Raw genomic sequence first — 68,029 nt, forward strand, 5'->3', positions numbered from 1 at the left:
TTTTATGCAAAGACCAAAAGCACATTGAGATGAACTATCACTTCATCAGGGATGTACTTGAGGATAAGCAGATTGAGTTTATCAAGATTCATAGAATTATCACCGTATATATCTTCTCACAAAGATTTTATCTTTGGAGTACTTTGCACAATGGGCATTGGATATTATCTTCACAATTTACTCTCTCTTAAAGGGAGGGAGTACAATTACTAGGAGGAATGAGAGAGGGAAGTCAAGAAGTAAGTCTTGTAGCAAGAAGGATGTGGAAGAAAAAGGAAAAAAAGCATGATGAGGATGATTGCAAAAAGGAAGAGAAGGGCAAGGCAAATATAGAAGAGATTAATGCATGTAGTAGTGATGATGCATATGTTTTGTATGTTTTCTATTTTTGTGATGCATTCCTAGTTGCCATGGATAATGGCATGCCACAAAATTGGCTTTTGGACTCATGAGCATCATTTCATGGCACTCCGCATAGAAAGTGGTTTACTACTTATGATGTTGGGAGACAAGGATGCATCCTGCGTCATAGTAATAATTATACACGTAACATTGTTGGTGTAGAAAATGTACATTTGTTCATTGTCTAATGGATCTTTTTTATATTGTGAAATATATAGCATATTTTAGACTTGAGTAAGAGTTTGATTAGTATTGGACAACTCGATAATTGTGGCTTCAAGGTGATTTTTGGAGTTCATGTGTGGAAAATTTGCAAAGAGTCTCTTGTTGTTGCCAAAACATCCTTGGTACTTTTTGTATCATTTTCATGCTTCTAAGATTAAAGACCATGTTGTAACTATCATTGAATAGCCATTAGTTCCTCTATGGCACCATTGTTTGAGGCACATGTTAGGTATTGGAATGAAAATTTTGTGTCCTTTAAATTATCTTTCGTGTTTGAACTTTTCTAATCCTGGTTTCTATGAGCATTGTCTTTTTGTTAGACAAAATAAATTGTTGTGTAAGAGATGTGATGGTACTAGAAGATCAAAGGGCTTTGATTTGGCTCATAGTGATCTATGTATGTCTATACCCACGGTCTCATCGGGTGGAGCTTTGCATTTTTTCACTTTCATAGATGGTGCCATTAGAAAAGTTTGGGCTTACCCTTTGTAAGAAGAGTGTTGTGCTAGATGCATTTCAAAAGTTCTTAGCATTTGTAGAGAATCAATCATGCAAAAAGCTCAAGTGCTAAGTATTGACAATGGCGGTGAATACACTTCTCATACATTTATGAAATTTTATGAAAGCCGTGGTATTAAAAGAGAGAATTGATAACTCCTAAAAATCATGTTCAAAATGGTGTGGCTAAGAATATGAATATGACCATTAAGAATGTGTTCATAGTATACTTTTTAGTATTGGTCTCACTAATGGGTTTTGGATTGAAGGCTTAAAGACAACAATACATTTGATCAACATGTCTCTTAAACAAGCCATTGGATGGCAAAATTCTAGAGGAGTTATGGTTTGAAAAGAGGCCTAGTTAGAATCACTTATGTATCTTTGGCTATGAAGCATTTATGAATATATCTAAGGATAAGCAGAGTTATCTTGATGATAAATGGAAGAAATGTATCCTTCTTAGATATGAAAACTCATGACAAATGGGCTTATGGCATCCCAAGTTTAAGAAGTTATTATGCATCCATGATGTCATTTTTAATGCAGATAGGATGCATAAGCATCCTGTTTAAACACTTGAGGTTCATATGGTAATGTTCTAGGAGGATGGGTAGACATCACATAAGTAGTATGCACTACCTATTTCGCATGGTGCAGGGCTTGGATAGCTAGCTAATATTGGGAAGGAGTGCCACATATAGGTGGATAGCTTGATGATTTATAGGATAGCCATAGGCTCTGGTTGAGCTAGTTTTACAATGGTCCATAAGGGTTCCTAAACTGCTAGAAATATACACTCCATCTTTAAACTATATTATGGTTATGAATTGTGGTGAGCCAAATTGTTATTCTACTGTTATGACTAGGAATAAGAGTCACAAGTGGAAGAAGGATATATAATCGAGTGGATTCTTTAGTGAAAAATACTACATGGGAGTTAGTTCCTTTGCTTAAGAGTAAACATCCACTACCATGCAAGTGGATATATGGTTGGTGTGTAAACTATATAAGAGCTTATATGGTTTGAAACTGGCCTCCTAGGAATGGTATCATAAATTCAAAGCCTTTATGTGATCTCAAGGGTGCACTAGAAGTGAGATTGTTTGACTATTGTCTATACACTAAGATGGCTAGAGATGGCAATCTTATGATTTTGATTCTATATATGGACAACATGCTAATTACTAGGAAGTCAGCCATGGATATGGATGCACTTAAAAAGTTGCATGAAATCTTTGATATGAAGGACTTGGAAAATGTTTGTTACATTCTTAGCATGCACATTATGTGGGATATAAACAAAAGGATACTATATGTATCTCAAAAGAAATACACTGGGAATAGTCTATCTACTACATATGTAGATCAATACATAGGAAGATAGTCATCATTATATAGTCATTACCAAGATCAATCTATCTTGGTAATGACTATGTATGTGATACAGTTAATGAAGGTAATGTATAGTTTGCTTTTTAGAATGGATCTACCTTTACTCTTCAAAATGCATATCATGTACCTAAGCTTACTAAGAGCTTGATATCTACTAGTCACTTGGATGACTTGGGATACTCTACTACTTTGGGAGTCAATCATATGGAAAGTCCACGAGGGATCATTTATTGTTGCTAAAGGATCCAAATATAGCACTTTGTATCCCCTTCATGTATCTTCTATTAAAAACTATATAATTATAATAATGAAGTAAACAAATGTATCTTTGTGGCATCATCAATTGGGACATATTTTGAGAAAAGGAATGGAAATTTGGGTTACTTATCTTCTCTTTATTTTTACATTTTTCTATTTGTGAGCATTGTATATACAAAAATCATGCATGTTCAGTCCACAGGAAGAACTTAAATAGGAAAATGAGTTAGTTGCTTGACTTAGTGTATATCAATATATGTGGACCTTGTTAGAAGGCAGGCATAAGAACCCACTATAAGCAAGGGAGTATAAGGGCAGATGAGTGTGAATAGCCCTAGGGGCAGGGGAAACCCTAACCCTAGCTTGGCAAAGGCTATATAAACAGCCTATGGGTCACTATCAAGTGTGGGAGAGTGTACCCAAGTTGTACTCTAAGCAACTTAGTAAGCAAGATTTCATTATTGTACTTTAAGCTCTCTTCTCCCTCTTGTGCACACATTCCAATGCTGCAACTCTGGTTTTCAACATGGTATCAGATCCATCTCTGATCTCCTCAGCTTCCCTCAGCCTCAGCTATCACTAAGTGCACATGAGCCTTTACCTCCTTCATCTTATCCTTCGTTCCTCCATAGCTGCCTGCAACCTACCTCCATTGGAGGACTTGGAGAGGACAAAGGAGGCCATATTAGCTTGTGATTTCTTCTGGAGTTCTCTTCCCCACATCAGGGCACAGCTCCTCGTCAGGTCTACCCTCGACATTGTCCACGTGTGAGGCCGGCATTACGTGATTCCCAGAAACAGGCGCAGTTTCTGACAATGCGAAATTCGTGCTGTTGTACACGCAGCAGGCGACGTGATCCTAGCAGCTATCTTGGGGCTTTGATAGCCCCCCTAGTGGGCTATCCTCATCTACAAGGGTTCCTGGAAATTCCTCTCACAGAGAGAGATCTCTGCCAAACCCTAACTATGTATTTTGAGGCAGCCATAGCCAACAAGCTCCAAGCTTGACATTTTGTCATTTTTTCACTCTGAGCTTCATTAACAGTGATTCTAATCACTAAAGCAGAGTCTCAAAAGCCTATTCCAGATTCTAAAGCTCTTGGGCATGCTCAATGGACATCACTAAGCATTGGGAAGCCGACTTCCAACCGGGTTCCGTTCAAGCACTTCACTAAGCTTGACAATAGTGTTTTCTAAACACTAATCATGAATCATCTAATCATTTGCTTGCTGGGCATTCATTAAAATCCAATGAGTTTTTTATTCCTCTTCGTATATTGTTGTAAGGTTATGTGTACAATTAACACATAGACCATCATACACTAGAAGTGTATTGCATACCGTGAGTGACTTTGTTTCAAGTACACTGGTCAATGAAATCAAAAGCATGAGTGTCATTGTACTCTCCTCAGAATCATTAGCAACAAGCATTGAGATCATAGACCAACCTTGTCCAACACAAGCTTCGTCCACTAAGCCATACCACAAGGAGGAGCCTGAAGTCCGGTCTAAGTTTACTTCATTAAAACCTAAAAAGACTATTAAACCTCGGAAGAAGTTTGCACATAAGAAAGGACCACCACAGTCATACTTTGAAATATTACATTTATATGATTTTCAGCCTTTCTCTTCATTGCAACTTTGATTTCAAATTGTCTGATTTGTTTTTTGCATTCAGTGGAAAGTTTGTAAGGGACTAGACACTGCCCTTGTCCTAATAAGTGGTAAGACCTTCCCAATGACCACAACATATGCTGATGTCCATCCTCAAATTCGAAAGTTTGATGGCAAAGATTTCCACCCATGGTAGGTACTTATAAAATACAAAATGATGGAGAGAGGGTATTGGCCTCTCATTCAAGGCAGTAGAGCTGTAAACTCTGCAAATCTGGTTGATATAGAGGATGACCAACATGCTCAAGCAATCATAATGTTACACTTAGATGAATCCCTGATTCATCATGTTGATCAATTAAACACTGCTAAAGAAAAATGGGATGAGCTTGAAAAGCTCTATGGAGCCACTGGCAAAAATACTAAAATCTTCCTTAAAATTGAATTCTTTAGCTTGGAATATGGTTCAGGAGAAGATTTGGGAAAATTCATCTCTCATTTGAAGGGACTTATGGCAGAGCTTGCCTCTATACAAGCTCCAATACATGAAGAAGATGCTATTGCTATTCTCCTAAAAGCTGTAAAACAGGTGTTTCCTACTCTTGTAACCACTCTCACCAACATTCCAGATCCTACATTGGCAAGTACCATTCAATCCTGTTTGGATGAAGAAAAGAGGAATCACAAAGAAAGCAGCAACAATCAGGAAACTTCAAATTCCCGTGATCAAGTATTGGTTCATACAGATCTCACTAGATGTTCTTTCTGTAAGAAAAAAGGACATCTTGTAAACAACTGCTGGAAGAAGTATCCTGAGAAGATGAAATGTAACAAGTGCAAGAAGATAGGGCATATCACTAGTAAATGCCCCAACACTCCTAATATACCCAAAGAATTGGTGGCCAACTATGCCTCCAATCCATCTGAAGATCAACTGTTTTGACTATTTAAATCATCTACCTAAAACAACCTTGTAAGCCTGATTTATAAAGGCATCCCAAGAGGGGGGGGGGAACCTCTTACATGCTTTGTAATCCAATGCCACCCTAGCATTGAGGGGGGGTGTTAGAAGGCAGGCATAGGAACCCACTATAAGCAAGGGAGTATAAGGGCAGATGAGTGTGAATAGCCCTAGGGACAGGGGAAACCCTAACCCTAGCTTGGCAAAGGCTATATAAACAGCCTATGGGTCACTATCAAGTGTGGGAGAGTGTACCCAAGTTGTACTCTAAGCAACTTAGTAAGCAAGATTTCATTCTTGTACTTTGAGCTCTCTTCTCCCTCTTATGCACACATTCCAATGCTGCAACTCTGGTTTTCAATAGACCTATGCCTACAAGGTCTATAGTAAGCATCCTATTTTATTGCATTCATTGAGGATACAACTAAAAAAATGTAAGCTTTCACTATGTTGGGTAGAAAAGACGATGCTTTGCCTTGTTTTTAGAAAATTTTGGCACTTGTAAAAAATCAATATGGAAAGAGACTTAAGTGTCTCAAAACTAATAATGGTGGAGTATATATCTCTCATTAGTTTAGAATTTTTTCTGAAGCACATAGGATAAAAAGAGCACCTAGTAATCCTACCCAAAATGGTATTGCAAAGCATATGAATATGATGACAAATGAAAAGATATTGAGTATTCTATCTAATGCTAGTCTCACTCAAGGATTTTGAGTTGAGGCTATGGCGACTACTGTACATTTGATAAACAAGTTCCCTAATACTACTTTGGATGGTAGCATTCTTGAAAAGGCATGGTTGGGACAAGAATCCCACTTATGACCACTTAAGAGTGTTTGGTTGTGAAGCTTATGTACATGTGCCAAAGAAAAAATGTAGTAAGCTAGAACCAAAATCCAACAAGTACATTTTTTCGGGTTATGGACAAAGTAGCGACATGATATCACCTTTGGGATCAAGAAGGTAAAAAGATTAATTGTAGCAATTATGTGATCTTCAATGAGAAGAAGATGCATAAGTAGCCTCTTAAGGAAGTGGAAAAAAGAAATGTTACTTTCCACGATCCAATGGCACCTATTATTTTGCCACACAAGACAAGTACTAGTGTACCAAGTGTGCAGACAGAGGGCACAAGTAATGCTTCAACTAGGCATTGAAAAGTAGTGAAAGGAAACTTGAGATACTTGAGTGATCAAGAGATACATGCATATGCTTTGGGAGAAGCAATACTAGTGTAGTTGGATACATAGGTGCATACCATGCAAGGAACATTGACAAAAGAAAGTCAATCACAAGATATGTTTTTACCTTATATGGTGGTGCAATCTCATGGATGTCTTGCTTACAAAAATGTGTAGCATTATCTACCATTAAAGCTAAGTATATTGTAGCCACAAAGGCATGCAAAGAAACCATATGTCTTGCTCCTCTAGTGGGAGACTTGGGCCTTGGTGAAGCCATGCCATTGTTGCATAGTGATAGTCAAAGTGGCATCATGTTGGCAAATAATCCCATTTTTCATGCGAAAATTGATCATATAGAAGTGATGTATCCCTTCATTTGTTAGGTGCTTAAGGATAAGCGAGTTGGATTTATCAAAATTCATATTGATGATAACCCTGTAGGCTTTCTTACCTAAAGTCTGCCCTTCGAAAAGTTTACATATATAAAGGAAGTTGATGGGCATTGGGTGAGGGTAACTCATATGTATTACATCTCACATATTCTCTCATGCTTTTGTCCTCCTTAAAGGCACATTGGCCTTTAAGTGGGAGGTTATTGGGATAAAGACCAATGTGGTCGACCACCCATATTACTCTCTAACCCTAAGTATATATGTATACACTCATTCATTATTCTTTGAGTGATCAGACAATAAAGTGCTCCTCACACTAAAACTATTGGAGGTACCACAATCATAGTGTCTTTTGTGTGTGTGTGTGTGTGTGTGTGTGTGTGTGTGTGTGTGCAATCTCCATTCTCCTTGTAGCTCCAATAAACCATGGCAAGAAGCATTGAGGAACATAGTAAAGAATATTGTAAGATATATACTTGAATGACACTAGAGCTATGTTGCTAGGAGGCACCTACATGAGGGATGAGCACCTTAAATGGTTCTCCCTTGTGTGGATGTTTACAGGATGAGTACCTTAAATGGTTCTTCATCAGCATGGGGCATGTTCTTAAGAGCGAATTATTTTCCTCTTGGATAGAAAGTAGATGGGGACACCTATCCTTTTCGAGCGTGAGACTTGAATGTGTGAATGATGTGGGTGAAAACATCTGTGTGAGTGATGCCACAATATCCACATCACGAGTGGTAATGTTTATGTGTTTTAGTTAGTTAATGAAATTCCAATGATTTAATAATTTATTATGGCTAGCTACTTTAATTCAATTAATTATTTTACTAACATGGTTTTTTGAATTTTTGATAGCTGATGTGTAGAGTAGATATAAATTGGATATGCGCATCACACATAATTTAATCCAGAGAATTCATCCTTGATTTATTTAATAACATGCCCCATCATTTAGCCTATGGCGTGTGCACAATCCTCTTGTAAATATTTATTGATATTCTAGATTTAAGAGAGATATATTGAAGATATTTCATAAATATTTTATGGCTCTGGATGCCAGTGGGTTATGCAACACCTTGCAACTGTAAATTTAGTAAACTCAAACTCTTTTAATCTAAAGAGTGATATAAAGAGCCAACTTTGGGCAAATAAAGATTCAATTTAATTTTATAAATATGTACATGGAGAAGTAGTCCACTCCATGTACGGGGAAAGATTGCACCCAATTGTGAGTCACTTAATTTTCTCCACTTTTTCTTTTGTTTATTTTGAATTTTATTGAGTCATGCAAGTCTTCTTATGAGAAAAGAGAGAGACAGGGAGCTTCTTTCGTTCACTACATGCGCATCTCACATCTGATCTATGCACAACAAGCTATGTACATATGCTTCCAAAGGAAGGATACATTTGTTTTTGGATATGTGGATGCTGATTTTGTAGAGAATGTAGACTTTAGATATTTATTACATATTTTATCTTTACTTTTATAGGTGGCACAATATCTTAGGTCTCTAGATTATAGCCATCTACGACTTTATTTATTACTAAGGTTGAGGATGTTACAACCATTAAGACTTATAAAGAAGTTATGTGACTTATTTGTGTAGTGGAAGATTTGGGTATTGTAGGAGAGGTGCCTACATTGCACTATGATACTCAAAGTGCCATCCAGTTGTGGCATGGAACACTGTCTTTCATGCAAAGACAAAACACATTAAGGTGAATATCACTTTATTAGGGAGGTGCTTGAGCACAAGTGTGTTGAGCTGGTTAAGATCCATATGGATGATAAACCTCTAAATCTTCTCATGAAGAGATTAGCTTTTGAGTGTTTTGCATATCGCAAAGTGTTGATGAAAATTGGATAGTATCTTCACTTTCTTCTTATACTCCCGTAAGGCATATTGGCCTTTAAGTGGAAGGCTATTGGGGAAGTGCAACTATGGTACAAGGCACACCTATTCTCAAGGTATTGTTCGTGTCAATATCGAGCTAGAACGGCCCTCTTGTTGAAGTAGAGTGATAAATAGGGCACCTTTAGTCTTGAAACAAGACTATGATGTCAACTTGTGGGGTCTCTAGGTAGAAAGCTCAAGCACTTGTAGTGAGAATAATAATGTTGAGTTTTGTATTCTAGCTCATTACATGTTTTGCGAGCCAATTCACAAACTACTAAGATGAAAAGAGAGGGTGATGGACCTCCATTCAATTGTCGAGAAACATGTATTAGCATCAAACCAAGCTTGTTAGTCCTTATACTTGGTGTGTATGTATTAGGACAATATGGATATTGGTAAAGGGGGAGCACATATATCCTCTTGTCTCTAAGAGTTTTGGAGAGAATGGTGCCAAGTCTTGACCATACATATTGTGGCATTCATGTAGTTCTATCAACTATACACCCTTGGAAAGCCATTCTTTTCAACAATGCATTTTACCAAGTACATTTTGAGTTTCTGGCGAAACCCAAATCAAGAAAGTTTTCTAGGCCAGTTCCATATACTTGGGGTTCTTAGTCCATTGTAACGAGCAACGAGGCAAACCTAAAGTTAAGACCCCTAACCAAGGCTAACCATACAAGACTAGGTTTTTATGTAGGGCCTCCTAATGGGCAAATGGGAGAAGGGAGGAGAGAGCAATAGGAATGTTTTCGCATAAGAAGTAGAGTCTTCGATATTAGCCAAGTGCGAAACCGCACGAGTGTTGCTTGTAATGAGTGATCAATTAACATTAATCGCTGTCTTGATTTCTGGTTTTGTGGGAATAAACTCTTTTGTTTACACCTCTTTGTTATTGTTATTTGTCCTGTTTTCCTGATGAAACCGGAGGAAGAACGCAGGACACATCCATGAGATCGGAGGCTGTGTAGAAGAAGAAGAAGAAGAAGAAGAAGAAGAATCTTCCTCTGCAGATCGGAGCGCAAGAATCATTCTGAAGCCTTGCAGATCGAAGATCGTTTGTGTAGGAAGGCAATGGCTAGGGTGTTGCAGAGAGAAACTCATAACACGGCAAGAGATATCTTGTCAAATGTGCAGGGGAAGATGGCTAGGGTTTTTCCCATCCCTGTAGAAAGAAGGTTTGCACACACTTTCCTGATCTTGGAACAGGAGTAAAAAGATAAGCAGAAGGAATCAGTGGCTTAGGGTGCTGCATATGCTGCCATATCGAAGGCTCGTAAGGGGGAAAATAAGTCAGGTGGCTAGGATTCACACAATGGAGCAGTTGGAAGGATGTGCATATCTCTATGCAGCTATTTGGTAGATGCAGAGAAACAGAAGCGTTTATTTACTGCGGATCAAGTAGGGAAAGATGAAGATGAATGTTGCTAGGAGCACTTCATAGGTTTAAGACAAGTGCCTTTGCGTTTGCAGCTGAAGGAAACGAACTGTCAGTGAAGTTTTGCTGAATCACGCAATGTCTGGTGGAATCGGTGTTATTGCAGGTCCTGAGGTGGACATGACTGAGTTGGAGGCTGCAACTTCCACATCATTGGCAGTTGATCTTAACCTGAACTTGGGGCCCTCTTTTGCTCTGGAGTTGGGCCTTGGAGGACAGGACTTTCAGCCTCCTGTGCAGGCCTCTCGCCCCAATTGGCCTCGATTTGAACCTGGCATGGCCGGGATGCTCCTGGCTGGGGGTCCAGAAGAGGAAACCCCAGCCATGGTTGAGGATCAGCCACGCAACTCAGTACCTCAGGAAACTGAGCAAGTTTCGTTCCCTGGCTATCTTCAGGAAACAATGGTGGGACAATCTGAAGCTAGTCCTGAAGCTTTGTCTTCTAGGCCACGCATGCGTAGGAATCTTAGACACATGCGCTATTTCCAGCCACTCAGACAGCAATCAACTGCATCCTTTGCAGAACTTGTTGAAACTCAAAGTTCTGTTAATGCATCCGAGTCAAATGTTGTGGAAGCCACTGACCCAGGTCTGCCAATTGCTCACTGTAGAAGCAGGACAACTAACAACAATTTCAATTCTGGGCGGGTGAGTACTAGCTCAGAAGTTGGCCCATTGGACAGCAAGGAGTTGAAGGAAGCTACAAAAGCTTTAGAAAGCAGCCAGGTAGGAGCCCATTTTGATTGTAATATATGTTTAGAAACAGCCACAGAGCCGGTGGTCACTTGTTGTGGGCATCTCTTTTGTTGGCCATGCCTCTATCAATGGCTTCATGTACATGCTAGACAAAAGGACTGCCCTGTTTGCAAAGGTTCTCTTTCTGATAGTGTTATAACTCCAATCTATGGTAGGGGATGTGTCAAGGACACTGATAAACCACAAAGTAACATTCCTGCACGTCCTCATGCTCGGCGCATGAATGTTAAAAGGCAGTGGCAAGAGATCACTCTGCAAGACAGTTTTGATGATGTAGCTGCAGGTTCTGAAAGGTCTGAACAGCCGGTGGAAAGAAGTGAAGCCAATGACTCTACAGCAGAGGAAGTGTTGACTAGGTTGAGGGTTGCTCAGAGGTTGCATAGAGAGCACCTGGATGAAAGATTTAGGATGAGGTTACGCCAGAGGATAATTGGGAGGCGCAGGGCTTCCTCGCGTCGGCCTTCTGCCATTGGTAGTGGGAATCCTGTAGAGCATGGAAGGGAGGATACAGCAAGACATCAAAGTGAGCAGCAGCTGACACGTATGGCCTTGAATCGTCTTGAAACTGCTGACAGTCTAGCTGCTATTGGAGCTAGTATTGATGGATTAAGAGAAAATCTTGCCCATATGCGGAGGTCTTTGCATTTTGCGACAGCTCTTTCTACCCAGCTTGGTGCCTCTATTTCTGAAGGTGGCACATCTGGAACTCCTGACACAGTAGTTCCACACAATGATGAAATGGTGTATCCTTCTAGAAATCAGGAAGGACAGACACCAAATGAGAACATGCAGTCACAACAAGATTCTTCAGAGCCTCCACAATCATTGGCGAGGGAAAGGTACAGGGCAGAGGCCAGCTCTTCGAGGTCTTTTGACACTGAACCTGGCTTATTGCATGCTCGAAAACGCCGCCGATTGAACTAACTTGAGAGAATTCATATTTTCTTACTGAACAGGATGTTATCTGCTTGCCCTATGTAAAGTTATTTTTCATGTGAATAAATGCCAGTCTTTTTGTAGATAGATAATGTAAGTGAAGAGTGCACTGCCTAGGGTGCTCATTGCTCAAGGTACTGGGGCAGAAGTTGATCATTTTACTGTCAAAGATGTCTTATTCAGAAGTGTGCTACAATTGCATCACAATGCTGGAAAAGCTGTAGTAGGAAATAGTTACTAAGTAAACATTGTGGAGTATGGACTTGCTTATATCCTAGTGCACTAAATGTAGCACAGCAACAGGATGAATTAGAATATACAGATATTGCCATCTCTTTTGGAAGCTTGCTTTCGTCTCTTAATTTCTTTTTGGGATGGTTATGGTAGTCAGAACCATTAATTTATCAATTTTAGTTTTGTGTCTGTCTCCACTGCAATTTAAAAGAAAACAGGTGCTTTGATATTTGCATTTTGAGACTTGTTCCCTGGATGATTCAGCTTAAGTACATCTACTTGGTTGTTACTTTTGGTTGAGGATATAAAATGATAGCCTCATTATTATGTGGACTTAGAAGCTTGAGAGTAAATAAACCTACAGTCACCTATCTTTGAAATGGCATTGACATTGTTTGATCTCTGATATCAGTCAATTTGTCGAATCTGGAAATTAAAGATGTGATCAGGGAATGCTTCTTTACTAACACAGGAATAAAGCTCTAGATATTTTGTAATTGTCTTGAAGATTACTGCCCTTTCAGTTCGGATAATGTGTTGGGTTGTTTAATTGGAACTCAAGCTAGTCTCTATGGTTCTACTAGCTATTTAGCCTTGTTGAAAAGTACGTCCTTCTAACTTAGATAGATATGTGAGGCCATGTCAATCGAGCTCCTCGATCTTATCTCTATCTTATAGTGACTTTTCTGTAAGGACATGATGTGTTTAATCTACCACTCTTTTCTGGTTGGTTAATTCTTGCAATCCTCCTGTATCAGTTGGAATTATTATCTGGCACATCAATTCTGGTTAATGAGTTTGAGCTTGTCCATCTCTTCAATGCCCCATTTCATTCAGGGTAAAGAGACTACATTTTAAAGTTTTTTTTTTCCCTGACAAGGGAATGCTTGTGTGGTTTTTAACTCTTGCATCATAACATCAATTACTGCAACCAGTGAAGAATCGAAATGTTTCAACAAATGTAAGAAGCTTCTTGTTGTCTCACATGCTTTCACAAGAGCATGTCATTATGCCAGTATGAATTGCATGTTTCTCTACTTCGAGAAGGTAATTTTGGAAAGATAATGGTCATTTGTAACATCAAATACAGGTGCCTGAATTGTGTGTGGGGTACAGCCCCCAAAAGAGTGATACCCATTACACACTAGTAGGGGCCAGTGATATCATGTGTTAGGAGTAATTACAATGCAAATGCTGATGTGTTACAATTGCCAAATGTGCAGCAAAACCATCATGCAATCTTCATTGGGCATGGGCATTGAGGCTCCAAAATAAGTTTTGGAGCACGAAGATAACATGTCGTGGAACCTTGCATTTATTCTAGAATTGAAATCATAGTGGCACAATGAGTGTACCTGGATTGGCTCCCTTAACCAGGTCATCCTAAATATTTGTAACTGTTTTGAAGCTTTATTAGCTGTTAGTGTTGCTTGCTTCAAGCCGTAAAAGCTATTGTGGAACTCATCTTGATGCATTTTAGCAAGTTTTGATTGATGATTAGAGAGGCAAAACCCAAGGTTTGTCAAAAGGAACAATTTTGTAGTTGTCTTATTGTGGGACATTTTAGTGTCCTTGTGAGGGTTATAAAAAATATAATCTCACTTCCAATTCTTGAATGATTGTTTCTAAACTCATGCACTAGACAAGCAAGAGCAAACATGAAAAATTGCTCAAGAGAATTGAAGAGTGTTCACGCAATTGCATGTCCCACTCTATGATAGACATGCATTTTTTCTCTTACATAGCACCATAGTTTGTGTAGAATATATGCAAACATTCAGACTACATTGCTAGATTTCCATAAAGCTTGCATGCTATGCATCATGATCAATATACAAGGGCCTTCATTTCACATAATAGGACTTATGCAAATGTCAATTTTGGATGGCATGTAATTCAACAAGGATTGGAAATCTATGTAATTCATTTGGTTCATTCCTATGTCAATATTACATGAAGAAACACCTTTTAAGACCTTGAACTGTAAAACTTTTTGAACTAGCATCTATGGTTTTCCATCATAGAATTTGTATATTCATATGATACTTATATATTATTTAGTGATTTTGATAGCAAACAAGGCTATAGGGTTATGCTTTACACCTCTACTTACTATATTGTATAATAACTATGAAGGCTCCAATTCATCATTGGCTTCACCAAAACCTCTTACTCTAATTATGCTTCAAATTGAGTATTGAAGTCACGTGTTAATTGTCATATCGTATAACACCTATGTGAAGGTCTACATTTGTCCTATGACCACATATAACAAGGGTATAACTATGATTAGAAATACAACAATATCACCTAAGACAATCTCATAGTGAAAAAGTTAGGAAACCACATTGTGATGATATTTGCTTGTTTTTAGGTGTAACACATGTAAGGTGTTCTCTATAAGAAAGGTAAGTAGTAGAGCAAGTGACATAAACCATAGGCATGTTTTGATAATATTTGCTTGTTTTAAATGTGAAAACTAGGTGGGGGGCCCCTTGTACCTCCCCTTCTTGGGAGGCCACCCATCTTAGTATTGTTCACACGAGTGCGTGCTTAATTGGAAGATTCTCATAATTGAACAAACCATCTAGCCTCCCAAACCTTAAGGTGATAGATGACTTCCACTCTATCCAATTATGGAAATATTCCTCCATTTGGCCTAGGATCCAAACCTAATGTCAATACATCATTGTTGTAATGATAGTGAGCTAGTTTTCTCTAGCAAATGTCGATTGCATTTTCAACATCCCCCCTCAAGCCACACCTTGGTCGAGGTTGTTTCACGAGCGATGTTCAGAGATAATCCTCTCACACAACTTGAAAACGAGATGATAAGGAGTGCTAGTAAACTAAGCGACTTTGCTTAGGTGCTAACCTCAACTAGAAAATTTGACAATACCTAGCCAAAACTGGAGCGCCCCCAATCCACAGTACAACTTCAAAATCTCTTATATCCACAAACACACTGAACACACACACACACAATGTAGAGCATCTACAGCCTCAAACGAATAATTCAAAGACCTTGAATTTTTTAGAAAGAAAAAACCTCAAGGATAATCTTCTTACCTCAGTGGTTTGCACCAAGCCTTTAGAAGTTCGAAAAAAAAAACTTATTGGGATTCAAGACTTGAGCAAAACAAAGAGAAGGACCCTTATGCATAAGTTCCCCCCCCCCCCCCCCCCCCCCCCCCCCCCCCCCCCAACCCCCTTATATAGTTTTTCTTTCTTAGTTTCTCTCTCTCTCTCTCTTACTCAACATATGTTGCAATGTGGTATCAAGTACACCAATCAGCTCCGTATATTGTGTTGCAATCGCCAATATCCCATGAAGTAAGCCTCTTCTTCAAGACTCTTGCTTTTGCCTTGCACTTGGGACTCCCCACGCCTTCAAAACATGAATTGCTATGTCAACGGATTCTCCTCTAGCGAAAATGGATGTTGACTATCATGTCAGAATACACTCATAAGCTCCTAGGTTATGGTATCAGCCGCTTGCCCCTCCACAATCATAATTTCTTGGTACACTTATCCCTAGAGATTCTTTATTCAAGACCTCTGTGTAACAACAGTATGCTTGCAATGAATCCATGCAGCTTCAACCAACTCTTCAACCTTCTTAGCAAATCCTCCTTCCCTCTTTTGGCCACTATATCATTTTGAATTCCACAAATGATAGTGCATCTTGCAAATCTGGCTTCAAAAGCATATTGCATGACCCTACAATCCAACCAAACAATGCCTTTTTCAACTGGATACCTCTCTTGCATAAAATTGCCTACTTTTCTCAAATATGTTGTAGTTCTAGATAGTTCTCTTCTAGAGTACATAAATAACCATGGTCTCCACAAAACTTCCCTGGCCTCCTTATACTCACCAACCCCAAGCAAATCATTCTCGGATGCCTTCAAAAATGATATTTCTGGTATACCTGCTATGATATCATGCAATGTAATCTAGCTGAAATATGCTTTGAAATTGAACTCCATGCTCAATCACACATGACTTTGAGAAGAAGTGCAAAGGACCCATGCCATGCAATCATACATGTCACACACAAAAGTATGGATACACTAAAGAATTAGTGCCTAGCCTATCTACAAGTGCACGTGCGTCATGTGAAATGCAAACATAGTTTTTACAATCCTTAACCTCACCTCTCATCTATTAGTAAAGAAGAAATGTTGTATTTCATTCCACCCATTTCCAAAATCTCATATTAATCACTCAATAAAACATGGTCCTCATGATGTTGACCAAGAAACAACCCATCTCACAACTATAGGTGTCCATGACCCTCGAAACTCACCCATAACCCTTTCCCACTCATCCTGAGGTTCCTAATTTGGTGATGAAAATCCCAAACTCTTGTGCATGCAAAGAACTGTGCTTGCACAATGAAAGATGCTCTCTCAAGTGCGCGTGCATCTAAGGTTTACTGCATATAGCTACAAAAAGCGGGCATCATGCCATGCTAGTGCTCAATGGTGGTGAAAAAAGTGCATCAACCCAATCCATGGAATGGAAGTGATTGATAAAAGTAGGAGACAATCCACAAGTGTAGTATATCTGACAAGTGCAATGTGAAGTGCTTGTGAATCCAAAATCCTTGTCATGTGCAAGGATATCGGTAAGAAAATATGTCAATTTTAGGATGTCATGTAGCTACCATCAAAATCTTGCTCCAATCTATCCAGGAAAACACCAATCTTGATCGGGGCCATCAAGTTTTCAAGCTCAAAAAATCCAAATAAAATGATAAAAATAATTCATGATCTAGACAAACACAAAAAATCTAGCCACAAAATAATAAAACAAACAATTACGCAAACAACTAAACTAAAAAAACTTACCTATCTAACGTTTTTCTATGGTTTTTCAATTTATGCAAAAACACTTGACATTGTTCTAGTGCCACCCAAGCTAAGCAACCTGAGCTTTGATACCAAGTTAGAAACTAGGTGGGGGCCCTTATACCTCCCATTCTTCGAGAGGTCATCCATCCTAGTATTGTTTATGCATGTGTGCCCTTAACTAGAAGAATCTCATAATTGGCTAAGCCATCTAGCCTTTAAAACCTTAAGGTGAGAGATGACCTTCGGTATCCAATGATGGAAATCTTCCTCCATTTGGCCTAGGATTCAAACCTCATCTCAACACATCATCATGCACTGATAGTGAACTAGTTTTTTGGAGCAAGTGTGGATTGCATTTTGAACATGACACAACAATGTGTTCTATATAAGAAAAGAAAAATAGTAGATCAAAAGCATAAAAAATTCTGGTTAGCACAAAGTGTACCCACTATTTTTCTAGAGGCATGCTTGCTAAGCTAGATCTCCACATATTATAAGCTTGAGATTCACAATATTTAATGGCAAGCCCACATCAAAACCAATTACTTACTAAATATACTTCCTTTTAGAAGTCAAGATTTGATGCACTTGTAAGCTTTATAATTGTCAATATCCAATGTCGATTAATATGTATGCCTAGGTGAGAAATCCATCACAAATATCAAGGAGAAGTGTTGGCATTCAAAGAATGTCAAGGAAATTCTTCAAAGAATGTATGCCTAGGTGGGAAATCCATTGGAAATCTTAAGGAGAAGTGTGGGCATTTAAAGAATGTCAAGGAAAATCTTTAATAACTTATTTTACAATGGTAATGTTTCTTCTTGTAAGATTGTAAATTTGACTCTCTCACGCAACAAAATTGTTGGTTGAGGTCAAACATCAAACTACATAAGTCTCTTAATTGCATCCACAAATGAAACGACTCACATCGAGTCGTCTAGTAATTTAAATATATATTAATACAAGGATTTACATATTGTAGTGTGTTGAGTTTATTGTGATTGGCTAAGGAAACAAAAGCTAATCAAAGATTATGTCATTTTGCTCTTGATTTTTGTCTTGCTCTTGTAATGTAAGGAGGCAAGTCTTGTAAGGCATTTGCTACTGATGGCCAAAAGATCCATGTTGCATGGCCTTCATTGAGCTCTTAAAGCCTTACACACTAGATGTGTCTCTTCACTGGATTTAGTCATTAGTAGAACCGCTCATTGAGCTTTCTCATGTCATGCATTCAGGTTGTGGTCCTTTGAGACACCCATGCTAGTCCTTTTGCCAAGACTATGTAAGCAAGACATGCTTTTGCACTTGAAGGTTATCATATATATGGCTATCAAAACAAACAACAACCCATTAAAAACAAGTGAGATTCAATGAGCGAGAGACCATGGTCCATAAAAATAGATCCTTTTAAATAGGGAGCACCATGTGAAAAACTAATTATTGTTTGATAATCTGTGTAGCCTCTTACATAGCAATGCATGAGGTCAATTTATTCTCGGGACAAGACTATGGTTATAAATGTAATTGTTGTTTGATAGTCTGTGTAGCCTCTTACATAGCAATGCATGAGGTCAATTTATTCTCGGGAAAAACTAATTGTTGTTTGATAGTCTGTGTAGCCTCTTACATAGCAATGCATGAGGTCAATTTATTCTCGGGACAAGACTACGGCTATAAATGTAGTTCTTATTGCACAATTGGTGCTAACTTGACATTCATACCAATTGATAGGTTATAGTAGATTAGGGTGTTAATGCTCCTTCATTATGCATCTCATTTTTACATTTTCTAGGTGATGCAATCAGGGTACCTAGACTAATGATTGGTGGGGGTTTGAAGGAGTATGTTACCCCACTCTCTGTCATGAACATGGATAGAGTGGGTGATTCCTATTGACTATGGAATGGAGTGGAGAGTCGAAAGAGACAAAGTAGGTTCATTTATGATTGAGTAGACACCAATTGAGTTAAGGGTTAGGTGGGGGTTAGAGTCATGCTAGAATGACCTACAAATTATTGGATTTAGTGTTGGAGGAATGCAACACACAAGTGAAAGGGATGTAGGAGACGCAGGAGAGAAGAGCACACACAATGTAGGTGCTGTCAACAATGTTATGTCAGCCTTATTGCACTTTCATATATATATATATATGAATAAAGAATATGGGCAGTCACTATACAGAGGCAAGCCCAAGGGCCTTTTACCCCAACAACCTCCAACTAAAAGGCCAATGGGACGTTACAGGCAAAGGTTGCTTCTATGCTTACCACAGCTAGGTTGTCTTATGGCTTTTGGGCTGAGGCCCTTATAACGGGAGTCTCTTGGTTAATCGGACGTCGTATTTCTCTTTGGATGTTATTACTCCGCACGAGACATGGAGTGGCATGAGAACCTCCTATGATCACTTGAGGACGTTTGGCTGCCAGGCATCTGTCAGTATGCCACATGAGCCTATGTGTCACGCAAATGCATACTCCTTGGTTATGGAGATGGTGACTTTATGGCTTACAGGTTTTGGGATTTAGATGTCCAACAGGCTCTACGCAGCCGCCATGATGTCTTTTATGAGACGCACACACCTCTCATGCCTCTTGATGCGCGTTTAGTATGCTTTATGGCTGATTCTAGAGTCGTATGTCAATCTTCCGCTTTGTTGAGGCCATATACTGTCTTGAGACCCCGTTTGACTTGTGTCCGGGATGCTGACCCTCTTTCGATGATTGACCTTGGAGAGTTTGTATACTCTTCGTTGTCTTTTATGCGCTGCGCCGATGCTATGTGCCACTCTAATGCTTTACAACCGTGCACTTATGAGTTGTGTTGATTGCTTCATGGGAGGCAGTCATGGATTGCTCTATTGTCTAGAGCTATGGGATCACTTATCTCCTGGATGTCATGGACTCAGGGATGCTTGACTCTTCTTGTGAAGAGGTTCCCGCCACTTATTGCACAGCTCGCTTTCCGATTGGGTGTTGGGTGAGATGTCATGATTCCTCACCCTGTCTCTTTTCTTTTGTTTGGTAAATGCCATGAGCAATCCCATAATACTATGGGCATAAGAAATCAATGCCATATTGATGACAAGAGATCCATAAGCTGGGAGAGATAGCATGACTCTCATAATCCATCTGCAAGTATCTAGTCCTGCTACTACCAGCAGAATCTATAAACCTGTCAAAAATAGTAAAAACATCCTCAATCCGTACCAAAGGGTAAGCCCAAACATGGTGGGTAGCATGATCCATGAAGGTCACAAAATACGACGCTCCATATATTGCAACATGGACTAGATCTAGAGGAGCATGCCTCACACGATCGCCATAAGCCAAAGAGGCTCTACACGGACCATGAGTACAATGAGGGCAAGTAGCATGGGGAAGAGCAGGCAATAAGCCCATATCACATAAAGCATCCATCTCAGTGTGTTGTACATGGCCTAGGCGACAATGCCATAACAATGCAGGTGGTATGTGCGTAACTGCAACCATAGAATCTCCCACATGAGAGACATGCACTACATAATCACTGCCATATCTAGCACCTTTGGCTAATACCAAGCAACCACGATGGATTTTCTATGAAGTATCCCCAAGAGAGACATAATATCGTCCACCATGCACAAATGGCTGACAGAGATCAGGCTTTTATTGAGCGTAGGTATATGCAAGACATCACGGAGCATAAGAGAAGACTCATTAGGCAAAGCCAAGTGTATATCCCCTGTACCAATAACATGACAATCCTGCTCAAGGCCCAAAGAAATACATCCATCAACCTCCCTGTAAGAAGAGAACCAAGCTCTATGTAGAGTAACATGACAAGATGCCATACTATCTAAAAGCCAATCAAAGGTATAGGCTGTATCACTGAGCAAGTAATCTACAGGGTAACACGATGCCAGGAGTTTAGGCTCAGCTGCATCATCATGGGTAACTACATGCACCATACCACTATCAACAGTGGTCTCACCTACTGTATCATTGACTCTGCTCTCATGTCTAGTGCGGCGCAATATTTTTTGCTCTCTAATCCACTTGAAGCATTTACACTTCACATGCCTTGTCTTTCCACAATGAAAGCAAATAGAACCTGTAAAATGTGTAGAAGAGGACAACTGCTCTGTAATAGCATGAGTAGGTTTGTCCAATACATCCAAGGAGCTCAAAGAATCAGGGGAACTCTCATTAGAGAGAACATGCTCATCAAGAGGACTGTCTACATGACTAGAAGAGCTGGAAGTCGTCATAGCATACTGCAAAGGGGACTCATCCAAACCAGAAGGGGAGAACACAAAGCCATCAACCATGGATGCAAAAGCTCCCACACGGACAAGCCTAGCAGACAAAAGCATGACATATCCAAGCACTGTAGCTCACAGCCATAAAAGCATAAGCATGCCTCGGAGCCATAAATGCATAAGCATCCCCGAAACATAGGAGTATACATAACTTTGCAGTGTCTCATACCATGTACTGACATATATGTCTAGCCAAGAATGACAGGTGGCAAATAAACCTGCAAGAATCAAGCTCCAATAAAAGCCCAAATATCTGTGTAAAAGCATCCAAGTAAGAGGCTCTGTAAAATACATAGCAGCAGACCATGTGCATACATGGGTGGCCATAAAGATCAATTGCTCCCTTACATACACAGGAAATAGCAACCCAAATAGTATAGATGCCATACAACAGAGAAGTAGGATGGCCATAATTGTAAATCCCAAGCACTATCCAAGTCCACTGATCAGTAAGTATCCCGCATATCAAATGCAAACGAGCAATCACAGCTCAATAGGCAACTGCCAAAACAAGGGAGCAGTTCACTGCTCAATACCTGTAAGTGCATCCAAGCAATAGCAAGATCCATAATCAGAGCATCAAATCCCATATAGCATCGAAGGTCGTAACGGAAAAAGCCAAGTCGTAACGGAAAATGCCAAGTCAATGTCCAACTGCTCAAGGGAATACTCAAATGAATTTCGAGACAAGCTCAAACAGCTGCCATCCACAGCCATAGCATAAAGCATTCACCAAGACATCATAACCCATACTGGGTAGCCTAGACATAAACCATGTCATAGATGAAATGCCAGCTGCAAAGAAGTGACGGTCAAACCCAAATCGAGCTCTAATCTCAGGTCAAAAGCATTCCGGAGCATAAACAAGACATGTGGCATAGTCCAAATACATCGTGACATCGTACTGAGTAGTCGAGAGCACCCCATGACCAATAGGCATAACCCAACTGTAGCATAAATAGCTTTAGTCCTGAAGTTTCTAGCAACAAATAATAGTCCAAAATTGAGTAAAATAATACTCAAACCAAGCTCAAATCCATAGGCAAACCATAGGCATACATTCTCGTATGTATATGCACCAATCGGGCATAATTGGGCATCAAATGCTAAGACCTGTAAGCATAAAATTGATGTAACAGGTGGCTACCCTATTTTGGACAGATCTGGGACTGTTCAAAATAGTCAATGGCTGAGCTAAATCAGCTCCAAACGCATCTCACATAAGAGGCATAACATCCACAAGTGATCCGGTATCAATAGACATCAGTAGAAGCATCACATAAGCCATAGGCATACAAATACATGCTGTCTCAGACCTGAAATATGTTGTAGAATATTTTGTCATCAGAATTGGCAAATATGACATCACCATCGTGTTTGGAGTGTGCCAAAACCCCAACTTAGACTCTTACCTTACATGAATCGGGTTCCGAATCCCTGAGATATGACAAAAAGTGTGATTTTTGAGCCATTTTTGCAAACAGGCGCAAATAAAACGTGAGCATGCTAAATTGATGAAAATTTAGACCATCATGAGTTGCTAATACACAAATGCTATGGATTGTCAATATACAATAAGTGGAAGTAAAGGTCTCATCAAAGTCAATACCCTTTTGATGAGCATAACCCTTTGCCACAAGTCTAGCCTTTTAGTGATCAACACAACCATATGGCTGACATTTCAACTTGTAAATCACTCAATATTAGTACAAATGGCCTTTTTGCTACTTGGAGGCAAGCCACACAAGAACCAATTGCCATTCTTGAAAATAGCATTATCCTCATATTGCATAACATTCATCCAACTTTTGAATTTTGTGCCCCTTTAAAGGAAACATGCTTAGATCACTACATGTAATGGAGATAACTCTAGTGCATAACAATCTAATGTATAAGATGGGCCACAACAACTAGAATGAGTATGACTAGATACAAAGACAACTAGTTTGCTATTAGGACGGCAATGTCTACATGAGCTACTGGCATAGTATTGGACTCAATTTTTCTCTCTCATCAACAAGTGCATTATTCACATCTACATTAGGAATACATTGATCCATGGTCACATTAGAAACCTACATAAGGTGGAAAATTGCCTCATTTTGTGCTACATTTGATTAGCCGCCACTAGAAAGAGGCAACAAAGTATCATATATCTCTTGTGAGGGTACATATGTCTTTGTGGTACGTGGAAAGAAGGGTTGGACAACATTTTCCACAAAGACAAAAACCAACGAAGATGCATTTCATAGCCTTGTATCTACTTTTTTAGGCAAAGAAAACATGCAAGTGAGCAACGAATGCTTTTTCCATACCAAGTCCCATATGCAGTGTAACAACTATGATACTTTGGTGGGACATCTATTTAATATATATATATATATAATGCATGTAATAGTCTTGAGCTAGATACCATGAGACAAAGATTGACTTTCAATCATACATTGTGCAATCTCCCATGAGAGATCTAACCTTTGGGTGAGGTGTATACAACATTGTACATTGGTGTTTTATGCCACATTCAACCAGAAATGCATTGAACTCTTTAGGCATATACTCCCCCCCTCGATCAGAGTGGAGGCCACACACTTAACCCACTATAGATGTGCGAAGATCGTATAACAAAGGGTCATAACTTTGCACTCTGAATGTCCATTCTATACATGCACAACTTTTGTAGAATTTGAATTAAAAGAAGAGGTGTCTATAATGACCATACTAGTCTCTTTCTTCTTAGCCTCTTTTGCACTCAATTTAGGGCAATCCTTAACGACGATCTCTTGCCTTAAAATACCTACAAAAGAATTTACTCTTAGTCCTCCTCTCATATGTTGGGAAAAAGGTCAATGTGGTCGGTCATCCATCTTACTTACTAACCGTGACTATATATGTATACATTTATTATTTATTCTTAAGACAATGTGTTGCTCACAAAAGAAAAATTGAAGATACCATAAACATAGTAAGAGTAGGTGGGAGTCCAGCAGGGCCAATAGAAATCTTCATGGTCCCTAATTTGGACAAGATTCATCATGTGCAAAGAGGTCAAACAATTATAAGGGATGGTCCATAAGGGCTTAATTTGCTCCATTTTTCAATTTGAGATTGTTTTGGGCTTAGTTTTTTACATGTAAGTGTTGCACAAGTTGTTTCGTCTTTTTTTTCTACTATTTTGCACAAGTTTTTTAAAACCTACAAAACAAGTCAGGGCTTACCGTGTCCACTATAGAGATGTTGTAGATGGGTCAATAGATTTTTAGAAACAAGTTGTTTCAAGTTGTAGGTAGTTTGACACAAGTTGCAAATTACAGATTTTACCATTTTGGAGTTTATTGTTGGTTGCTATTATATGCTAAAAGTATTATTGGCATAGAGGCTTTGATGTATATGCTATAGCAATTCTTAAGCTACATATATTATCATATTGTCCATGCATATTTGCTTGTAAATGAGCAAGAATAATATTTTCTTATGTACTACAATGGCCTTAGGGAGGTCACTCTTTTGAAGTACTTATGAGTAGTTGGATGTTGTTATGCTACTATAGATATGAGGAAGCATTGATGCTATAATATATTGTTCTAAGTATATATAGTCATCTTTATAACATTTGGATAGTGATATATGCATTATTATTGAGCAGTCATCACAATTCATTTTTATCGTCTCTTAGTTTTGGTTATCTAAGTATGTGTTGTAGAAATTTTACAAGTTTCATAATTAGTTGATTTTTTATTGCTATCACTTGAAACTTTTGTAGTGTAATTTATTGATTTTTTAATTGCTATCACTTGATAGTTAGTTGTTATTTGATACAAGTGGCTTTGTCATTTGTAATGGATAGGGAATTGTTTGATGGCACTAACTTTAGTTTGTGAAAGGAGCATATCCAAGATGTTCTTATTTAGAAGGAGCACTTGATATCCATAGGAGGCATAGATGCAAAATCAATAGACATGTTTGAAGACGATTGATCAAGCCAAATCCACTACTAACTTGCACTTAGCAAAATTTGTGTATTTTACAGTTGTGAATGAGACCACTACATATGACTTATGGAAGAAGCTATGTGGCCTTTATGAGAAGGAAACTATCTCTAATAAGGTGTATATCATGAAAAATTTATTTGAGTTGTAAATAAAGGAGGGCTCTACTATTGCCTCTCACCTTAATGCATGCATCTTTGAAGAGAGAAGCTAGATAAGCTTTGGATACCTCTTGGATGGTTTCTAATGCCATGGATTGCATGAGTCTCCATACTTCCATAATATCTCCTTTATGGTACGAGCAAAAGATGCTTGTTGAATCGATAGGTTTATGCTCTTTTTGTACTTCTTAATTTCATGTCAAGCAATCAAATGTTAGTCTTTTCTCTTTGAATCCTCTACCCAAGCACACACGTTGTTGAAGACAATTTTTATTGAGGGGATCACCATGCATATGCTTGTAGAAAATGGCTAGGTGCTTAGCGAGCTTGTTGAGGTTGTGTTACTTGTGCCCATGCCTACAAGAGTGCTTGTGGTAGTGGGATTGGTTATGGTTGGAGAGCAACAAGCCCTTAGAACAAGTTTTTTATTTCACTAAAAAAGGGTAAGATAGTGATGCTAATACTTTATTCTCACAATTGAACATATACTTGAGTGTCTTAAGATTTACACCCAAATAAAATTGATGCCAAAATTTCCCACTCCTACTAGAGCTTCTCAGCACTTGTTTGCCTAGAAATGATGTTGGGATAATTTCATTGAAAGACCCAAGAAAGAACTTTATGTGTCTCTTGACGCAATTCAATTACTACTAGCCACTGAATTTCCTTTTCCATCTACATTATAAACGAAGGAACATGTGTGATGTCTTTGGCATAAGCCATTGCATTCTTCATCAATTTAGGTCTCATTATTTCTAGATTGTGTCTCTCCAAATAATATCACCTTATATTTTGTGGCACATCAAAGTCAAGACCTTTTATGCATCACACCTTCTAGAAACAAGCCATGGCACATAACAAGGTAATAAGGTCAACAAAATTATTTCTATACTCATCATATTCTTAAGAAATCTTCTTTTCAAATTAAGTTCTTTCCATTTCCATTTTATTTTGGGTAAAATGGTATTGTCCAATTAAATCCCCAATTTCTATGCAAAGAAGGCAAGATCATAGGCTTTAACTTGCTACAATATAATATACTTTCTATCATGTTGTATAGTGCCTTGTAGCTTTGTCAAATTACCTTGGTTGTATCTTAAGTTGTTTGAACTTCTTCCATTGACAAACTTTTAGGGACAAGTATAAGAGTCTCATGCAATGTAGTAAGGCAAAGTGCTAGGTGCTAAGGGTCTCTCAAAATTGTGATGATAAGATGCATCTCAATAATGCATTCAAAATGTCAAATAGTTGGCCTTCACCTTGGACACTGATATCATCCAAAAATATCCTAAAAAACAAACAAGACAATATCAAGGGATGTCACAAATCAACATAATCTCCAAATGGGGGAAAGCAACCTTAATGTTAGTATATGTTTTTTTCATGTTCCACCATTCATTGATAAGGACACCATTGGTACCAGTTTTTTTTAAAATTTACCTTGTAACCCATGGGAGTGTGGTTGTGCCATTACAACTTTGCCTCCACTATGTTATTGTCCTTCTCTATTTACTATGGAGTTGCTTTCAATGGTGCATTCTCCACCTCCATAGATGATTAGCTTTACACCTCCTCTACTATCACTCTTTCATTGTATTAGATATTACCTTCGCATGCTTTAATTCTACTCCTAGCCTAAATACTTTATTTTTCTAATCTTGTAAGCTTGCATAAATACATTAGAATAACCTTCTGATTGTAGTAAAAATATGTGAGTATTGTTTAACACTATTTGATAATATTGATGCATATGGACATTGTAATGTAAATGTTTATTGTAGCTTAATAGATAGTCTTCGCCATTTCCAACATAAGGAAGAAGAAATAGAATGGAAAGGGGGATTCAATGTAGAACTAGGGTCATTGTATACAAGGAACTATCAAACCAAAGGTTAGTATTTCTCTTTCACTTTGAATGATATTTGATAGTTGTTGTAGCATCCAAGCCACACTCAATGAAAGCGATCTTTATCATAGCATACTTCTTGTCCACCAAACATGCAAGACTCCTTTCCTCTTATGATTGGTTAAGTCTATAAAAAATGGTCACATAATAATGTAAGAGAGGAAGTTTGGAGGCCATGTAATTGTGACATAGCTACCTAAACAAACATTACTAGCACATATTTTAGTAGTCCATCAAGAAGTAATCAAGAATACTGTTGCCTAGAACTCATTAGAATAATGGAACATTTGTAATCTTGAACTACTTGAGTCTACCTTGTAGGGGAAAGTCCACCTTAACCCCACAAGGACCAACCTATAAATGAGAACCCAAATTAAATACTATAGTCTCCTATAAGTTGTCTAGCATTAGCTTTTGATGTAACAACATTGCTATCATCCCTCAAGCCAAAGCGAATCATTGCCACACTTGGTTCAAAGAGAGTGAGAAAGGAGAAGGAGTGATACACATTAACCCCTCTACCCATACGGTAAAGTCTCAACTCTAGTCCCATAAAACAACACTAATTGGATTCTAATGACTACATGCTAGGATAGTCAACCTTCAAACCCTCTCCTAGACTGGGAGGTTGTTGGGGGTAAAGGTGACTGTGCCTAGCCACCCATGTATTAGTTACATTGATAGCATCAACATACTTGCACACCTATACAGTGCAACTGGTGACTACCCATGACTGTCACTTCATGCTTTATTCTTTTAGTGACATTTGAATAAAGGGAAGGCTAGTCACAGATTGTGAATAAAGGAAAGGCTAGTCACACATTTGAATAAAGGAAAGGCTAGTCACAGATTGTGACCGTTGGAGTTCCCACATCTTGTGTATGTATCTCTCTCTCTTGCTCTTGCTCCTTTCACCATAGCTCTTGCTTCCACTTTAGGGCTCACTCCCTTCATTAGGTGTGGTGTCGTGATTGTATGTGCATAATTTTCTTTTTTATTTTTTTATTTTTTTATTTTTAAAATTTATAATACATTACAAAAGGACTTTCCAGTCTAGGTAGAATAAGACAAGACCAAGAGGCTGAAAGAGACTCTTGATTTGGGATAACCTGATCGATGTAGAAGTAATAATAGAGTGGTTCGTGGGACTTAAGATAGGGTATCCAAAGATTGAGGCTTGATTGATGGTAGAACTACCACCATTGATTGGCACTTGTCTTCTCATTGTATTGTACCTATACTTAGAAAGAGGGAATAGCTAAGAGAATGCCAATGGAGGAAAAATTGTATATGGGGCATGATCTTGTAGATATGGTCTTTAAAGTCTCTTCTAGTGATATGTTCTAAGTAGGTCTTCATTGCTTGGTTGTGCTTTTGGTAATTTTTCCAAGAGATAGCATTCCTTGGTGGCTTTAAACATTTGATCTACTTGCGTTTCACCTAACTATTCAATATTCACTGAATAAAGATATGAGAGTACATGCAATTGATGTGCTTCAGAATCCATTGATAGGACTCTTATTAGAAAAAGTACCAGTTACTTGGGCGTAGCTATATTGACCTTGATTATGGTTATCTTTGCTTGACAGTCATTGCTTGTAGGATATGCAATTTAACAAAAAAATAAACAAATAAAACTTTGTTTGATCTATACATAATCATGAAAATATATTCAATTTATGTACATGTTTACAACTATGAATCCATGCCACTCCAAGATGTTAGAAGCCAATTATAGAACTCAAGATTATACAATAGTACATCGCAAGCATTGAGGAGTTATGAGAACTTTACTAGGAAGGATAAGTATTATGCAACGTTGAGTAGTACTATTCCTTGTCCTAAACTACTAGCAACATGCAACTCCTCTTCTTTTAAAAATTTGTTAAGAAATGGATAGTCCAAGATGGAAGTATGTGAAAGGAAGTAGGGGCTACATAGGTCGGGTTTCTTTGGGATCACCATATGGCTTATCATTCTTTTGAGATAGTCACTAGCTAGCCTCCAAGTTCAGCCCCATCAAAGCCCAATTATTAAATCAATGTTTCTTGAATTGGCTTTGTCCCTTAGCTTATTGTTTGAACACCTCAATCTTAGATACATCATGCTGACAAAGCAGTTCATTGAATATAATTATTAAGCAGTGTTCTTTGGTTTTGTTGTCAAAGATGTCCTGTAGAAAATTGTCCAGAAACCCATTGTAGTGCTCACCAAGATGTTCTTGCTCCTCCCAAGTTAGAGGATATCCTATGTATTTCTCATGTTCTTTAGGAAACATACCTATGTTGACATTGATGTAGATGTGTGCAAGCAACTTCAATCTAGTATCCAATTCTGTGAGACATTCAGAGGCATTCCTATTCTATAAACATGATTGCTCTACTGCCATTTCCTATTCTATAAGCATCACACTAAGCCATATTGCTAGGCTGTGGTGATTCAATTCCTTCTTATTTTGAAGAGTTGAGACTTTCAACTATGTCCTCTTTATCAAGCAATCCTTAGGGATCGTAGTCATCATTCCTTCCTTTGATTGTTTCTTTTCAGGATGTGTTTTAATTTATGTTTGTTTTTCTTCCATTTAGGAGGCATCCTTGTGTAGTATGACAGAAGTGGTCTTACAAGGTTTGTGCAACTACAACCAATGATTTCTTGCGTAGTACCCTTGAGCGAGCAAGAGGGATCATGGAACCCATCACTGCGTACTAGCTCTCCACCAATGTCTTTGCCAATGAGGTTTGGGTCTTTTCTATGGTTTTTGTAGGTCCATCTTGTATCCTTGGTATCGCTCTCTAAATATTTAGTTTGAAGAACAATCATGCTGATAGGTTCTCTCTCTTCCTTCTTGTGTTCTTGAAGCAACTCATCAAGTGTTTCCTTGCTTCTCTCACTAGTTGGTGTCTCTTGTGGGTCAAAGATTTGCTTCTTGCCTTTCACTTGAAGACCAATAAGATCACCCTTGCTGAAAGTTGTAATTATCCTAACATTTAGGAGTGTTAGATGTATCAGTTGCATTACATAATCAATCTCACATTTTGTTGCTTGTGTGAAAACTCTACTAAGAAATATTTCCTTTTCTACATCCTCATGGTTTTGTACATGGAATAAGGTGGTCAAGCTTTTAGTTTTTTAGTTGTGAAGATTTTGCACTCTCCTAGGAGAGAGTATGGTTTTCATCCATAAGGGTTGAGGATCTAATTGGTTGATGTAAGCTATGGTTGGCCTATTTCAATCCATGCTTTGTAAGTCAAAATATTAAAGTCCACTCCATCAATGAGAGCACCAATAACATGATCTCTTTTTGCAGTAAGCTTGACCCTAAGATAGGTGGAGGTATTATCTCATCATCTTTTGGGGCTAGATCTATAACCCAAATTTTTGAATCTAAATGTTTGAATCTCTAGGTGCACCATCAAATACAATTTGCATATTAATGTCATAGCTCTCTAGTACAATACTACTCATAGCGCTTTCAAGGTTAGAGTTGTTGAGTTTATTCATCTTCATATTGGTGTTTCAATGGTGTAGTATTCTAATCAAATTGAGTGCAATTTGAACATAGTACCAACAAAAGTTTTCAAAAGACACACTTGCCCTCATAGCGCTTTCAAGGTTAGAGTTGCTGAGTTTATTCATCTTCATATTGGTGTTTCAATGGTGTAGTGTTCTAATCAAATTGAGTGCAATTTGAACATAGTACCAACAAAAGTTTTCAAAAGACACACCTGCCCTCCATGGGACTAACCACACTACCCCTAATAGTACCTCCAAAGTAGGACCCTCCAACTCCAACAAGAGTAAGCTAGAATTTAACTCTTGATGTGCTTTGCTCAAGTAGTTGTCCTAGGGCCAAAAGCACCCTAAAGAAGAAGAATTGCAGGCCACTAGCTAGTCAATTGAAACTAGCGCAGCAACTACTATCCTAGTCCCAATGGTCACCATGTCCCCATAGACCACCTCTACCACAAAAATCCTCATCTCGATAGATTTTTACCCTAAAATTGGCTAGCATTTCTTGAGTATCTGATAAGAGGACTCCACTGACACTAGCTGCTACAATAGTAGGTTCAGACACTTTGGATGGAATTGAAGCAGGTGCAATAAGACAATGAGGCTCTGTGACGACAATAGTAGCAAGTGGAGCTTCAACAGGCTTCTGTGGCGGGCATATGTTCTCAGTAGTAGCAAGCGGAGCTTCAAAAGTAGTGAAAACATCTACATGTCTATCACAAAGCCCACTTAGACTTGGTCAACTCCATCTAAGACCAACTCCAGTGGGTAGCAATAGGTTCCACATTCCTACGCGAGTGATTGGTTGCAATCACCAATCCAAACAACACAGTGCCTTATTGATCTAAAGACACAATAGAACTTATAGGCAAGCTTCCAAGTAGAACTACATGATGCCTAGGAAGATTCAATCCAAAATTTCTAGGCTACCCTCATGAATCCTTCCTCTGAGTTGCCACTTCTACGATGTACAAGGGATGGTCTAAATGCCAATGCCCATTCCATCCTCTAGCCCAGCTCACTTTGACAACTCCTACCTGCTAGTTTTACCTTTTCAGGCTTTCCTTCAGCCACTAGCTTGACAACAACACTTGAGCAGTAAGCTATAACCTTCATCCCAATCCATGTTTCCCAAAGTGTTCCCACAGAGCTTGGCAAGGAAACAACAGCTCCATCTCCTAGTCCAATCACCATAGATGTTGCAGCTTGAGGTAGAGAAGGTCTCAGATCCCTTCTCATACCCAAAGCTCAATTGAAAGGAGAAAGAGAGCATGCCTTGCGAATAGGGCCCTTCACATAGCCTAGAACCACCTCAGTTATCAATTGATTCCACTACTTCTTTGAAGTATTCAAAGAAAGGGAGTGGGTAGGATCCATTATGGTAGGGAAGGGGAATAGAAATGTGAAGTGTTGGCCACACATGACCTGCAACAACTTGACATTTGTAGAGCAATGTGCTAACATACTTGCAATCCACTCAACAGTGATCTAGAAAAATGCTTGCCCATGCATAGTTGAGATATCTAGCAAGAAAAACATGGAGGCCACATTGCACAGATGTTGAAGGTCTTGGATTGCATATACAAAGCTTTAAGAAAAAGCTTTAGTACCTCTTATTTCAATGGCAATGTTGGTAAGGCGATATTCATTTTTAGTCACAAGGTCAAAGATGGCCTTCATCTCTTTGCTGGGAAGCATGATGGGGGACCTCTAATGCACCATCCATAGGGAGGTGAAGATGCTCTCGCATACATGCATGATGGGGGACCTCTAATGCACCATCCATAGGGAGGTGAAGATGCTCTCGCATACATTGTGGAGTGAGCTCATAGGCATGGCCATCCAATTTGACATGAGGGCCTTCATGGAGTTGTAGTAGGATGAACTCGGCCTCAGGGTGTATTGGGGTGTTGTCCCATGGTAGTGCAAGGAAGGTGTTGAGATGTAGGTGGTGTACCCATGCATTGATAACCTCCTTGTACTCTTGGAGCAGTGGGGAGACCCTATCAAGACGAAGGATGGATGAAAGCATTACTTTTATTTTGGTAAGAGGTGAGTGATGACAAGTGTCACAGTGCATTGAGAACATAAAGGAGTGAGAATGAAAATAATAATGAAGAGAAAGACGATGAAAAATTTACTTTTGAGGGGGGTCGATACGTGGTGGGTGGGGGGTTTGAATGTGGCCAATGCATGTTTGCCACGTCAACTCACATAGTTCCATAAGAAATAATGAGTGTTGCACACTTTTAGATGGATCGTACTTTCGCTTGTAATAGAAACTAGATAATGATATTATGAAGGATAATTAATAAGGGCCACATCACCGTAGATGGTGGTGTTAGAATCAATTTCAATCTAGATCTCTATGATCAATTAAAATTTGGGATTGGGTTTGGAGAACTTGGAGGCACATGTAGAGGCTATTGCTACTGGGTTAGGATGGCACTTTGGAGTGAGCACGAAGGGGCACACCAATCCATTTGCATAGTGGTGCTACAATCAGAATCCATTGATAGATTGAGGAAGGAGATTTTCCTATAAATTAGTAAGGTAAAAAGAATAAGCTATAGTTGTATGGAAAATCCAAAACAGGCCATTCATCTCATCTTCCATTTTCTTGGAAGCTTTCTCTCCATGTTCGGAAGACCAACACTACTTGTCCTTGCTCGAAGAGCCATTTCTTGGAGAGGTAATTCACTTGGTGTTCCACTTTAGACAGGAGATCCTCATCTAAAATTTCCAAATTCTTTGATTGGTAGGAAAGGGATTCCTGAGGAAGAAGGATATCTTTGACATCAATCTAGAGACTAGGAACTATAAATTCCTGAGGTGTAGTTGCCTTGATGTAAAGGGAAATATTGTAGGAGTGAGGCCTATTGCCACTTTGAAGAAAGTTCAGTAAGCCCAAACTGTTGTTGGGAGCTCGATATCCCAATCTTTCCTATGATGCTTGACTAGCTTTGTAAGTATTTTGCACAGGGTCTTGTTAGCGGACTCAGTCAGCATTGCCTTGTAGGTAATATGAAGAAGATTTCTTATGGATTTGATGACACCCAAAGAATCATAAAAACAAGGCACAAAGATGTCTATGCATATATCACAATTTCATCTTTTGTAAAGGGAGTAATATTCATTTTGTTGCAAAAAGCACTAAAATACACCCTTACACATGAGGAGACCACATCCACATCCATAATTAATAAATAGTATACACAAAAATGTACCTGCATGCATTTGCAAAAGGTTAGAAAGAATTAAAATGTAAAGGCTAAAGCCTTACAAATACAAATGTATCAAACAAATTTAAAGAAATAATAAAAATATAAAGGGTTGTGTATCTTTTGGGAAAAAGGTGGGGTGGAGTGTATGGTTGATTGTGTGCCTCTTTCTCTCCTTTGTCTTTCCAAGCCACACACATTCTCCTTTTGGATGGTGCCAATCTTTTTCTCTCCTCTCTCCTCTGTCTTTTGTGCATAATGTTTGAAGCTATGGATGGAGATGACGAATTTGTTCATTATTAAGAGAGAGATTTATGGTTTCTTTTCAGTTTTGAGATCAATGGTAGAGCCATATACATAGATTTTGTGTGCTTTGTCCTCGGTTTTATGGTTGTTTCTATTCGTGGGACGGTTGCTTTCAAAAATGATGATACCCAAAGAAGCATAAAAACAAGGCACAAAGATGTCTATGTATATATCACAATTTCATCTTTTGTAAAGGGAATAATATTCATTTTGTTACAAAAAACACTAAAATACACCCTTACACATGAGGGGACCACATCCATATCCATCATTAATAAATAGTATACACAAAAGTGTACATGCATGCATTTGCAAAAGGTTAGAAATAATTAAAATGTAAAGGCTAAAGCCTTACGAATACAAATGTATAAAAAAATCAAAGAAATAATAAGAATATGAAGGGTTGTGTGTCTTTTGGGGAAAAGGTGGGGTGGAGTGCACTGTTAATTGTGTGCCTCTTTCTCTCCTTTCTTCCAAGACACACACATTCTCCTTTTGGATGGTGCCAATAATTTTCTCTCAACTCTCCTCTGTCTTTTGTGTAGAATTTCCTATTTTCCTCACATCTTTCCCATTGCAATTGGCATCATTCATCTCTTCCTGTATATGTATATCTAGGGTTGAGAAACAACAATCAAGCATGCCAAATAAGAAGGCAATCGATTTTCACAAGGTTAGTTGGCTCATTAAAAATTTAGCCCACTTATAATAATCTGCCAAATATGGAAAATTCAGCTAGTCTAGCTAAAATTGAACCTTTTAAAAGTTTGGCCCCACGCTCAAGAATTAGTCGGCATTTTAATCAATCAGTGATGGTCTCTCAAATAGATCTAAAGGCCATTCACTTCCTTTCATGTCTTGCTCTATCGATTCCAAAAGATCAAATATCCTTTGTCCAAAAACATGGAAGCAAAAACCAAACACAAAAGTCGAAAGCAAAAGCCAGCAGTTCACAACGTCAGAAGCTACAAATAATTATAACCTTCTTGCTTTATCAACCCCCTAGCTTTGGATGCACAAATAGGCCCCTTACTCATTACATTAGACATGCTCATGTTTATATCTCTCTCTTCACCAAAGAATATGGAATTAGATTGGGATTTGATTTTTGAGGTTTGGAAAAATATGAGGATCAAATGCATTCAAGGTTTAGGAGCATCACAAGAAGTATGCTAGTAGCAAAAAAAAATTGTATTTATACTTTTGATAGGTGCATAACATCAATGATAACTTTCAATAATCATACTTTTTGACATCTATATAGCAACAATAGCAATCACTTTTGTAATCATACTTGTGGCATATATAGCAACAATCATACTTTTTGACATGTATATAGTTGCAACAACAATCACTTTTGTAATTGTATTTTTGGCATATAGATAAGAGCAATAATGAAATTTGTACTTTGATATGTGTACAATGGCAATAATAGGACTACTTATAAGCACTTAAAAGGTTTTTTGTCTCAATAGTTATTTTCTTTTTAATAGAACTTTGTCATCCATGCACTATGTAATGTTAAGATAAGAACTTGATAATAGTCTTTACTCTTTTGCATGCTTCAACTTTTGAATATTCATGTAATACTTTTGTGTTAGTATCAATGATTATTGTATAATATATTAAAAATTAGTTTTAAACAATTTTTGCTTTCATATAATCCTTTATATGACAATGCTATGGTAATGTATCATCCAATTATTACATTATCTTTGTTAACTACTATGGTTGCAGAATTTGTTATACAAGTTAATGGTCAAGTAGATTAAACTTATGTATTTCTCATAGTAGAGAATTTCTTGTGAAGTATACTTTTAAAAAAATTATTCGTTTAAGAAATATGCTTTTAAACAATACTTATCTCATGAAGGCTATTTTACATTTTTGGCCGTCTTTTAAGAAGGCAATGTCATTTTTGCCATTCAAAAAGAAAAGATAAGGTGCCTTCAAGTTTGAGGGTTGTTGCTAGCTATACCCCAAACCATGAACATACTCCTTACAACACATAAATAGCACGTCACTTTCTCATTATTTCTCATAACTATGTTTGTTTATAGGTCTCCAAACTAGCTTCAAATTCATGCCTACATTGCTTCCCTTTTCTATGTATGTATGCTATTAGTTTGTAGAGCAATATATTAGCTTGTTATATTTTATTGTTCAAGAAATTGAACAATACTATACTTTATATCTTTTTAATACCTAATAATAACCTCAAAGCACAACAATGGATGAAAGACCCCCCTCTAGGCTCCTTGTAGATATAGTGCACTTGTGGAATTAAACTAATAGGCCATCCCTAAAGTATACAATAAAAGTTATTTGAGCTACCATCTAGGTGCAACATGCAGAGAGAGAGAGAGAGAGAGAGAGAGAGAGAGAGAGAGAGAGAGAGAGAGAGAGAGAGAGAGAGAGAGAGAGAGAGAGAGAGAGAGAGAGAGAGAGAGAGAGAGAGAGAGAGAGAGAGAGAGAGAGAGAGAGAGAGAGAGAGAGAGAGAGCATCAACGATTGTAATAGCATTCTACTAACAACTCAAAAACATGTGAGAAACATACCAACATGCACTCTCAAGGTACATCACTAAGAGAGATTCATTGAACTCAACTTAGCCATAACAAAAAATTTAAAGAAAACTTTTAAAAAGCCTAGTGAAGATATATACTAAATGGATATTATCATACATCAAAGAAATCCCCACATATTAGTATTTTTGATGTTGTGTATGTGTTGAATTATGATTTAGAAAAGATTGTTATATAGTAATCATCCATCTTGTAAACAAAGATCTTCTTGTTGTTCGTTTAGTTTAGACACCCTCACTTGCACATTCTCTTGTTCCCCCTTTTCTTGTCATATCTTAGCGAGACCAAACCATGCAATATAAGTCACACATGGAAATATAAAGAACATGCATGGATTTGCATGCATGCACACGTGCCTATATGTGTCTCCATATGTTAATGTGATTGGGGCTCTTCATAGTGCATGTGCATGCACGTATGCATGAGCCATGTGTTTTGCTTGAGTCTCCCTATCCCTTTTTATCCCTCAAAATAAACTTACCCCTTCTTAGTCACAATTCTCAACCCACTCTCTATCTCATGTGCACATAACAAAAACCATTGACTTATCTTAAAAATAAACTATATTTCTACCTCAAATATTTAGTACACACAATGGTAGGTTGTAACAACCTTAAATTAAGAATAAAATATACAACCATACTAAAGCAAAGATGCGAGAGGAATCAAACCCATGTTACATACCAAATGATGCAACACTTCAACTTCCTCATTATCGTATGAAATTTTGAACACAATATATTCCAAAGAAAGCCAATGAATACATTAATGTAGATATCATGGAGATTGGAGCTACTATATCTCAAAGCTTGAGGTACGGAGAGGCATGGGAGGTCTCATATTCTTTTCTCCCCATTTTCTCAAAGAGTATACAAATAGTTTACTAGTCTCAATATAGTTGAGAAGGCTTCCTTTGCAACTCTTAAGACTCTCTTCATTAAGGGATTCATAGAGGCTGGCTATGGGGACAATTTAATTATTCGTCTCATAAACATAGAGCAACAAGTTGAAGAGAGCATGCAAGTCTATGTATCTAGATTGAGGAGTCTACAAGAGAATCCTATTAGTGGTAACCAACTACCAAATTAGTTATGAGGGCTTTTATCGAGGGTACATGTAATGAAAAGATCTATGAGGCATTGGCTAGCACTTTTGTGACAGATTGAACCAATCTCAATGGGTCCTAGATGAGGCAATTTGCATAGAAGACCTCCACAAGGAGAGAACTTGTGACAAAAAAGGAAAAGATCTAGAACTTGAATCCTAATCTAGTAGAGGCAAATTTGAGTTAGGAAACACCCAAACTTAGAATCTCATGGTGGCTGATGTGATGAAACAACAACAATAGCTCTTGAAAATGATCGACTCATTCTAGCAAACAACTCAACCACTATACCCCCGACAAAAAGTGCACTGCATACATTGTGATGGTGATTGCTTGTTGTCTAAATGCTCTCGACAAAGTAGGACCTTCACAAATTGTGAGTGGTTTGGTAACGAGGCATCTACATGTAGATCTCCTAGGTGGCTTCCCTATGCTGCACCATATGCAAATTGTGGGCTCCCATATCGAAGACCATAGCAGATGGCTTTTCCTACTCCCCTAGATTAGAGATCTGCAGCTCCTTGAGCTGACATTAACCGATTTGGTATTCCACAATCTCTAGGCCCAATCATAACTCACCCATCTAGTGATGCCCTAGTTCGATATGTTGAGAAGCCCATTGAGGGGATGTGAGACCCTTTTATTATTTAGGTTTGCAATAGGGGGCTAATCAGATTTATTTATTACATCAAGTAGATAGTTGGAATTAAGCTAGGGAGACTTTTAGGGTACAACAATTCTAATTGTGAAATTGAAATACATCAATGGTTTTGTAGGTCAAAGGTAAATCAAATATTTTTAGGATTTTTTATTTTTGGGAAATATTTGGGAAACCATATTTAGAAAAATTGTGGTGATGTGAGCGCCCTTGAATGACAATGCACTCGGCTGGGAGAATATGGAGCACTTGATCATAAAGATAATAGTTCTAGCGAACTTGTTCTTTGCTTATGTTGAGGATGGGATTCATGCGCTATTCTTCGAAGATGAACAACTTGACTAGTTTAAGGTCTTCCATCCACTTGATTCTCTTAAGGTTGTTTTGAAGGTAGACAAGTTGATTGGAATTAATGAAGCAATAGACCCCACTTTGTGTCCACCAATGCTCCCAATACAATGGCAAAGGATTTTATATACACTCCAAGATCCTCATGAACCAATCCCACCAATCAAAAACAAAGAAATGCAATGTTGAGGTAAACATTGCCTTGAATACCAATGATTTTTGCCAATCTTCATTATTTTGAAAGAGATTCTATCAAAGGCTAGAGGGTGAATCGTTTTTTTCATTGAGCATTTCCTTAAATAAGATTACAAACAAATCATTTCTATATGTTAATTTATTTTGCTCTGATATCACATGTGATGTGTTTGCTTGAGATATCCTTTTTAATAACATGATTTAGTGGTCCATTGAGATGGTTTTTCTAAGCAATGTTGCTTGATACCCTTTCAAATAACATGAGGTTTGCTGCCTAGACTCTCTCGAGTCCACTTCACAATAGAAGGTCTTGGCCGTTCCCACAAGAATCGACCTAAATTTTGGTTTCTAAGTAAGTTAAGGTCTCTTATTTGGGTTCAACTAGCATTGGTCTTCAAGCAACTACTTACACTAGATTGCTCGAAATCGAAGCCAACTCAATTTTGGTTTCCAAGTAAGTTAAGGTCTCTTATTTGGGTTCAACTAGCATCAGTCTTCCAGCAATTGCTTGCACTAGATTGCTCGAAACCGAAGCTGACTCATATCACACTTGGTCCAAGGAGAGTGAGAAATGAGGGGGGGTATGAGTACATTGACCCCTCTATCCATAAGGCAAAGTCTCACTCTATTTTCCTAAAACGATACATAGTCAAGGTCCTAATTATTTCTAGGGGTCAAATTTTCCTATTCTCTAATGCATTGAATCTGTGAGAAGCTCTTGGCTTACCAAGACCACCTTGCCTTAGGGCAGATCCGTCGTGGATCACACCCTCCCGCTTCCCTCGATTGGGTAGTTTTAGTTATCTATTTACCTAACACATTTAAGTTGTACACATAAAATTAGCTTCCTTAATTATCCCTTTTACTTATAGTGTTCATTTGAGTAATTTATTAAAAAAATCACAATATACAAACAATGAAAACAAACCTTTTGAAAGAAGCTTCTTTATTTAATAGAAAATTATTATACAAGTGTTCACCTTCACCCATATGGAAGAATGGCACGAAAGTCTTTATTTCTCTAATATTTCCACCCCTAACTAGTACGGGGACCTCAGAAGATCTATCATAAGTCATGTAGGAGCTTGGATAGTTCCTAGGAGTCTAAGAGTTTACTGGCCAAAGCCCCCTTGGCATGCTCAACTCCTTTTGCCCAAGGATTCCCCTATGGAGTGACCTCTCACCATTGGGTCAAAACTCTTTGAAACAACTATTTGTTCCCCCTTGGAAAAGGGACTTACAAACTAGCCTTGGGGAAGGTCTAGTGCACTTTCATTTTTATCATGTTGTAGACTTAGTGTATTAGGTTTTTTTTTTAAAATTCAATAAATTTTCTAAGTGCATCAAGTTAAACTTATATGTATTTCTACAAGCAATATTCCTAATAAATAAAGAGGCAACTGAGCAAGATCTTAACTTAGAGGCAATCCCTTCTAACTCAGCTTTCTTTTAACTCTTGGGTTTTCTTAGTTCCCCTTCGGACTTGACTTTTCTAAGTCCCCCTTTAAACTTTGATTGGTTGTCCTTTTTTAGGTCTTTTTCCTAGTTGTTGTTTATCTTTGTTTGCATTCTTTCATTTGTAACCCTTGTCAAGGATTGGTCACTTGATCTCATTTAAGAATCTAGAGTTTATCCTAAATTGTGGGAATTTATTGGATCTTGGAAATAATAGTGAAATTTCCTTCCTTAAGAAGTACTCCAATTTAAAAAAAAACATTTACTTTAATTGTCCTAATTTCCCAAAAAACTATTTTTCTTATGTTTATAATTACTAAGGGAATATTTCTTGATATTTAAGAAATTTGTGAACACAAAAAAAAAAATCATTGATACAATTTTTACCTTCCATTATATTCATATAATTTGTAAATGGTAAAAGAATTATTCTTAATGCAACCTCACTTGTCCTACTATTTACATAAATTTTAAGTGCTAAAGGAACTTTTCTTAATGCAACTTTCCACCTTTCCCTACGTTTGCACAATTATAAATGCTTAAAAAAATTTCGTAATGCAATATTTCCCTATGTTTGCATAATTGATCAATACAAAATATATATATTTTTGATGCAATTGTTTGTTTAAGCAACTTAAGATAATTTATCAAATGTTATGCAATTTATCCTAACTTGGAATTATAGAACTCCAATTTAATAGCTTTTACATGTTCTAACATTTTATTTCGCTATAATTTTGTTACCAAATTGAAATTTCTTTATTTACATTTCTAGCCATGTATTTGATTGGATGTTAATTTATGAAGGAACATGGTCTTGTGTTGTGTATAATGGTATGTCAACCATGTTCATGACCGTGTTGATAGCTCTTGCACTTCTCCCTCCATAATATCTCCTCTTTGGGGCCATCGTGGGAACACATATGTGACACTAGCCCCAACTTAGACAATCTTAAACTCTAAATGGCTTGGTGGCTCCTTGTGGGCCTGAGACTTTGCTAGGAGAGAAAGGACTTGTGTTGAGGTACGAAGGATAAAAAGGTAGATGAGACTCTTTGCGAGCCGGAGTGGTACTCCTCTTTGTGAAAGGTGACAATCTCATCTAGCTTATTCGTCTCACTCCCTCTCTTTCTTCACTCTCTTCCTCTCTAACCTCCTCTTCTTTTTGTATACTCCCTCTTTTCTTCTTCTCTACTTCTTCCTCACCACCTCTTCTCGTCCCCTCTTCCTCTTCTCCTCCTCCTCTTCACCTCTTCTATTATCCTACTTCTCTTCTCTTCTTCTTCTCCTCTTCTTTACTCTCCTTCTCTTCCCTTCTTCTTCACCTCTTCTACTCTCCTTCTCTTTCCTTCTTGCACGTGTCTTCTACACACACACACACACACACACACACACACACACACACACACACACACACACACACACACACACACACACACACACACACACACACACACACACACACACACACACACACACACACACACACACACACACACACACACACACACACACACACACACACACACACACACACACACACACACACACACACACACACACACACACACACACACACACACACACACACACACACACACACACACACACACACACACACACACACACACACACACACACACACACACACACACACACACACACACACACACACACACACGCACACACACACACACACACACAAAAAATTGAAGTAACGATTGGCACAAAGTAGGGAATCAATAGCCTTTTACTAAGTCTTAGGCTAAGGCTTTATAGCCTTCAGCTAAGGCTTTTGGTTACATCGATTCATCGTTATCCCTCCTCATTTATTGACTGTGAAGGTGTTTAGTATTGGTGGAGCCTCAATTATTTTGAGATAATGGTATTTGAAGAGATGGTGGCAATGATGATTAGTTTGAAGGTAGCATGCCTCAAAGGAGGTGGAAGAGTTTCATTCGAATTAGCAGAGCTTGTCGATGAGTTTTTTTAAAAAGTTGATTTTCTTTTTCATTTTCAATTTACTAAGGCTATAATCCTTAGTTAATCCCCCTTCCCATGCACGTATTAGTCCATTACAATTTGTGTATTCTTAGCAACTCCATATGATAAGGTTAAGGAGATGTACTGAAATTTGATGGTAGAAGTCAATATGGAAAAAATAGGGCAATAGGATAAGGATGAGGTTATAACACTTAAGGAGAAGAGTAAAAGATTGAGACTTAGTGGAGATTATTAGAATGTAGATAAAGATGTACTCGAAAATGATAAAGAAAGGCACTAAAGTTCTATTGGAGATAGGGTATGATGCACAATTTGTTCATGAATTCAAGTACTATTTAATATGTAATGGGCTAACCCACCATGATGGTGCCTAGAAGAGAGAAAACGTGGCCAATTCATAAGGGAACAGTGGAAACTAAATTAACGATTGCTAAAATCAAGTTTGATATACATGTGACTATGTCCAATAGTCAATAATATGGTTTGGAAGTACTCAAGCGTGAGGTTTATACTACAGAGGTTACTTGACTTTCTCAAGGTAAATTAGTGGTGGATCCATAGCTAGTCATAGCTATAATGTAAAATTGTAGTGCATGCTAGGTAAAGCCTTTTGGAAATATATAGCATGATGTTGTATCAAGCTTAAAGTTGTGTAGAATTTGGAAAATCAACTTATAGAGGAGAAAGACAAAGTTGTTAGGTTGGAGCAGAGTAGCAAGAGGTTAGATTGGCTAGGAACCCATAGTTATAAGAACTCAATGACCAACACGTACATGGCAAACAAATAATCTAGAGTTTGGAAGTAGAACTTGAGGGTGCAATTGCAATGTGGGGCAAGTATCAATGAATGAGGGAGACTTTTGTTGAAAGACGTTTTGGAGGCCCATCATAATGTTACAAATAGGTTGGCCATGGTCATTACATGGCTTTATGATATATTTTAAGAATTATTTTGTTGTTGAGATGATGGAACTTAGTCGTGCAAAAGATAGAGATACTCTTTTGCTTAAGGTTGGTCAACATCAATAGCATTGTAATCATTTGTGCAAACAATTACTTGAATTTAAGGAGGCCAAAAGATTGAGTGAAGACTATGTGGCATGGTTGTTGCTAAAGAAGGAAAATAACATATGACAAATTTGAAGGCAATTGTAGAAAAACTAACTCAAGAGGAGTTGGACTACAAGGGGTGAGTTTCAAGAAGTTGAGATGATTCTTGGATGGAGCTAATAAAGTTTACTGGAGGATTTATAGTGGGTTAGAAAGGACTATAGCTTTGGATTCTTGAAGGAAGTAGTTGGTTCATATATTGAAAAGGGAATTTTCAAGAGTTGTTTGGTCAAAATTATTGTTTTTAGGAGTTCAATTCGCATACACAAAGGTCCTTGTGATAGTGTCCAACTCAAAATGAAGGCTAAGGTCAAGTTTATCAAACTAGTTCACTTGAAATAGTACCCTACATTCCTTTTCTCAAGTTCATAAGATCAACCTTTGTATTCAGCTAAGAGTCTTTTAGTTTACACATATCATTATTAGGATCACCAATTTCTCTTTTTTGATGCATTAATTGGACATTTATATAAGACGATTGCAACCATTTTGATATTGCTATGATCCCTCAGCATGGATCATCTTTTGCATCATGAGGGTTTGAAATAAATTGCATATCCTTACTACTATGTAATAAAGATTAAGGGATATTGTTAGCTTGTATTTCAACTTTCAAATAGTCAAATTTGGGCTACACAAGCTATTGAAGACTTGGAATGTACTAGTTCTTGCCTTAGTTTATGAATTCTTGGGTGTAAAATAGTCCTTTACTTTCAACATAAAAGTAGTACCAGATCTTGAAAGGTTGAGAGTGCTTGTATCTTGAGTAGAATGATGGGAATATTTGGTATAGTATTGTTTCTCTTCTCTAATTATTGTGTTTATGAGCTTGAGTATCATGTCTTAAATATTTATTCTAAGTATGTTGAGAAGTAATGCTAAGGGTTAGTTCTTTAGTAAGATAATAGTTTTACTTGTGACTCTCTTTTAGAGCTTGAAAATGTTTGGTGTATCAATGTGTTTCTTGATGTTATTTAAGGCCAATCCATCCATTATTTTGAATTGAATAACCTAGTCACTACCATCTGAATCCCATAAAGTTGAGTATTTCAAATAATCCACTTGTAATGAGATATGCTTGAGAATAGCATGGTGTTATATATGGATGTCCAATAGCGAGAACTATAGTGATTGAGAGGAAACTAGTGACCAATAAGATCTACCATGTTTTCTTGTCAACAAGCATCCATTCAACATAGGAGGCCAAAGAATAGCATAGTGTTACATATGAATCTCTATTAGTGAGGACTATAGTGATTGAGAGGAAAATTGTGACCAGTAAGATCTATCATGTGTTCTTGTCAACAAGCATCCATTCAACATAGGAGGCCAATCAAGATACTAACAACCACAAACCATTCTTCTCTAGACTATATTATCCATGTGAGTGGCCAAATTTCTTCCTCGTAGACATTCAAGACATTGTGCCTACAACTTTTTAAATCATCATGAATCATACACTCAAGCTGACCACCAATTACTTTGGTTTTGTGATCCATGTCATTGGTGCAAAATGATTGATCATACTTAATGCAAAATTCTCATTAGGATGTGTGTTATACAAGCATTCAAAAAAAGTTTTTAAATCCAAAATAGAGAGGAAGTAGAGCAAATAAAAATATGATAAAAATGCAAGAAAAGAAAAACTAAAAACCAAGCACACACTTCTATTTCACTCCCACAATATATAGGATTCCTTAAGTGTATTGATCCTTGATAGTTTCAACTAGTTGTTCCTTTCTAAAACCCTAGCCCCTTCATTTTCCTTAAGTATATTTATCCCTGATAGTTTCAACTAGTTGCTCCTTTCTAAGCCCCCTAGCCCTTCACTTTCCTTTCTTTGTTGCACAACATTGAGGACTCTTCAAGTGCAAGGATTGTATAAAATAGGCTTTGACTAAAGGGGAAGGATTGTGTAAAGTAGGTCTTGACTATCTTACCATTGGCATTGTTATCCCTACCCCTTTTCCCCAAGCAAGGGTAGGACATATCTATGATATATTATCCTAAACATATCTTCTTGGCAAACGAGACAATGATCCTTATCATTTACACATGTATACTCATGAGTAATTGTTGCTTCCATCATTAATTGACGACCAAATGTTGAACAAATTAAAAAATAAGAAGAAGAGCAAGGTGCTTACTACTACCATGGGGCTACTATCAAGATTACCATGATAATTGCATATGCAACAAGAAGATTGGTCCTCAACTATTGAGCATACATGGGAAGCTCTAGCTCAATCCCATGAATGTTCCATGCACATACGAGAGTATAGATACATTTTTATTAATCTTGGATTAGGAAACTTTAGCCTTAGATTAGTCTTCTTCCATGGTTGTGATCTCTCCCTACATTCCCAGGCTCTACCCTACTCTTTGTGGGGGACCCCACTTAAGAAGTAGGGGATTTTTCATTTTCCATATCAATAGGGAAAGTTATTTTTATACCCACAAAAATATTATTATCTCTTTCTCACAAAAATTAATTTATTTGTCTCAAAAGGTGCCCACTTATATTGCATGTTGAAATAACCATATTTAGAAAAATATTTTATAGTATAAGGCCTCCAAATCAATTTATCTTTTTACACTCCACACATTTGGTTAGTTTGATCCAACAAAGGGAGTTACATAATTGTTTGATGCTTCATGCTTCTCCCAAAAGGGCCACATTAGCATGGTAAGCTAATTTTGGCCCTAAAAAGTTGATAATTTCCCCTTCCTTCTAAAAGATAGATTTATTTATCTTAGAAGTACCCCAACCATATTGTATTTTCAAATCGCCGTCTTTTATACTCCACTTTACATTATTTTAATAACCTTATTTAAAAAAATTGAAGGTTAATAAAAACCTTTAGCATCATTAGATCATCCTGTCTTAACGTCATCATTGTTGCATCATCATGGCTATTCATCATCAAGGAAGAAAAGTGCTATAACCATGTGTCTACATCATCATCTACATCATGATTGTCCTTGTTGATCCAGAAAGTAGTGTGCATAAAGCTTGTAGCAAATGTATCTCCTCAAAGCTCATGCATGGCAAGCAAAGCACGCTCGGTGATGAGTTAGGAAAATGCTACATAAGCTATAGAGCTTAAGCTATTACATACTATTGTCTTCCCTTTTCCTATCATGCTATTAGAGAGAGAGAGGGGGGATAGTGAGAGATAGTGATAGAGAAGGAGTTAGAGGGAGAGGGAGTTAGAGAGAGATAGTATGAAGAGGGAAAGATAGTTAGAAGAGGGAGATAGAGATGTTAGATATGATCAATGCCCCACCCTCATTAGGTGCTACCAATGATCCATGGTGCTCAAAGTTGTAAGGCCCCCATTATGAGGAGAAGCCAAATGTGAGCCCGGACATTGGTTGAGTCCTGACTTGTATATCAGATGAGGTCTATGTGACCGGATGGCAAAAAGGTGACTGTTGTGGGTCTAATCTTTGGGTTAGACGGAGTGGTTAAGCTGGTAGCAACTCGAGGCACATTGCATTGAGTTGCGTGGTAAGGGAGTTAAAAGGGGCCCCTATTGTGGGCCCCGATGGTAAAGGGAATATTCCCTGGCCGACTAGTGGAGGCTCATATGGTAGGTCGGTCAGCAGGCCGACCTAACGACCTTCGCGGGCTATAAAAGCTAAACCCCTTCGCAGCCATCTCTCACTCATCTTTCACCCAGTCAGAGTTGTTGTTCTAGCTAGCCTTAAGCTCTTCACCTATCTTCTGTCTAGATCGCCATCTAAGCTTCACTCAGTGGAAGCGCACGGGTGGACAGAGCCATCTTTGTATCAGTTGTTTGAAGTTAAAGAATTTACTGATTCTCCTCTTATCTGTTGTGTACTCTCTATCTCTTTCTCAGATTCTGTTCGCTGCGCCGTGTAATATTTTACATGGTATCAGAGCCCAGGGGGCTCTAGAGATCGGAGAGCGTGCAAGAGGCAAAGGCTTCAATAGCAAAGAGAAACGATGTCGACTCCAGGAAGCGGTTCTGGCGCATCAGGAAGCGGTGCAGGAGGTGGTGCTACTGTACCGGCTATTCAAACACTGAGGATTCGTCCACCAACCTTCAGCGAAGGCAAGTTAGATGGTACAAACTACACCTTGTGGAAGTTCAAAATTACAACTATCCTTGATTCTTATGAGCTTCTGGAGACTGTGCTGGGGACTGACGCAGAACCACAGCCTACCCCCGACCCATCAAATCCTAGTGTGATGATTCCTCCGAATGCAGATCTTCTACGAGCTTGGAAACGAAGGAATGCAGATGCATTGTGTGCCTTAGTTACAAGCTGTTCTGACAGTGTTTTAACTCTGATTCAGCATACAACCAAAGCGTCAGAGGCTTGGAATGTACTAAGGAGTCAGTATGAAACACGAAACCAAACAAGGATTCAAAACTTGGAGAATCAACTAGCAGCGGAGAAGTTTGCTGAAGGAGAGACGGTTGAAGCATTCATCACTCGGATTAAGAATCTGCGCGACCAGATGGCTGGCGCTGGGATACAAAAGACTAGCGAAGAGCTAGCTCGGAGGAGTCTTCGGATTTGTCCACAAAAGTTTGATGGACTAGTAACTGCCCTTAATACTCAGGTGAGACCTCAAGCTTTGACTTTTGAGGAGTTTTGTGCATTATTAATGGAGGAGGAGTTGAGGCTGAAAGCCCGAGAAGGAAGCAACAATGGAGATGCTGCATTCTCTGCCAATGCAAAAGGCAAAGGTGTCTCCTCCACCAAAAATGATGGTGACAAAAAGAAGAAGGGCGGCAAGAAGAAGTTTCAAGGAGAGTGTTTCTACTGCAAGAAGAAAGGACATGCAATTGCAGATTGTCGTGTCAAGAAGGCAGATGAAAAGAATGGTACCCTTAAAAGTAAAGGGAAAGAGACAGCCAATACGGCTGAAGCAGAGTTGGAATTATTCATGGCGACCATTGAGGAAGTGCGCTCCTCGGCGCAAGAAGAATCTACCACTGACTCATGGGTGTTGGATAGTGGGGCCTCCCGTCACATGACCAACAAGAAAGGTCTATACAGTTCTATGCAGCCTCTACAAGAATCCATCACTATGACGGTTGGAAATGATGCTAAATGCCCTGCTGCGGGCACAGGTACTATTTCTTTTGTTGCTGCAAATGGTGAAGTCAAAAAGCTTTCAAATGTGTTGTATGTTCCCGAAATCAGGAGAAATCTCTTATCAGTTGCTGCCATAACTGATCTTGGTCATGAAGTGAGGTTCAAGAAGACAGGTGCAGAAATTATTGATAGTGCTGGCACAATTGTTGGCAAAGGAGAAAGAAGGAACAACCTGTATGAGCTAAGTGCTCTTACAGCCACCGCTGGAGTGGGCACAAGTAAGCTTTGGCATGAAAGGTTTGGACACATCGGATTTGCAGTATTGAAGGAGATGCAAAAGCAAGGTATGGTTGCTCACCTACCTACAATAACTGAATTGAAGGAACCATGTGAAGCTTCATCGCATCATAGGGGGGATGTCATGTATCATTTAAACGATTGCAGTTAAGGAGAAATAAATCATGGATTGTATCTTTTGTTGTGGGATATTCAAGGGAAATATTTTTGGTTTTGATGAAATGTTTTAAGATATACTTGTTGCTTGGAAAAGGATTATTTTCTAGTTGAGAATAGGCTAATTGCCTTGTTTGTGAATTTCAAAAAATAGATATTGTGCCCACATGGGTAGATTCTTGGATACACTCTAGGTCTCGACTAGTGGGCAGAGCCACCAAGGGGATGTTTTTGTCCATAACAACTGCTAGGACCAGCCTCGGATGCGAGAGGTCTCTCTATAAGAAGGGCATTAGGCTAGGAGGTGACAAGGGTGCTAGGGGGGCTCTAGCTATAAATTCCTTGGGTGTTGAAAACTTACCTAACCCTTGCGAGCATGGGATGTTCTTCTCAAAATGCCATGCTACTAGATAAGGGCAGATTGGTAGATTGTGCCTATGCACGGGTATCCAAGTACTTGTATATGAGTCCTCATTTAGGGGATAGAAGAGCATTCCATCTTGGAGAATGTGCAAATTAATATAGTTCTTGCAAAATTTTTCAAAAACTTTTTGAAATTGTATTTATATCCATGCCTAATTTATGTTAATTTTTTTTAAAGAGATGATTAACGAAATTGATTTTTATTTGTCAAATCAAATTGTACGAGGGTTGATTAGCAAAATAAAGAAAACCCTAGAGGAAAATAGGTAGCTAGATCCTTGATGGGTCTTCCCAAAGGCAAGGTGGTCTTGATTCATTGAGAGACTTCCATCATAATTCAAGTGTTAGATTAGGCAAGTCTAGGAAGGTATTGAATAATGACTATCCTAGCATGTCATCATTAGAACTCAATTAGTGACATTTTAGGAAATCGTAGTTGAGACTTTACCCTATGAGTAAAGGGGTTGATGCCCATCAACCCCCCTTGTTTCTCACTCTCTTTGAACTAAGTGTGGCAATGGTTCACTTCAACTTGAGGGATGCTAGTAATGCTGTCACCTCAGAAGCTGACGAAGTTGACATTAAATGCCTGATAGGAGATTACAATATTTAAATGAGATTCCCATTTGCAAGTTGATCCTTGTGGGGTTGAGATAGAGTTTCCCCTACTATGAGGAAGACTCAAGTAGTTTACCAATGTTTGATTAGGTAGGCATGTTACACTTAGTATCATAGTGAAAAAAAAAAGTATGAATATATATTAAGCAAGAGTTAGTTGAGAATAAATTCTTTATGCCACTAATGCTTAATAAATCTAGAGCAGAGTGATGAAGCATGGCAAAGATTCTTAGTATTTTGGGCTATGTTCAAATTAGCCATGCACTCTTTGAACTTTGATAAGAGAGATTGATCCATAATCATTTTGGATCAAAGTTATAATCAATCTTCATTATAAAGTGGAAGACACTAGTATGAAAGACACTGGACATATGAAGGCCATTAGAGCCAAAAACATTTCAAAATGGCACTCGTAAGAAAATGATTAAGTTGCTAATTAGAAGAGGTTTAGAAGAGAAAAACCCTCCAAATTTGGCTGCCTGAACATGATTAATGAGAGAATGTATGATTCATTTAAGAGGTTGGGTGTTAAATATATTCAATCTTTAATGGATGGTAAGTGTCACCTTTTCAGTCTTATTCTCTTGGAAATTGCAAAATCTTGTATTTTTGAATTTTCGCACCAAAAGATGCCACTCGTGCATTCCTTGACATTCATTTTTTGCACCTCTCTTTCTCGTGGTTCTATTTCCTTCTCTATGATATTGTTGCCTTGTTTAGGGCTCCCTACCAAAATGTTTACCAATACCTCTTCTAGCAATACAAGCGCAGCCTCACCATGCAAGTATAAACTTACTATTCAATTAGATCCTGTCTATTCATCTTGGAGGAGTATACACCATTGAGCATTGTTGGACAAGGATGAAGCTAACAGGTTGCGATTACAAGGAAATAAGCATGTGGACTTATGGATGAATGTAAATATTTATCCTCTGGACCCTTCTACATCCTCCTTTTTACAATATTCACAACTTCATAAGGTATATTGGAGATGGTTGTGATGGGATGCTTGGCTATTGCATGAGGTTATATTTTGCATCTTTTACATTTAGAGAACAAATGCATGAAATGAAGGAAGCATTAACATTGGCACAAAAAACTATTTCTGAGCTAACGGAAAAGGTTGATAATCTAGAAAACTCTAATCAGTCATTGCAAGAAAAATTATTGCGCTTAAAAGAAACTCCAATAGGATTTAGACAGAGAAAAAGACTACCTAAAAATATAATGGACTTGTGTAGTCAGGTGAAAAAAAGGAGACTAAATCTTGCAAAGAGATGTGTCTCTAATATTTTAGGTATTAATATTCGAGAGAATGATGAGATGATTAAGCTTATTAAAGAAACCATGACAAAGAAGGACATTATAAGGATTCTTAAATCACCTGACAATGTAGACTTGAGAAGCCAAACTCTAAAAGAGTTAGTGAAAGATTTAAAAGGAACAATTAAACCAAATGAAATAGCGGAGACATGTGACAGTATGGATATCGATCGTAGAGGTTATCGTGCTCTCTCTAAATTGTGGTTTACAAATCTTAAATGTCATAGAATAAGTGCATTTGGTTTGCCTCGGCCTCTTGCAGTTTCAATTGCTAGGACTACTATGAATCGTAGAATTCCAAATGTTTTTGGAGAGTATATCCATATAGAAGGATCTATGCCGTATGAAAAACATAAAACTAAGGCCTTTTTTGAATACAACACATTTAATAATATTTGGATTGATCTTAAAAGAGTCCAAATTGCAATGATCTATATGTATAAATTTATTGTCCAAGAATATGGTGGTATTTTGAAGTTCACACTAAAATTGGATGAAGCACAGATTCAAAAGGGACAAAAGATAGACAGAGTCAACATCAGTATCATGAATAGGGCATTGGATTATAGTACTGGTAGGGGGCAAGAACAACTATTTAAGATACAATCCGAGATGGAGCTTTGGTGGATTGGTACGGCCCAAGTACCAACTGAAAGTCATAAAATCTTAAAATTGTTATTCTCTCATGCATGTATTCCTGATATTATAAAGTCTCAAAGTGAATGTGAAATATTGATAGTCAATGGTGTTGATAGTTTTAATGTTGAATGGCATATGAGTGTTGACTTAAAAAGTATCAAATGTATGCTTGGATTAAGTAATGGGGCCAATGAAAAATATCATTTTATTTATTACATGGAGAGTTTGGGATCCAAAGAATGAAGTACTTTTCGGCCAGCAAGAATAGCCCCAACTTGGAACTCTATAGATTTGAGCAAGTTCAAAAACGTGGATGGCTTGTGGGATCCTATTCTCTCAATCATATTTGTATATTACATGCAGAGCTTAGAATAATTGATAAGTTGCTTAGATTGCATCTTGACTATGCATATTCAATAAAACTAGTATCTTTATCAAATGACTGCATTGATAAATGCGAGACTTTACTGTCAAAAATGGGTTCTCATGGAGGTCAAGTTCACCTGAGAAAGGATCCAATAGCCTCAGGGAAAACAAGAGAGGTCTTAGTAGATGTCTCTATGGGGTGTACAAAAGCTAGACGATTTCTAAGAAATCATACTGGTAAACAAATGAACGCATTGTGGGAGTGCTGAAGAGAGTTGTGTGCAATCACAACAAATGTGGCTAGCACACCATGAATTGCATTCCTATGAATGGAGGTTTGGAGACACCTTGACATATTTTTAAAAATGCTCAGGGAACAAAAGATAGCATCTAACTATTCGGAAGAGTACAAATGTTCAATTGTGAATCTTGTTCAAGCAATTAAGGAAGCTTGGGGAGAAAAGGATATTACTTTCTACTTTGTAAGATACACATAAATTTGAACCTTTTTGCTTTGAAAACAAAGTTTAATGATTCAAACTAATTATTGCTTGTTGGGTTGTCACAGCATATTCTTCTTGTTCATGGGCCATATTTTGTGAAATAGCAAGGGCCCCTAGCAACTTACAGTAGCCAAGGTATGGAGAAATCTCACTACCAAGCACGTATGTGTTTCTTTTGGAGCACTAGACATGGAGGAGGAGCAACAAAAACCAATGCACTTTAGGAGTTATTCAATTGGTTTTTTTGAAGACAACTTCAAAGATTGAGAATACAACAAATGTGGTGGAATCTAAAATATCGATACTATTCTCAAAATATTATATACATGACTAGCTTTTAAGAGCCTTTACATCCTCGTCCTCCTCAAGCATTTTTCCTCTATAATGTAAAAACTTTCTTCTCTTGTATCTAGCTATGAATTTGATATCTGTTTTGTTTGCTGCTAAAACATAAGATGAGTATGCCAAGAAGTATCCAACCCTAGAGGTAGAGAAGCCGGGACCATAACCAAATATTCGGATGGTTGTTGTCTTTTCCAAAAACACAACTTTATGCACATTGTATTGCAAACCTAAGTATCCAAGAGTCCTTGTAAGTGCTTTAACACAGACAATTGGCCATGAGACCTCCTCTAAGAAAGTGCTATGCAAAACCGACAGAATATTGGGATCAATCTTCGATATATAATGTCCAAGTGCAACATCCTTTAGGGAACTACCACCAACTCTCGATCCTTTGGCTCTTCCCAAGAAATTATCCTCATCTGCAATCTCCAATTGTAAAAGTAATAGTCAGAAGGAAAAAAATGAAAATATGTATGTGGTTTCACAAAAATAAAAGAATACATTATCATTTTATTTTCATCACTCTCAAGTTTGCTTGGATTACATAAGTGAATTGATGTCTCCTTAACATCCTTGAGCTCCTTTACATATTCTGACTCCTCCCTTCTGGAATTGGAGATTCCAAGCTTCTCTTGAAATTGGTCAAACTCTTTGCCAGTAGCCTGTAACTCTCTCTCAACATCTTTAACCTTGTTTAAACATAGGGAAAAAGTATTTGATGCATCTATAAACTTATCATTAGACATTTGAGTATCTAATTTAAGTAACTCCTCCTTGGACTCATTTTCAACATACACTATGCCTTTTGCATCTACAGATGCCTCTGCAATAACTGCCAAGCAATAATCTTCTCTCAAATTAAAAAGAATTTGGAGATCAGACAATAATATGTACTCCTTGTCTTTAATTGGGAAAGTAAGCAAAGATGGAACAATAAGGCTTGAAGGAGTGTCAAATGGCTTATCAACCTCTATAGTGATCTCTTCAATTACTATCTCTGCTCTGAATTCAACAACATCCAGGTCCTTTGCAACTAATGCTTCCATTTGGGTGTCTAGTTGCTCCTCAACATCAACTTCATCTACAATCTCTTTAAGAAGGCAACAACTAGATAATTTTGAGATTTCTTTATGTTTTTCATTAGATCTTAGAGGGTATTTCACAAGGGAAAATACAATGGATGTAGTAGACTTAAGCATAGGCTTGCATTTTTTTGGGTGTAAACAGCATAACTCATGTGCATAAAATCTATCAAGACAATGATAACCACATTTCTTGGTAAATAAAGACTTCTTAGTGCTTGACCTTCCAATTGGGGTGTGAACATACTCCTTGGAATCCAACTGAACAACTGGATATACCAACTCTTCAAACTTTGCAAAATCTTCCTTGATAAAGTCATTTGAGAAATTAAGAACTTGATCAAGGTCCCACCCTGGATTGAAAATCTCCCTAGCAGTTGGATAGAAACCAATGTCAATATTGTTTTCTATGAGAAATTCAAGAAGCTTCGCAAAGGCTGTGACATCTGTAATTTGAGATAGTCCTGGGATCCTCACAGTAGACTTTGAATTCTTTCCCTTCTTTGGATCCTTGCTTGAACCTTCAATTGTCATAGACATATGAGATGCTATTGAAACATATGAGGCAACTAACTCCTTTGTCATTGTAGGCTCAAGGACTCTTTTCCTCTTCATAGATGTGGAGGCAGACATGTGTGACATCTCTGTACCAGACATCTTCTTGAGATTCAATAGCCCTAGACTGCTTGCCTATACAACACGAACTCGCTCTGTGTTGGATTAGTTAGGAAAACAACGTGAATAGGAGCCTTTCAGAATCTCCAAACCCCAATATCACACAGTTTCCGTGAGAGTAGAAAAACGAGTGCTAGAGGAGACAGGAATATGATGCGATAGGAAGAAAATCAAAAGCTTTCTATTTATCTTCTCGTGCTATATTGGACGAGTTAGGAATACGAGCTAGGAATACAACGTGATATTATTGTGCCTGCGGTGAGGACGACCTTGACGGAGGGGGGTGACAGAGTATGGATGGAGGGGGCGACGTGGAGATTGAAGGCGGAGTATGGACATAGGGGGTAACGGAGGGGCTGATGCAGGGGGTGACGTAGGGGGTGTCGATGATGAACAAGGAGACGGAGGGAGTGATGCAGGGGTTGACGGAGGGGGTGACAGACATGGTGTCGGAGACGTTGGACGTGCGAGGAAATGGAGAATAAAAGGCACGAGGGGGAAACAAGGAACATTCGAGAAATCCTAATCAAATGGTCAATGAGCATATGACGTGTGGAGATCAGCACCCGCGATTATATAAGATCTTCTCAATTGGCACAAATGTGATTTCACATGTTACGTCACAACTGTCATTCGTCCAACAGTTCTGGCGTATCTAACTGACAGAGGTGCCGTACATCCGATATTAATGACGTCGAAAGATGTTGAGTTGTCCGAAACAACGCGATAGAATACTTCAGCAACTTAAGCAAGAACCTTCATCGCGTTGTATGGTGCTCAGTTCTCTGAAACAGCACAATATCATACATCAGAACTTTTGCAACAACCTGAATCACATCGTATTAAACTTCACTGCACTAGAACTGGAGAACTCATGCATTCACGTTGCGTCGGAATATGCTAATACGAAGCGATTAGGGCAAATCAGAAACTCAAATTTGCTCTATCGTATTGTATTGGTTCAGCCTTTATTGCGAAACAAGGAGGAGTTCAAGGCTTCCATCTAGTCTCTGTTACGGCGCGATGAGAATCAGTTGTCTTCGTGTTTAGCTTCCTTATCGTGCCGTGTGGATTTCAATGGCCACGACAAAACAAACTGCAAGGAAGGTCTTGGTGAAGAAATCTTCTGAAGAAGGTTCTGAGCTAACTGTTGAGGAGACAGTTGAAGAAATTGTTGTCCCTATTACACCAATTGGTAAAGTTTGTTCAGGTGAATCCTCAGAGAACAAGTTATCTGGTAAGTTTGAGCCCTCAGCTTCTCCTCACTCAGGTTCCCAAGGAAGCCCCTGTGAGGAAAAAGAGAAATTCAAGATGGTTTTACATACAGAGGTGTTTTGTAAAGATCAGGAAAGCTCAAAAGTCACCTAGTCACCTCATTCCTAAGGCTGCATTTTTTAGACTGGTCGAGGAGATATTTGATAGATTATTCTCTGTTGCTTTTGTGGATGACCTCAACAAGAGATGGCAATTGTCTGCCCTACTATGCTTGCAAGAGGCAGCAAATGATTTTTTAATAGATTTTATGAATGATGCTCATATTGCAACTACCCATGCACATCGAATTACATTAATGAATAAAAACTTTAGTATGGTTAGTAGACTTAGATATAGGTTTGACAAAGTTTTGAAGCCTCTTCCATCAAGCTAATCAAAGGCATTTGAAATCCTCAATGTTCCACCCCCCATGAGAAAGCAGAAAGAGCCACCAGCACCCAAGATTGAAGAGGTTACCCATTTGTACCCCACAAGGGTTGCAAGTGAGCAGGAAGTTGTCTTAGAGGAGAAAAGGAAAGAGGTAATAGAAAATGAGGATTTGATCTGGCAGAGAAAGATTTTGTCTCTTGGCCAAGTGAACTACGAGAGGATGGGCAAAGTATACGGCCAAATGGTCGTGAATGTTTCTGTTAGTCCCCTGAGAAAAAAGACTACCTTAGCATTTCTCCAAAGAATAAGATCCTATTTGAGAAAAAGGATACTCAACTAACAGATTCAGTAGTTTATTATTGTTTGAGGTAAGGTCTTTTGCTTCTCTTTATTTATAATGAATTTTTCCAAGGGTCCTTATATTGCACTCATTCTCTTATTCATTCTTTACATTGTATATAGGGCATATATTGCTTCTCTTAGCATTGATATTGCTAAGGGTATATTTGTTATTGATCCACTTCTCTCTGTGGATTTGTTTTCAAAATCTGATTCAAATATTGCAAGGTTTTTTAAGGACTTTGATAGTGTCACAAACCGTCATATTTTTTTTACCGTATATTAAAATGTACTTTCTTCAACATTCTATCTCTTGATGATTTGTCTTTAAGGTTATTTCTCACGTGTTTTGGTTTGTAGAGGACATTGGAGCCTAATCTATATCGACATTCCTACAAGAGAGGTCATTTTTATGAATTCTCTTTCAGGAATCCATGGCCAATCAAAGATGTATTGTCAATAAACACTCTTTATTTTATCTTTTATTGGATAAAGTTTATAATATTCGCTAAAAAGTTAATATGTGCAGTGCTGCTAGACTTGTTACTACTCACTTGGATACCAGCTTTCAAAGCATTTTTGATCCTCAGAGACCTTTCAAGTTTCTGCTTCAAGAGGTCCCATTGCAAAATGACGTACATAGTTGTGGCTAGAGAGTGGTTTCAAATGCTTCAAGGATAATAGATTCAAAGTTACTGAATGTAGAGGGGGTGAATGTAAGTTTTCTATGCTTTATTCTTTTTATAATGAAAGTCCCTTGCTACTTCAAATAACTTGTGTGCTTTGTTACAGTGCAGAGACTACCCTAAGTCATACATGTGGTGGATATGGGAGAGGTGTATTGAACTAGTTTTAGATAGGGCAATTACACTGGTGGACCCAAATTCTCCTCTCCCAGCTAAAAATTCCAAAGGATGCGCAACAAAGAAGGGCAAAGGCAAGAAAATGGCAACCACCAAGAAAAAGAAGTCTCCAAGGTCCAAACAAAAGGGGCCCAAAATGAAGAGCATGCCTAAGCTTTCTCCATTGAAATTTAGTATATCCCCTCTAAAGCCCAAGGAGAAAAGAGTGCCTGAGATAATTAAGTTCTTTGAGTGACCAAGAAAAACACCTTCTAAGAGGAAACTAGTGATGATGGATGAAAGTATGGAAGATAAAGCAACTTTTCCAAAGAAAGAGAGAAGTCTTAAGGATGGAGAAGCTATAGATCAAGGAAAAGCTAAAGAAAAGCCCGAGGATGGAAAAGCCAAAGATCAAAAGAAGCTAAAGAATAGCCTTATAATTACCAGTTTGTCTATTTGTACTGAAGTAACATTCCCCTTGTGTATACATCTGTAGTGCAATATTCTAACCCAAAATGTAATGATATGTCATTTTGATCTTACGCATGAAAGACGATTTTTTGTTGATAGAATCATAGAGAATTATAAAGCTTGTACCAAGTCTTTCCTATTAAATTGTACTACAATTTTGGCTAATCCCCAAGAGCTCCAACGGATGCCTAAACTCATGCCAAAGATGTCAAGGAAGTTTCCAATGATTTCCAAGAGTCACGTGGAGTGCTAAGAGCTAGAGGATGAGGTAGGCTAATCAAGAAAGAGAGGGTAGCAAGCAGGTGCAATCCATGCTAATGTGGCTACCCCTATTGCTGCTCCTACTATTGGTGTTGATGCTTTAGAAGCACTCTAAGGTGCTCAAAGAAACTGAGTAATGCCCGAAAATAAGTCGCAAAGCTGAAAAAAATACAAAGAACTACAAATCAATCGAAAGATGCAAATCATATAATATTTTTAAATCAAAGCTTACATTTGTCCAATTATTTGTGATATTATTTTAAGAGCCAAGTATAGCATCCATGCAAGTTGTAATATTTTTTGTTGAGAAGACCTATAGCTCGGCAAGGGTGCAAGCACTAGCTTTCATTCACTTTTAGTTGGTGCAATTTAATATGTGTGCATAAACTAAGAAAGACTAGTCAAGAGCCATAAGCGCCCAAGCCCAAACTCAAAACCCCATGTATAAAAACTGGAAAGTAAATGGATAAGCTCATTATTGTGGTGTGCAAACTTGAGAGCATGAGTTTTTTTCTTACTGTTATTATATATACTGGTGCTCTGTTGAGTGTTGAAATGACTTGTTTTTTGGCTGATTTTTGTTGTTTTTGAGAGCTGAATGGTGATTTTATGAGATGATTGATTAGTTTGGAAGAGGTTTGAGAGTGTTTTGGATGATATTGATTGTGTTTTGGAAGTTTATGATGTTTATTAGTGGTTCTGTGATGTTCTGATAGGTTCTGATTGGTTCGTATACCTTCTGTTTTGTTCTGTTTTGGTTTGTTTTGTTCTGATTGTCTTCTGTAAGGAGGGATGGAGTATTGATTGATGAAGATTGAGATATTGTGAAAGCTTATTGAATGGTTTTTGAGAGTTTGGAATGGTTTGAGAATGAGTTATGTGGTTTTGATGACCTTCTGTAACCTTTTGTAGGTCTTCTGTAGAGCTTCTGTCTCTGTTCTGTTCTGTGCAGTTCTGTACTGTAGCTGTTTTGGTACTGTTCTGTGACTGTTCTGTATGCTTCTGTATGTGTTCTGATGGATGAGAGTGTAGCTTGGGAGTTTTCTAGCCTTGGAAAGAGGTGAATACAAGTGCAAAAGAGTTGAAAGAAGTAGCTGCTGAAGACTCAAGTGAAGACTAGAGTGAAGTGACAGTAGTGAGCTATGAAATGACACTGTAGTGGCTCTGGTGACTCTTCATATCAGACATACCTCTTGGGAGGGGTATCCACGACCTAAGAAGGATTATTGAGAGTGATTTTTGAGAGATTGTAGTGAGGATATGATGTATTATTGATGGAGAGAGAGAGAGAGAGAGTTAGAGATAGCCAATTGTGAAGATATTGAAGAATATGGTTGATTCTATCAAATCCGTGGGAGATCTACATGATGCTGTATGAAGATTTGTTGTGCCTGGTGTTCTTTTCTTCATTGTGATCATATGAAACATGATAAACAAGCTTGTTGGTGTTACAAGATAGATTTTCTTGCAAGAAAATTCCCTTTTCCTTGGTGTTCCTCTTGGGGCTCCATGTTTTTGGTGCGCAGCCGGGGAAACTTGCCATCAACAAGCACCAGAAGAGGCTGAAAATGAAGGAAATGGCATTGCCAAGAAGAGAAGAATTCAATGGATGTTTGTAAAGTTCCTTCTTCCACTGAAGAGTTGGAATTCCTCATAATCAAAGCCACTTTCCACAAGAAGTTCATCCCACAATGGCGGAAACACATCACCATCATGATGCATGCTCTATATGGTGGACAGTTTTCTCTTCCTGTTGAAGCAGCAGAAACTTGCATCTTGGTGGCAAACTGTTTGGGAATAAACTGAAGAGCAGAAACAGAGAGAATGACCATCCATGGAAGATTTGGCATTCATTGAGAAGTTTTCAGACAACATCAAGTGGGAGATTGTGAAGAAGCTTCAGGAGTCTTGGTCTGTAGAGGTTCACAAAGACAAGAAGGAAAAGAGTTGGAATTTGTTCGTGGATGCTCAACAGCAAGATACATGGGATGCTTGGTGTACTAATAATCTTCTGTTTGTTCAATTAGCAACCCACTGGAAGCTGGTAGACAGAGTGTTTTTCACAACATACACTGTTGAAACCATCAGAAGCTGGCATTACTATGATGATGGCACCACCACAATGCTTAGACGGATGCATTTTGACACCTTCAGAACCAAATACCTTCCTCTGTGCAGTGGCGTGAAAGCAGAATTCAGGGACGTTGAAAAGAAATAAGTAGAAGAAATGTTGGCAAGAGAGTCCTCCAGAGACTGAAGCCTTCTGTTAACCCTCTGTGGAGCACTAACAACATGGTGGAGCCAACCCCCTGATGAATGACGTAATAAAGAGGCAAGCATTAGAACGAGTCCAGAGGTACGTGAGAAGAGAGAAAGCAAAAATCAAGGCTGAAAACGAGCTCGCAGCAGAAGCCGCCTTTGACGCCCTTGCGGAACTCTTTACAGAAGTCCCAATGGCACATCAAGCCCTTCCTTCTCCTGCTGGAGGTCCACTTCCAAGCCAGATCCGTCCTGGAAATATTGATGACAGGCCAGCGAATGTAGTCCCATTGCCAGTTTTTAAGGGAGAGTACAATGAAGACCCCGATCTTCATGTAGCTGAGTTTATGGTAGCATGTGTGGCTAACAATGCCAGAACCCCTGAGCATTGGTTGGCAATATTCCCCGCCACTTTCAAGGGCGCGGCGTTTCAGTGGTATGAGAGACAAGAAGCAGGAACTTTTGGCACATGGGGCGACCTGAAGTTGGCCTTCCTCACTAAATTCAGACGTGAAGGTTTTGAAGAGCGGATGAGAGAGGAATTTATGAACCTAAGTCAGTCCTCTGGAGAAAGAGTAGAAGCTTATGTCTCACGAATGGAATCCATCCTGAAAAGATGGACTAACCATAATCTAGATGATGGCATTCAGAAGGGAGTATTTCTCAGAGGATTACAACCAGAAGTCCGTAAGTTTGTGGAGCTGCAAAGACCAGCCACCCTGCAAACTGCAACAGAAGGTGCAAGGCTGTACGATGAAGTGGAAGCTAGATTAGCGATGAATACAGGAAGAGGAGTCCTACCTCCTCTGATGCCAGGAATGATGTACCCACCAAATGCAGTCCCAGGGACTGTCCCCTACCCTTACCAACAGATGCCTCCAGTATCATAGTACAGTGCACCAAATTCACAGTGGCCATAATCCATGCCTCAAATAATGGTTCAACCACAACAACAATGGTCCCAACCAATTTCCTCCATGCCAAATCAGCAGGAACAGTGGAATCCTACCAACTGGAGCCAACAGCCAACAGTTCAAACAGGAGCTCTGAATCAGAATCAGAATAGAGATCCCTCTGCACCAGCTCAACCTGTTTATGCAGTGATTACAGAGACTCCTCAAAACCCTCCTGCCAGTGCCTCAGGAGGAGAAAGCTTGAAGGACTACTTATCCAACTCGGTTGCAAACATAAAAAAGGAGTTGATGGATGTGATTACAGAGCAGCTACAGACGCTAAAAGTGAATACTGCTAGCATATCCAACGTTGCAGGAGCAGGAAGAGATGTGATGCGGTCAAATACTTGGTGTGGTAAGTGTCATCAAGCAGGCCATTTAGCCACTGAATGCACACGAAAACCAACCATTCCTGGAGCCTTCTGTTCCTACTGTTTGCGGAAGAACCATACAGAGGACATTTGCTCTCTGAAAGAGATGCATGATAGGAGAAGGAAGGAAGAAGACGCAAGATTCAACTTGCTGGAATCCAAAATGACAACACAGGATATTGGACCCAAGCCCAGAGAGTTTGGCCCTAATTTCGGACCCAGAAGATTTCCTTCTCAAAGTTACAGAGGAAGACAGTTTGGCGGTGGTCAGAGATCAGAAGTGGAGTGTTATAGATGTGGAGAAAAGGGACACATCTCACCAAATTGTCCAAATACCAGAAGGTCAGTGGATTACAAGCCCTTATGCAGTCGATGCAAAGGAGAATGCAACACTGCAAAAGACTGTCCAAGCCCAGCCCCAGTGAAAAACAGTGCTACTGATAGTCCGGCCAAGGCCCAAGATCCTACCTCCAATTTAGTGGAATTGGAAGTTGCTGCCATCACTCGTGCAAAGCAGAAAGAACCACCTATCCAGAAAGAAAATAACCCTCCTGCTAGAACATGAAGTTCAATCTTCCACCAGAAGAACAGAACGGAACAGAGCTTGACAGTGCCGTACAGAGCCCTACAGTGCCACAGAGAGTTACAGAGACAGTTACAGAGACAGGACCAGGGGTCCAGGAGACAGAAGAGGGGGAAGTGCCACAAGTAGCAGAAGAAGTTCCTGTAATTCCTCTGTTGGAAGAAAGAGGGAAAATAAAAATGGGTGTTGCCCCATTTCCTAACCGGTTAGAGAAGCCAGTGGATCCTATTAAGGAATATGATCTAGTCAGAGATCTAGATACCTTTAAACCAAACCTTACATTCCGACAATTATTGATGTTGTCTCCCAGTTGCCGAAAAAGGTTCAAAAGTATACTAACAAGAAGACGTGGCTTAAGGATTGCTCCCTCAACAGCAACAAAGTCCAACAAGGCTCCAGAGCCTGTAAAAGAAGTGGATGTGGCTAACGCTTTCCTAGATCCGGGTACTCCAGAGACTGGCGTGTGGATAGAAGGATGTTTTATTGCAAATGCACTGATTGATGGTGGTTCATCAGTGAACATTATGACGGATGTGACAATGAAGGATCTAGGCCTACAAGGTGTGCAATCCACCCAATGGCTCATCAGACTGGCGGATCAGAGTAGAATCAAGCCTTTGGGCATTCTCCCATATGTGAAGACTACAGTGGCTGGAAAAGATTATTGGCTAACCTATTTGGTGGTGAAGCCAAACTCATATGGTACATCCTATCCTCTGTTACTGGGTAGACCATGGCTTTTTTAAGCCAGAGCACGGATGGATTGGTTCAAAGGAACCTTGACCTTGGATAGAGGACCCAATAAAGTGGTACTGAAGCTATATGGTTCTCAAAAAGGACATGGATCCACCTCCTTGGAATTATCTTCTGACTCCCCTAATGAGGCTATGGATGGAACATCAGCAGACGAAGATGCTGTCAAACAGATCCTTCCCAAGAAAACAGTGGCACGTTCCTTGACAGTGGATACTGTAAGCCGACTTCCAAAAGATGCAAAGCCATTATCAATGGGTGAATAGTTCCTGCATGAACCAGGAATGACTTCTGAAATCACTTCTAACAGTGAGATAGAAGCATGGATGTACTGCTCTCCCTGTTACATGGCCATAGCAGAGACAGAGACAGAAGCAGGAGAGGAAACAGAGAATCTGTTCTTCTGTTTTACAGAGCGCCTACAGAAACAGAAGCCGAGACAGAAGCAGAAGTAGAAGCAGAGACAGAGACAGAGACAGAAGAGGATGAATATGATATGGACGAAGAAGGTTATGAAAGTGAGCCAGAATAATCTATCCCACCTGAAGAGGATACATTTGAGGAAGAAGTTCCAGAAGCATCAGAAGCAGACGAGCTCATGCTATGGGACAGAATGGTGATGGTACCATTTGGTCTGGTAAATGGATCTTCTCATATGCAAAACCTTTATAAGAAATGGATTAAGAAGAACAAGCCGTCTTTCAGCAGTGGCTCATGCCGTCCTAACCCATCTTTGCCAAAGAAAGATGATGATGATGCACCGTGCCAACAAGCACCAGTCCCACCAACCCAACAGGCATCAGGGGGTCCCTGTTATGTGACGTTCCTGGATGTGTCATTTTCAGAAGAGGAGTCTTCAAGCCAAGAGGTAATTAATTTTGAAACCAAACCCGAGACGGCCCTAATCCCATTTCAACATCTCAAGGAGTACCCTAAGTCTCCACCAAAAGAAGAAGTTGGTTCTAGTGGAACATCCGAAGAGGACACCACTCCCTTGAAGGAGTCGGATCTGTACCCAGAAGCAGTCCGTGGGACCTTCATCCGTGAAGTAGAAGGTGAAAGGCAGTTAACTTTTGTGGATGCAGAAGGCACTGAACGCCACTTGAAGGTGGGTAGCAGCCTTCCAGAAGAGGAGTTGTCAACCTTGTACAACTTGTTGAAAGAAAATTTGGACGTGTTTGCGTGGTCCTACAAAGACCTAAAGGGGATTGATCCTACAATATGTCAACATCATATTGACTTGAAGCCTGATGCCAAGCCAGTACGGCAATGACAGAGGCGAATGAACCCGAATTATTCCACATTGGTGAAAGCGGAGCTGCTAAAGCTTCTGGAAGCCGAGTTCATCTATCCAGTGGCAAATAGTGAATGGGTTTCACCCATCGTGGTTGTACCCAAGAAGAATGGCAAATTGCGAATATGTGTGGATTTCCGAAAGCTTAATTCCAAGACAAAGAAGGATCACTTTCCTATCCCTTTCATAGACCAACTGTTGGACACAGTGGCAGGACATGAGCTTTATTTCCTTCTGGATGGATTCAGCGGATACAACCAAGTGCAGATAGCAGAAGAGGACCAATCCAAAACAACCTTCACCACAGAATGGGGGACCTACACTTATCGAGTGATGCCATTTGGGCTCTGCAATGCCCCTGCTACTTTCCAGCGAGTCATGATGGCCGCATTCCAAAATCATTTACACGACTTTATTGAGGTATATTTGGATGACTTCTGTGTCTATAGTTTGATCCCTGAACACTGGGAATACCTGGAACAATACTTTGACCGATGCCGGGAGTATGGGATTTCCCTTAACCCCGACAAATGCATCTTTGGGGTCTCTTCTGGAGTTTTGTTGGGCCACATTGTCTCTGCACAAGGGATATCAACAGACCCTGCAAAGATCGAAAAGATTGTAGCTCTGACAGCACCCACCAACCTCAAATAGTTGAGGGGATTCCTAGGCCAAGTGGGTTACTAGAGAAGGTTTATAGCCCATTTTGCAACAAAGGCAACCTCCTTGCACAAGCTTCTGAGGAAAGATACAGAGTTTACTTGGACGGAAGAATGTGACGAAGCCTTCCACACTCTGAAGCAGTGTCTGATTGAGGCACCCATTCTGCAGCCTCCTGATTGGACAAAGGAGTTCCATGTACATACTGATGCATCTATTGAAGGCTTAGGCGCAGTCCTATGCCAGAAGGGCTCCTCAAAGCTGGATCAACCAATCTATTACGCAAGCTGAAAAGTCACTGATAGGGAACGGAACTATACAGTGACAGAGCTGGAGTGCTTGGCAATGGTGTTTGCCCTAGAGAAGTTTCGCCATTACCTCCTATCTGCTCACTTTAAATTTTATGTGGATCATGAGGCCTTATCCTTCCTGATGAACAAAGCAGATGTGAAAGGACGAATTATGAGATGGCTCCTTCTATTTCAGGAGTTCGATTTTGAGGTGATTACTAAGCCTGGTCATTCCCATGTTCTGGCTGATCATCTGTCGCATATCCCATAAATTGCAAACGAGAAGCAAGATGATCCAGACCTCCCTGATGCTTCCCTATTCTTGGTAGAAACTATAACTCCCTGGTATGCAGACATTGGCAAATCTACTGGCAACCCAACAGTATCCTCCTGGTATCTCTAGTCGAAAAAGGAAGAAGCTTATGCTAGAATCAGCCCCCTACACCCTGCTAGGTGGTGCACTATATAAGAAAGGCAAAGATGAAGTGCTTAGAATATGTGTTGCAGGAGATGAGATTGGGATTGTTTTGAAGGCTTGCCATGACGAGCCATGTGGAGGTCACTTTGTAGGAGAAGCCACAGCCAGGAAGGCTCTGCTAGCAGGATACTGGTGGCCTACCCTTCATAAGGATGCCTATGATTACTGTAAAAGATGTGATGCTTGTCAGAGAATGGGGAAACCCATGAAGACAAGTGCCATGCCACTGCAACCTATCCTTCCCCTAAAGCCGTTTGAGAAGTGGAGCATTGACTTCGTAGGCCCAATCGATCCTCCCACCAGAAGGAAGCAGAACCGATACATCCTCGTATGTATGGATTATGTCACAAAGTGGTGTGAGGCTAAAGCCTTAAAGCGGGACGATGGTAACAGCGTGGCCCTGTTCATGTACGAGAATATCATCACCCGTTTTGGCAGTCCCTTAGAGCTGGTAAGTGACAGAGGTACTCATTTCCTTAACAAAGTCATGGAAGAGTTGACAGAGTTGTATAAGATCCGCCATCGCAAGTCTACTTCTTATTACCCCAGAGCCAACGGCCAAGTCGAAGTCACCAATCGCATCCTCTGCTCGATTCTGACAAGAATGATTGCCGCACATCGTCGTGATTGGGATGATCGACTTACAGAGGCCCTCTGGGCGTACAGAACCTCCCATAAAGCAGCAACAGGACAGACACCTTTCCAGCTGGTGTATGGGACAGAACTGTTTTCCCTGTTGAACTGGAATTGCCCTCTTTGAGAGTGGCTATCAAAGAGCGTTTGGGGGGTGATGATTCACTGCAACGCCGTCTCCTGCACCTGGAATGTTTGGACGAAACTCGTAGGATGGCTCTACAGTGCATGGAAGCCACACAAGCTCGACGCAAGGCTTACCATGATAGCTTCATCAAGCACAAGGAGTTCAAAGAAGGTGGTTTGGTCCTAGCCTATGATTCACGATTTGGCAAGTTTCCTGGCAAGCTCCAACAGTGGTGGATGGGCCCCTATAAGGTACTTGCCGTCAACCCTAATGGCTCTGTCCAAGTGCAGACCGTTGATGCCTCTGATGATCCCTTTCTGATCAATGGATATCGCCTGAAGAAGTACTTCTCTCCTTGGGGATCTTGACAATTACGGTCACTTGATCCTTTCCCTCATTGGCGTGGCACTATCACTCTTATGATGCTACTTCTGATAGCCGTTTTTCAGCCACTCATGAAGTGGACGCAACCCTCTGTCCCCTCAAACCCCCCTTCCAGCCTTGATCTCTTATCCTCTATTTTCCACCAGTGACAATGGCGAGGTTGGTTCTGACAAATGTTCTTTCTACCATTCCCTTGCTTAATTTGAAAAAAAACAAAGAAAAATATATATATATATATACACATATCGGTCATGGGAGAAAAGGACTTAGGTCCCTGTCATGC

The 68,029-nt window shown here is 38.9% G+C and overlaps 1 protein-coding gene across 1 annotated transcript; it reads left to right on the forward strand.

Moving 5' to 3' along the window:
• The first annotated feature begins 9,562 nt into the window (after positions 1–9,562).
• LOC148022868 (uncharacterized) lies at positions 9,563–12,316 on the forward strand. The gene has a single exon (XM_087695795.1). It carries the CDS (start codon positions 10,354–10,356, stop codon positions 11,953–11,955), a length of 1,602 nt encoding a protein of 533 aa, XP_087551921.1. The 5' UTR covers positions 9,563–10,353; the 3' UTR covers positions 11,956–12,316.
• Positions 12,317–68,029: the final 55,713 nt, after the last annotated feature.

This window comes from Lygodium microphyllum, chromosome 16 (genome assembly GCF_053477565.2).
Source record: "Lygodium microphyllum isolate KBCC chromosome 16, Lygodium_microphyllum_v1.1.10, whole genome shotgun sequence".
In the NCBI taxonomy this organism is placed as follows: Eukaryota; Viridiplantae; Streptophyta; class Polypodiopsida; order Schizaeales; family Lygodiaceae; genus Lygodium; species Lygodium microphyllum.

Excerpts from the sequence above, each read along its gene's own strand:
- LOC148022868 (XM_087695795.1), top strand. The coding sequence starts at position 10,354 with ATGTCTGGTGGAATCGGTGTTATTGCAGGTCCTGAGGTGGACATGACT.